At 37.9% G+C, this 70,764-nt stretch overlaps 8 protein-coding genes across 12 annotated transcripts in view; 4 read left to right on the top strand and 4 right to left on the bottom strand.

Annotated features, from left to right (window-relative positions):
• LOC148411787 (lysosome membrane protein 2-like) overlaps positions 1-7,965 on the bottom strand; it is a 22,767-nt gene extending 14,802 nt beyond the window's left edge. The window contains exons 1-2 of the mRNA XM_088435167.1: positions 7,654-7,965; positions 633-790 (exon numbers count right to left, since the gene is read on the bottom strand). Of these exons, the coding sequence (XP_088291293.1) occupies positions 633-790; positions 7,654-7,776 (281 nt within the window). The 5' untranslated portion in view covers positions 7,777-7,965. The remainder of the gene's footprint in view (positions 1-632; positions 791-7,653) is intronic.
• A 10,195-nt stretch (positions 7,966-18,160) lies between these two features.
• amacr (alpha-methylacyl-CoA racemase) lies at positions 18,161-29,076 on the top strand. Of its 2 annotated transcripts, none has more exons than XM_088435917.1 (6): positions 18,161-18,239; positions 18,910-19,178; positions 19,266-19,409; positions 20,406-20,566; positions 22,970-23,156; positions 25,183-29,076. In XM_088435917.1, exons 2-6 carry the CDS (start codon positions 18,932-18,934, stop codon positions 25,590-25,592), a joined length of 1,149 nt encoding a protein of 382 aa, XP_088292043.1. In that variant the 5' UTR covers positions 18,161-18,239; positions 18,910-18,931; the 3' UTR covers positions 25,593-29,076. The 2 variants fall into 2 exon arrangements, with proteins under 2 accessions (XP_088292043.1, XP_088292044.1); XM_088435918.1 differs by having other exon boundaries at positions 18,175-18,239; positions 18,922-19,178.
• Positions 29,077-33,484: 4,408 nt separating this feature from the next.
• slc45a2 (solute carrier family 45 member 2) lies at positions 33,485-49,364 on the top strand. The gene is made up of 7 exons (XM_088435271.1): positions 33,485-34,434; positions 38,849-39,025; positions 42,953-43,314; positions 43,398-43,541; positions 44,676-44,799; positions 46,033-46,238; positions 49,063-49,364. The coding sequence occupies exons 1-7, from the start codon at positions 33,966-33,968 to the stop codon at positions 49,309-49,311; spliced, it is 1,731 nt and encodes a 576-aa protein (XP_088291397.1). The 5' UTR covers positions 33,485-33,965; the 3' UTR covers positions 49,312-49,364.
• Positions 49,365-50,608: 1,244 nt separating this feature from the next.
• rxfp3 (relaxin family peptide receptor 3) lies at positions 50,609-53,745 on the bottom strand. Its single transcript, XM_088434882.1, has one exon. It carries the CDS (start codon positions 53,520-53,522, stop codon positions 52,293-52,295), a length of 1,230 nt encoding a protein of 409 aa, XP_088291008.1. The 5' UTR covers positions 53,523-53,745; the 3' UTR covers positions 50,609-52,292.
• Positions 53,746-57,722: 3,977 nt separating this feature from the next.
• On the bottom strand, positions 57,723-63,012 carry btc (betacellulin, epidermal growth factor family member). Of its 2 annotated transcripts, none has more exons than XM_088434884.1 (5): positions 62,798-63,012; positions 62,385-62,492; positions 60,392-60,512; positions 60,076-60,233; positions 57,723-58,762 (listed from the first exon to the last, which is right to left on the bottom strand). In XM_088434884.1, exons 1-5 carry the CDS (start codon positions 62,835-62,837, stop codon positions 58,686-58,688), a joined length of 504 nt encoding a protein of 167 aa, XP_088291010.1. In that variant the 5' UTR covers positions 62,838-63,012; the 3' UTR covers positions 57,723-58,685. The 2 variants fall into 2 exon arrangements, with proteins under 2 accessions (XP_088291010.1, XP_088291009.1); XM_088434883.1 differs by having other exon boundaries at positions 60,076-60,216.
• Positions 63,013-65,779: 2,767 nt separating this feature from the next.
• Positions 65,780-67,114, bottom strand: gng10 (guanine nucleotide binding protein (G protein), gamma 10). Its single transcript, XM_088434887.1, has 2 exons — positions 66,930-67,114; positions 65,780-66,086 (listed from the first exon to the last, which is right to left on the bottom strand). The coding sequence occupies exons 1-2, from the start codon at positions 67,008-67,010 to the stop codon at positions 65,961-65,963; spliced, it is 207 nt and encodes a 68-aa protein (XP_088291013.1). The 5' UTR covers positions 67,011-67,114; the 3' UTR covers positions 65,780-65,960.
• Positions 66,872-69,287, top strand: nxnl2 (nucleoredoxin like 2). The gene is made up of 2 exons (XM_088434886.1): positions 66,872-68,079; positions 68,824-69,287. Exons 1-2 carry the CDS (start codon positions 67,778-67,780, stop codon positions 68,990-68,992), a joined length of 471 nt encoding a protein of 156 aa, XP_088291012.1. The 5' UTR covers positions 66,872-67,777; the 3' UTR covers positions 68,993-69,287.
• A 744-nt stretch (positions 69,288-70,031) lies between these two features.
• The window catches only part of nup54 (nucleoporin 54), a 7,391-nt gene continuing 6,658 nt past the window's right edge, over positions 70,032-70,764 (top strand). For all 3 annotated transcript variants that reach the window (XM_088434705.1, XM_088434704.1, XM_088434703.1), the window contains exon 1: positions 70,032-70,175. In XM_088434705.1, the coding sequence (XP_088290831.1) occupies positions 70,130-70,175 (46 nt within the window). In that variant the 5' untranslated portion in view covers positions 70,032-70,129. The remainder of the gene's footprint in view (positions 70,176-70,764) is intronic.

Genomic DNA, 70,764 nt, shown 5'->3' with positions numbered 1-70,764 from the left:
ACTTGGCTTCTACTCCTAAAAAACTTGGCCTTTCTCTGTCTTGCTGTTGGACTTCACTTGGTATTAACTTCTAAAGTCCAAATGTCCATTTTTACTTAGGTCCTTCTGCTACACTCGCAACCATACTTCTATGGTCACGGTAGGACTGGATTTACACCTCTTGGTTCAAGCAACACTATCATTTTTTTTCAAGTACTGTTTCAAATACAGTCTTGGTTATATTGATCAATATACACTTATTTCCGTACTTCACCTATATATGGAGCAAATGCTGAACCATATGGTATCTCTAAATGGTTTATCGCTCCCAGCTTACGTAATATGTCATGTTCTCTGATAAGTTATTTGCTCTCAGCATACAAGCTGTATGTAAGGTACGTAATACAGTACGTGATTTGTTTATGGTTGCTAGTGTACATAGTGTGTGTGTTCCTTTCCTTTTATCCATGTGTTAGCGGGAAATGGTCAGTCAAGAGGGCGTACCAAAGTTGCACAGTATTTGTTTTAATTAAAGGCTTTTCTTTGCGGCATTAGGGTACGGAAAATACGGAAGCTGATAAAGCAACGGTTAGCGTAGTCTGTTCAATCAGTAACAAAAAAACTAAATCAGATTTTTAAGTCTTGGACCCCACCTGTATGTGTAAGGTCCGACCTGGTTGAGGACCGGCTTGGCTCCGGCGAGGAACTCATTGACGTTGGTGACGTTGAAGAAGAAGTACTCCATGTAGACAGGAGGTGGAGGCCTCTTCCATGACTCAAATACGCGGCTCCCCTCCACCAAAACAATCTCCTGTTAAGACACCGTTAGCGTTAGCTAGGTGCAAATGCTGCGGAGCTAATTTTGAACTATACAGTCAAGTATTTTGAACTGTACATACTGGAGGTACTATTGTGTTTGGACTTTGGACCAGCTTTTGAAAAGTTTGAGCCGGTAAAGGGTAGAGTTTTAGAGGGCCTAAAATTGGTAGGGTAATAATGACAAATGAAGAAAAAACAGCTAAGAATCACATTACTGATAGAAAATTCAAGTGGTATCGTTTGGAGTTAAGAAGAAGCGGTTGCACGTTTGAGTCTAGATGGTGTATTCCTAACAAAAACAGCCCAGAGAACAAAAACGTCTTAGGGGGGCCACGGTGGGGCGCCTCCGTCTGACAAGAGCATTGGCCATGCACATGAATGGTATTAGGGGAGACCCCTCCATAGTTCCATTGTCAAGCGGTTGCCATTGGCGACGGGCACTCGGGGAGAGTCGCTGACAGATCATGTGATTCATAAGGCCGTTCTCCTAATGGTTGCGGGACTCCAACCTTAATGATCTAGGCCACATTCCTCAGGCCTGAGCTCCATAAGCAGCCGCCCCAAAGCTAAACTCTCTCTGAGTTTTCAAACGCCGCAAAACTCTTTGGGTTTGTGGACAACGATCCCAACGATTCACCGCAGGGATCTTCTGAGGAATTGGAAAACACACAGAGGCGAGGAGGAAGGGAAGAGGGGGTGGAAGGATTAGTTTGTCTTCCAACAACACGTGAGGTGGAAATTTCAGTTTGGCCTAGTTGTGTCAGTTTTGTTCAAAGTAGTGCCTCGGCGTAAATTAACCCAAAAAAGGAGAGCGCGCCAAAGTGTCCCCGGTACTCTGGGAACCCTCCTCCTCTAGCTTCTATTCTACTCATCCGCAGACAGACGTTTACAAAGTGGTCAAGGACAATGAAGCTGTCACCTTGGATTGAGGAGGCCCGAGTGTGTTCTTTCGGACCGCTGTCCTTTCATGCTTCTTTTTATTTTTCGCCGTACGATTCAACATGGCCGCCCTCCCAGCATGCGACATGAAATACTGCATGGAAAACAGGAACAGAGAACCCCTCTCATCTACGCCACTCCCCGATTGAAAACATATGTAGCAGGTGAAAAAGCAAATAGGCGAGCTGCTACGACTTTGATGTCGAGACGGCGGAAAAACACGGGCATGAAAAACGCGCGGCCGGAGGATGTTCTCATAATCTCCTGAGAAACAATAGAACATAAAGACTGTTTAACGTTGGGTAGTGTTTTTTCTGCGAGTGTTCCATTGACCTCTGGTGACTTATTCTGTTGTGCGAATGTCAACAAGGAAGGACGCAGGTTTATTGTATCTTCTGCCATCTCGCGTATCGTACCTTGCATAGATATTTAGGTTTGGAATTGATCATTTAGTAATTATTAAGTAGTATTGGATAATTAACCCCAGCACCCCTGGGGATTTTTCACAGAACACTAGAGTACCACGGTGTCCTTATTAGGAGTCAGAATGACCTTAAATAGCCTTTTGTCCCGCATTCCGAAGTTTTTTTCTCAAAGTATGAGCTCGGGAATCCAAAATACAACTTGGTTTTGTTTATGAAAGCATTTTTCAAATGTCAAGTTTTGTCTTTGAATTGAAGGCATTTTTGCTTGGCCTTGTCTCTGATTATATGGGTAGGATGATTTTCAAAACATTTCTTGATGTTTTGGTGAGTTTCATCAATAATCTATGAGTGGTCTTTGTCTGAACTCTGTCAGGACTCAGGTCTCAACTCCGCAAAGTTTTTGTCTGGACTTGGATTTCTGGACTTGTTTTTAAACTCTGTCTGGACTCCACAAAGTCAACAAATCAGAAGTTGGTCACAACTGCGCAAAGTACTGGACCTGAATTTTTAAACCTTTGGTCTTAATTTGGACTCAAACTTTCATGTGTAGGTCAACATCTCAAAGTTTTGGTCTACAGCTGGAATTGACCAGCCTTGGCTCTGTCTGTATTCCACAAAAATTAACAAGTCAGAAGTTGGTCGCAACTCTTCGGTTGGTCTTGACTTGTTCTCAAACTTCCTTGCCCGGTACAACCAACTTCCCAAAATCTTGGTCCAGGTTAGTTTCTGACCAGCTTTAGCTCGGTCTCAGCTCCTTTAAGTAAAGTTCTTGACTTATTCTTAACCTGCCCTATCTTGATCTAAATTTGGTCCTAACACCTCACGTCTAGCTAACATGTTCTGAGGCTAGACTTGGTCTGAACTCCGGAAAGTCTGGACTTGGTCTCTACATGTTTTATTACAGCCTAAACTCTTAGAAAGACTTGACTCCAAGGTCTCAAAATATCAAGTCTTGGTCTCACCCGCCTTATTTGCATGTAAATTATTCCAAATGAAATCCTCAACTTGTTCTCTACACGCCTCATCCTTGGTGTGAACATCTCAAAGTCTTGGTTTGAGTTACTCTCAACTCCTCCTAGTTTTGACTTGTTGAGCTGAATCATTTTGGTCTGGACTTGGCTTCCACCCGCAAGTCTTGAAATTGACTTGGTTTCAGTTCGATAAAATCTTGAGTCTTCTCTCAAGACTTAGTATCGCGCTTAGCTTTTACATCACGCCTCGCCTTTATAAATCATATCAAGGATCAAGCTATTAACCCAGTGCTGGCTCGGGGAAAAGCAGCTTAAGACTCAAGGAGGTATTCTCGGAATGATTGGCTGAATGAGGACCCTAAAATAAATCATACCAGCGAGCGAGCTTGCTTGTAGTTGGTATGTCCAACGTAGTGTGTTTTACTCAAGTTTCAAAAGGACGTGTGTATCTTTTCCACAGCGCCACCTGCCTGCTTCCTCAACCAAGCAATGCATCACCTGAGCAATGTAGCAGGTGTCAGATTTCACTTCCTCTGCATGCATTAAATTTGCGAGAGGTAAATGGTGTCATGCCAAAATTTACTTGCCCCTAAAGCAGTGTTGCTCAACTATATTTTGCCAGGCCCCCCCTAGAAAAGAGAAAACTTTTCGCCCCCCCCAGTCGATGCACTGAATATAAATAAGATTATTATTGATGAAAATTGTCTCAGTATACCTAAAGCATGTATCCTTTTTAACATTAACAGAAAAACGCAATATAAATCAACTTTCAACAACTGTTAATTATTTTGATTGCGTTTATACGGGTTACAGCTTAGTCTAAAACGGAAAAAAAAGAAGCAAGTGCACCAAAGTGCCTGAAACTAAAAGAAAATGCTGAAAATTATTACTTTATTGCAATTACATTCCACATGACAAAAACAAAGCCTTTTTCCTGGGATCATCCGCGCCCCCCCTGGCATCACCTCGCCCCACTATTTGAGAAGCACTGCCTTAAAGGAACAGTGTGTAAGATTTAGACCGTTTTTCATTCAAAAGGAATCAATTAAATGATTGTAAATTTCCAAAACTTGCAGATAAATGTGTTCTTAATGACCAAACAGTATGTTTTAAATATAACCATAGGTCTAGTTATCATTAAATTATATTACATGGAGGGCGGCCCTGCTCCGGAGGCGGCCATGTTTGTTATAGCTAATGCAGCACCTGCAGCACCTCCTGCTGGCCATAATGAAAAACAGTCAATCTTACACACTATCCCTTTAAGTCACAATCCAAACCTTCTTGAAACTTAAGCCAGATGGCTGTACCGGTAATATAAAAAGGAGTATCCAAATTCTCAACAATCGTACCCTCCTATTTCTTGAAGTCTAGTGGTTCACCTTAAAAGCAACCCGCACTAATATCCAAGTAGCAACCCACTGCCCTACTTCCACCCTTATCCACTCCCTAATGGGAAAGGGGAAAAAAAAGAGAGATTGGAATCGGTGCCTAGCTAAGGAATTTCTTTCAACTATAAAGATTACGATATGAATGTTTGCTTTAAAATGTCAATCAAATGACACTCAAGTCATAGGCCCCTGTTAATGGGACATCAAAGAGCCATTTAAAACGAAAACTTCTTATCTGAAGAACACAGAACCAAGTTGCCCACTTCAAAATACTTCTTGAGGAACTTTTTTTTTTCCCTGGACAGTCAACATGGAATTTCCTTAAACCTGAGGTGTCCAAACTACGGCGCGGGGGTCATTCGCGGCCCGCCGCCCGCATTTTAGCGGCCCGCGGCATAGAAGAAAATTGCATTTTAACATAGCCCGAGATGCTATCTAGTAAAAATAGGTGTGAAAAAAAATATATCGCAATTAAATAAATAAATAAATGACTCAAATGCGGCCCACTATTTTTCCGTGTGCGTCCCTCAGAGGAAAAAGTTTAGACACCCCTGTTCTAAACAGAAGACACCCAGAATAATCTTTGCAAATCATCACTTTATTTGAGCATTCCAATTGCTTATTTTTGTGCTTGAAACTTCCATTATTTGCTAACACCAAAAACACGCCGAGAAAACACAAGTCCAAGTGATGATTGCGCAGTCGCAAGTCGTTCCACTTTAGTTCCACAGTCGCAAGTCGTTCCACTTTTTCAAGTTTTTATTTAAATGCGACCATCAGCTACTATGACCACAAAAGCCCCATAAAACCGCAGAGAAATTTCACATCATCGCTTTACTTTCGTTATTCATATTTCTGGGAACTTAACCTGACCTGATGCCATTTTTGTTAATTCAAGCATAAATTTTCTTCAGAGCGACACCTTTTACAAGTACTCAACTCTTGAGTCATCGATACCATGTAAAAATATCACGAGTAATTTTCATACTCAAAATTTTCCCCCCAAAAACAATGGCAGATCATTTTAACCCTTGTGCGATATTTTGTCCAATCGTTTGATCTTTACAAAAGCATTTCACATAAAGGGAAAGCATTGAAAGAAGGCGCTATGGAGCTGAAATTTTACCCAGATGGTGACAAGATGCCAAAGTTCAACACGGTATGACCATTTGGTTTTTACTGCGTCACCCTTTGGCTAAAATACTGTGAGAATGATTTGAAACAAAACTGACCCAAAAATGGTCAAAATACTGCATAACGGGTTAAAAAAAAAGTATTTATGCCGGTGAAGCTTGGTATTGGTATTCGTCCATCCCTAGTTAACAATTCACTTCCAGTGATCCACAGATCTACAGATAAACTGATGATCAGTTTTAGATTTCCGCAAGGTCATTTTGAACAGTCAGAATTGCAATTACAGATATTTACCACAATCTTTTGCCTTGGAATAACTTACGCGAAGCTATCGCAGAAGCCACGTGTGAATTTAAGATATGTTGAACTAGAATTATGACTGTACAAAAAGACATAGATATCAGTGAAGAACAACACCACAGACGTGATATGAATGGGCAATGTGACATCATTTGCCCCGGGCAAATTGATGTTGCAGTTATTTGAAATGTGATAGGAAGAATGTAGTTGTCAATCTTTTTGTCTATAGTCAGAAATTTCTTACATGGGATCTGGTATTCTCTCTCCTTCCAGTTTCGGCATTCGGCATTTGTACTTCTCTTTTAAGCAGAACTTAAACGTCATTGCAAAAGTAGTTTTTTTTTTTTACCTGATTAACTTCCTGGGTGTCTGAAAGGATTGATGCACAAATTGTCAGAAATGCCTGATAAAACAGTGGGTTTTCAATATATCCAAAATTGACAATATTTCCAATTTGAATGGCAGTAAACGAGCCTGACATGGGCTAAAATTGACACCTACATGGTGTACCTCTCGACCTTCCGTTTGCAAGCATGATTTGACAGTATATGCAATATTTTTAGCCTCCTAGTGGTTTTTTTTTTTTTTTTTGCTTTTGTATGCTTTTCCTTTGATATCACATATAAAAAACATAATAAAAAAATGGTGTCAAAATTTCCCCCAAGGGTTAAATAACCAATATTCAAACAATGAAATATTGTCATGACATTATGTACAGTACATATGTAACAATCACATTGCACGATTTGTTGTCTATCTTGTTCCATTTACTTCTATTTTGTTTGTTTCGTTTGTTTTACTCTACTTTTACCGACAAAAGACAGATAATTTAAGACTTTTAAAATGAATTAAAACTCAACAAGCTAGTCAGAAGTGGGAAAACCTTTTACCTCGAGGGCTACAAAGACTTCTAAAATTCGAGAAAAGATCGATAGATGAAAGATAGATGGAGTGTTTTGATAATTCACATCATAAGAAAAAGAAAAAATGTGGGATATCTAGAAAATGTTTTAATTTCAAGAGAAAAACAAAAGTTTTACAAGTGTTTTTCAAATCCCAAGTATTTAACTATTTAAATGACTTCCAAGTACTGAAAATTAACTCTTTCAATCCCAGAGACGTATTTTCACGTTTTTTGTTTTTTTTTTCCAGATTCCAGACATTCAATCCCAGATACTTAAGTATTCATTTAATAATTGAGTATCTGGAAATGAATGGCCTTGATGTACTTAAGTATCAATTTAATAAGTATTTGGGATTTAATATTCGGACTCTTAAAACAAAAACAAAAAAACAAACGTGAAAATACGTCCCTGGCATTGAATGAGTTAAATCGTCCTTTCTTTTTGCTAAAAGTTACTATTTTAAAGTACTGGTAGTTCCTCTATTCTTAGTATGCGCAAGCCTGAGCTACCTACTTACTACTCGCTTCTTAAAAAGTTATTTTCTGCAAAAATGCTTGTGCCTTTTATTAATGTATGACTTAAGACTTGCATATAACTTTCACACGTTGACCCGATTTGTGTTTGTTTGAATACTGCACTCATTTTTCAAAAGTTGCACGGATCTGATTCACACTGACTACAATCTTCACCATTGTCAACCGCCAGCTGTCATCCGCTTTAGGCACAGCGGAAGTGCGGCAAGCAAAAAGAAGAAGAAAAAAGATCGCTTTTTTTTTTTTTTTTTTTTTACCTTCTTGAGACGGTTGTTCATCAACTTGCGGAAAGTCTGCGAGGCGATCAAGCCGATGCCCACCACGAGCAGGATGGCGCAGATGACGCCCACCGCGTAGATGGCGCACGACCTCCGCGTCATGCTCGCAGGTGGACGCGTCCCAAAAAAAAAAAAAAAAAAAAAGTTGCGAATTTGATCGAGTTTCTCCTTCAGTAAAAGTAGCTGCGAGTTTTGCAACTCTTCCCAACTCCGCTACTGAGCCGCTCGCGGAGGATATTTGACACTGCAAACGAACGTTGGAGCTCGACCTTAAAAGTGCTTTCAATAAAAGCCAAGCCAAGCTTATTTGTATGGCGGGCAGGGTCTGGCTAGGCCTGCTCCCATTGGCTACGCGGGAACGCGCGAAAGTCGTGAGCGCGTTTGGGGTTTTCAACCCACGCGCGCCCCACCCATCAACCCAAACAAGGATAAGAGGGGCTTCTTGTGTTGAGCCTCACTGCAAGGAAACGTTCCAATACTAGAATACTCCATTGTCATTGCAATTCCCTCGAGAATACAAGTTTGGATATATAATGCAGTGGGGGTCCAAACTTTTTCATTTCAGGGCAAATAAAAGAATACAAGGGCCACTAAAATGCGGTATTACTTATTACTGTCATTTTAAAGTCGTTAGTTACAATAGAAAATGACTGTATTCGAAATGTAATGCATTACACTACTACTGCGTTACTTTTATATTACTCTCACCAACATAACGATAATTATGGATTTCTAAATGTAGCTCGTACTCATTACACAGCCAGTGGGGGGTTGTTTAAGACTAAAAATAGTACAAATCATTTCATCTGTATTATAAACCTTCAAAGACATAAAAAGATACTTTTTTTATTTTAATCGCTTTATTAATTAGCTTCACAGTATAGTGAGCTTTGTTTATGCTTTAAGCAGAAGCAGTTAGTGCGTGCCACAATTTCAATGTTAATATTTAAATTCAGTGGGCTAGGTTGGGGACTACTTCCTGGACGACATGAATACTTAATCGATTAATTTATGTCTTGAAATATTTCATTGCTAACGTTGTTTGTTTAGTGATTTCAAAATACAAAAAAAATTAGGTTTAAAGAAAAAGTGTTATTTTATTCTAACTCATATAACAGGGGTGTGTAGATAATTTATAACCGCTGTATGTGCAAGTCATGAGGTAATAAAGTTGAAGTCTCAAGTCCTCGTTTAGTGTGTCAAGAAAAATCAAGACAAGTCCTGCTACATCTCTTTTCAACTAGCTTTGCGGGCCGTAACATGTGGGCCCCAAATAGCCCCTGGGCCCTATTTTGGATACCCATAACTTAATGTATTAATTCTGCAGAATGCAATACAGAATTTAAAAGGGACTTCTCTCTTTTCCATTTTCATTTTTTTCGGAAATGGGCTGTCAATATCATCAGTATATGTCGTGGTCCACTGAAAAATTGATGAAGGGCCGCAAATAGCCCCTGGGCCCTATTTTGGATACCCATAACTTAATGCATTTATTGTGCAGAATGCGATACAGAATTTAAAAGGGACTTCTCTCTTTTCCGTTTTCATTTTTTCGGAAATGGGCTGTCAATATCATCAGTATATGTCATGGGCCCCTGAAAAATTGCTGAAGGGCCGCAAATAGCACTTGTGCCCTATTTTGGATACCAATCTTAATGCATTATTGTGCAGAATGCGATACAGAATTTAAAAGGGACTTCTCTCTTTTCCTTTTTCATTATTTTGGAAATGAGCTGTCAGTATCGTTAGTATATGTCGTGGGCCACTGAAAAATAGATGAAGGGCCCTAAATAGCCCCCGGGCCCTATTTTGGATACCCATGACTTAATGCATTTATTGTGCAGAATGCGATACAGAATTTAAAAGGGTCTTCTCTCTTTTCCTTTTTCATTATTTCGGAAATGAGCTGTCAGTATCACGGGGGATGCAATCAGTTGTTCATGCAGGGGCGGAGCTAAGTGGCGGGCAAGGATCCTTCGCCGCCGCTCAGGAAACTAATATTTGATTTTCCTGCCATTGTTTTGTTTATGAGGAACTATTTTTATTATTACTATCATATTTTAAGGTAACGAGAGAAGCTGCTAAATTTGCCCATGACGAACATCGCCTGCGATCACCCCCACAGTAGCGCAGCCCTCCCTTTCACACACATTCCGCACGCTTACCACATGCTTTTGAACAGGCCTGGGGAAAAAAAATGACCTCATCCGCGCCGCCGCCACTTAATCACATATTTTTTTTCTAAAAATGTCCTCACACGACTCATCTCGTGAGTGGTGTGAATGACACGTTTGACCAAAGTTTAGATGTTATCGTTTGTATTTAAAGGTGACAGGACATCATAGGTGACCCGCTTCAAATTGCCTTTAAACTTAACTTAATTTAACCCAGCTGGGGCTGTCTAAATATGGATCTACAGTACTCTCTATACTTAAAAAGAAACACAGACACGCTCAGTAAAAAGTAGGAATGCTGAATGCTGATCCTTAAATTGTTGCAATTTTAAACAAATTGTCTGATTGGATACTTAGTATGTTTCAAGCTGGTATCGTTGATACTATTTCAAATACTTCAAACATGCCACCACAGTGTCTGATTTATTCAACTTCAAACTATTAAAAGTATTAGAACCTTTCAAACTTTGTTTGTATTGGTCCGTAAAAAAATAATCAATAAAAAGTGTCCTCTTTTTGATCATAGAAGAGATCTGTTATTTAAAAAAAAAGAACTTCATTATTAATAAATATTCGTCAAAATATTTGATTACAAAAAATAATCAAAATAAAGTATCAGATCTATTCTCAAAAGGAAATAATGATAAATAAATATTTGTCCACAGAAAAATATTTAACATAAAGCGTCCTCGTTTGTAATTTTGGAGATCTTTGCACAAAAATAGATCATTAACTTAATTATTAATAAATATTTGTCCACAAAAAAAATAATCAGCATAGTTTCATACCTAATCACAAAAATGAATTAATTACAAATATTGTCCACATAAAAATATTAAGCATAAGGCGTCCCCTTTTGGGATTCTAGTATAGATTTGTTCATAAATCATAGATAGAAATCTGTTGTCAAAACAAAAAAAATATTACTAAATATTTTCTTCAAAGAAATCAATATAAAGTGTTGTAAAAAAAAAATTGTACACAACAATATTAAACATAAAGCGTCCTCTTTTGGGATTACAGTAGAGATCTTTTCACAAAAATGAATAATTATTAATAAATATTTGATTACAAAAAATAATCAAAATAAAGTATCAGATCTATTCTCAAAAGGAAATATTGATAAATAAATATTTGTCCACACAAAAATATTAAACATAAAGCATCCTCTTTTGGGATTACAGTAGAGATCTTTTCACAAAAATGAATAATTATTAATAAATATTTGATTACAAAAAATAATCAAAATAAAGTATCAGATCTATTCTCAAAAGGAAATATTGATAAATAAATATTTGTCCACACAAAAATATTAAACATAAAGCATCCTCTTTTGGGATTACAGTAGAGATCTTTTCACAAAAATGAATCATTATTAATAAATATTTGATTACAAAAAATAATCAAAATAAAGTATCAGATCTATTCTCAAAAGGAAATATTGATAAATAAATATTTGTCCACACAAAAATATTAAACATAAAGCATCCTCTTTTGGGATTACAGTAGAGATCTTTTCACAAAAATGAATCATTATTAATAAATATTTGATTACAAAAAATAATCAAAATAAAGTATCAGATCTATTCTCAAAAGGAAATATTGATAAATAAATATTTGTCCACACAAAAATATTAAACATAAAGCATCCTCTTTTGGGATTACAGTAGAGATCTTTTCACAAAAATTAGTCATTAACTTAATTATTAATAAATATTTGACCACAAAAAGGACACTAGCGATATTTGTGTGTATTTTTACTTACTCTAATATTACTGATGCACAAACGGAACACTTTGAAGCCGCCTTCAGGGCTTAAGATTTGAATAAACGGCTAATATATTCAACGGCCATCGGCTCTTCTGACAATGCAAAAAATGCGGCGGACTAACAAGTGCAAATGCAAAGCTGAGGCGTTTTCATCTGCCGTCCTCATTTTAAAAATAACCTATAGGAAGTCTCGCCATTGTGTCGCTCCGACTGAAGTGTACGTGAGGCGAGTTGATAATGCGACGCACATAACAGGAAAATGCACAAAACAGCTGGAGGTAAGTCAGCTGACACACTATTGTGTGAGGACAACATCACAGGGGATATACATCAAAAGTTTTATAAATAATATGAAATATTATGATCATATGAAATATAACAAAATGGGAATTTATTCCTTGCAGTGCGTCCATATCCAACATCAAACCATTCTGTGATTTAAAACAAAAAATCACCATGAAAAACAAAGACGATTACGAGAATGAAATGGTGCTTCCAAAGTAGCTTTTTTTTTTCTTAAAGAAATGCTTTCGATAATAAACAATGAGTCCGCCGGGATATATTTAGCTGTGCTTTTAGCCCAATGGCTGCTGTCGCTGATTATAATAGGACGTAAGTCAGAGATCGTGAGATTCTTGAATGCCCCTGACCTGCCAAAAAACTAAAACACACAGGCACTCCTACAAGACACGTGATTGGCTCCCAGCACAATTAGCGACCAACGAGAGCAGTAGTAGAAAAAAGTCTGGGACAGGGGTAGATTAAAACTCCTGTCCTCATTGGTTGATGATCATCCTGGGAGATAATCACGTGTCTTGTAAGAGTGCCCGTCTCCCTCATGAACTCACACATGCTGTTAGACGCGAAAGGAGAGCAGAAGAGGATATATATATATATATATATATATTAAACTCATTAAACCTCATTAAACTCAAACGCGCCAAAACGCAAAGGGAGAGCAGGACAGAGCAGCGCAGCAATTTTGCATGAAAATTCCCTCCCCCCTATATACATATATATAGACGGGCACTCTTACAAGACACGTGATTATCTCCCAGGATGATCATCAACCAATATATATATATATACATATATATATATATATATATATATATATATATATATATATATATATATATATATATATATATATAGGGGGAGGGAATTTTCATGCAAAATTGCTGCGCTGCTCTGTCCTGCTCTCCCTTTGCGTTTTGGCGCGTTTGAGTTTAATCAGGGTGACAGGCACTCCTACAAGACACGTGATTGGCTCCCAGCACAATTAGCGACCAATGAGAGCAGTAGTAGAAAAAAGTCTGGGACAGGTGTAGATTAAAACTCCTGTCCTAATTGGTAGATGATCATCCTTGGAGATAATCACGTGTCTTGTAAGGGTGCCCGAAAAGTATCAATATTAGAAGAACGAAGTCCCATTGTTTACAAGAAAAAGAAGTCTAAATATTGTGTTTGGCTCATTCCATCATTTCATCTATAATATTTTGACTTGTACGACACGTTTGTCGTAACTTTCTTCTCTTTGTGTTTTGTCTGACATTTTTCTTTGTCAAAGTATTGCTGTTGCTAGTTTAAGCGTGGCTCTCATTCTTACTCTTGTAAAAGTGATCCAAAACGTGGGAAACTCACAAATGTTTTGTGTGTGAAAGGACACAAATGTAGTTGCCAGTCAAAACATCCTTTTTTTTTTTTTTTTAACAAGCGTCTATCTTCCTTCGAAAGCACTGGGACCACTTTTCCTCGTTATCACTGCAGCAGTGGAAACTCTCCCCAAAGATGTCAGATGACAAGTAAACACACCTCGCTTTCATTTTTTTCATTTTTCCATAATATATTTCAAGCACAAGTCATACCATAAATATATTTCCAATGAAAGGTTCTATAGTATAGAACATTTTTCCACTGTAAAGAATCTTTACATGCCCACTAATCTAAACAAAGCAAAAAGGGACAGTCAATCTCAAAATTTTCTTTACAATAAATGCTTTAAGCGCCAATAACTAGTTTGAACACACCATTTGGTTAATATTGCATTTATGGAATATGAATTAAGCAGCAAAATCCACCAGTTAAAAGGCGGCCATTTTGTCATTTGCTGGCCACAAAAAAATAATCGCAGTTGCTCATGCTTGAGTAATGGCTAATCACGGCTTTTTTTTTTAGTTGTGATGTTTGTAAGCTGAACCGTGATTGGTCGTTTTCCAAGCCCTGATGAAACGTGACGTCATTTTGCAGTGGACTCCAAGTGACAAAATGGCTGCCTTTTGAGATAAAAATGGGTAGATTTTGCATCTTAATTCAAAGTGTGCTGTAAATGCGATGTTATGTCCCTTTAAATGCTTTTGTTTTTTCTTCATGTGTTTGTCTTCATGTTTTTGTTTTTGTTTTGCTCAATGCGTTTCAGTCGTCAATTATATGTGAAATTTGGCTTGATTCTATTTCCAATCTAGTTGTAAATCCAATCTCCAGCGGATAGCAAAAGTAAATAAACAAGTGTGTGATTAGATCTAATCTTTCATTTTTTTTCTCCAATTTCGCCCAATCGCTACTTCCGGTTATACCTGCGCTTTGTTTTAGCTTTTCTGGCTGTTTTCCAATCCATCTTCCTTTGTCTACTATCGGCCGTCGCGGTACAGGATGTATCATGTTCTTGGCTGCACTCTGGTTTCCCAATGTTTTTTTTTTTTTTTTCGCAGTTTGAGGATGTCGTTTCCCCCTTGGTGGGGAAAATCTCTAATGTCAACTCCCACCTGTGCGTGAAATTCTTTTCGGAGTTTTTTTGTCGAGAATATAGCCAATTGGTGGGAAGTAACCGTTTTTTTTTAATGATTATCAAAATTAATGACGAATAAATAAACGTAATTCATGAACCAATATTAATCACGTGATTTGCATTTCCCTGTACCCTTTAGCCAGAGATCGGTACTTTCTCCCTACAGGACGTTTTGTCCTCTTGTTGACGCCCAAACAGCTGGTGCCCCCCCCCCCCCCCCCCCCCCCCCCCCCCCTTCCATTGTTCACACGGCGTCTGCGTTTTCAATTAAGCACGCCCACTTCAAGTCTGATCAATTGTTCGGCTCGGGTTCGGAACAATCACGCAAGTGTGTCAAAGTTTGCATCCGCTAATGTCGTCACGTCATCGATAAGAGGCGCAAAAATAACAGCAGACAACATCTGCAACATTGCCGTTGTTTTCACTCAAACATGATGTCTATCGATGTTTAATTTACGTTTAGAAGTGAATGTGTTAATAATGATTTCCTATTTCCATTTTCCTATTTTTGTCTTGTAAAACTATAACGATATGCTCATGATATTGCAATCGTTAGGTCCAATATTCCCCCCCCCCCCATTGATAACTTTCTTGTGATATCATAACGTTTTCCTATATTCTGCTTTGTTTCCTGTAAAAAAAAAAAATCTTGACTAGTTTTTTCTTATGATTTTTTTCCTAAAAGTTTGATGACTTTATTTTGAAAAAATACAACTTTACTATTATAATACTAAATTAGTACTTTTCCCCACATAATATTACTTCAAATAATATTATGACTTGTGTGGGTTTTTTGTGTAATATTACAGTATTTTCATTTAAATTATTTTTTTCATATCAGTTATTGAATTATGACTATTTCCAAAAGCATATTAAATCTTCAAATTTGAATATTCAAGCATAATTTTTAGACTTTTTTTTCTTTCTAAATATCAAATCTTACTGCTTTATTACTTATGTGTTTTTCTTCTCATTATTATCTTTTTTTTAATAACCTTGATGTATTAACTTCACCCTATATGACCTTTTTTTTTCCTGGGAAAAAAAAAAATCCTCAATTCCATTTAAGACATTTCCATCCCTAATTCTATGACTTTATTGGAAAATAATAGAACTTTACCTTAAAAAAAAAAATCATAAAACTTTGATCCCCTCCTTTCAAAAATATAGCTTTCTTTTAGTGATATCACATCTTAAATTTGTGGCTTTATTTGTTCTAATACTACAGTTTTATCATCCAAAAATATAACATATTCACTTATGTTAGTTTCCAAATTTCTACTTTTTCCAAAGTCTTTAAATTTGAATATCCACATATATTCACGTGACCTTTTCTTGTAAAATATCAAATCTTACATTATTCTAATATTCGTTTTTCTTTTAATGACATTTTTTCCAACTTTACTCTTGTACTGTTGGATTTTTATCACATTTTTTGCAACTTTTCCTTCAAACAAATGTAACTTCATTCCGATAAAATAATTTTAATTTCTCAATCCCGTGACTTAATTTTTGAAAAGGCGACTATACGTTTGAGAATACAAGTGTGGTGTGTATTCCTTCACAGCATGGTGTCCTGTCAGTGCGCTTAATTCTCAGGACCTTGCGTTTACATGGAAACTTGACTTCCTGCCTGTGATACTGCAGGAAAGGTCTTGCGGCACAGCTCGGCGACATTGTTGCCATCCCTCCCGAAGGAGCCATTCCACTATTCTTCCTCTGATGCTAGAATGCGCCTGCTGTGCTTTGCAGTTGCGTTTCGGATTCCTCTATCTTGTTGCAATTTTGTTCTTTGACTTTTTTGCAAGGGACAAAATAACTGCTTCTACCAAATTTAGGCAAGGATAAAAATATTATAGCACATTTTGCACACTCTGTTTTTGGCTGCTGAAATCAGCCAGATTTTTTTTTTTAATGGTTAATGTCTCAAAGGTGTGTCACGCAATTTACATGCTACTTATCAGAAAAATGGTAAATTATATGCTAGTCTTTGCACAAAAATAAAGAAAAACACAACCTAACTATACATATCGTAACTTTTTTCAGATCTATTTGAAGCTTTCTTCACTCAAAAAACTGTTGAGTTTGAGAAAATCCAGTTGTGGGTTAAAAAAGGAAGTCGATTTGACCCAACTTTCTTTTTCAGTTCTGTACTGTGTATTTTTAACCCGACTGTTTTTAGAGTGTTTTTCATTTAAAAAGTCTAATTCAAATCTCACTAGTTTATTCTGGAAAAAAATGCAACCTGGTTTTGATTGTAGTGCCATATAATATTTTTTTCCAAAAGAATTTCTGACTTCATTCCTAAAAATACAACTCGATTAAAAAAACAACTCATTTTTCACATGAATATTGGGGTTGCTCATGCCACGCCCATCACTGTTTTATCGTCCTGAAGGCATGGTTTTTTGTCAAGTGCACTTACCATTAACAACCAATAGAGGGCAGCAGTGCTCTTTAACTTCCTTCTAAGTAAACCAAGCTACTTTTTTAGTTCCTTTCCGTCCTTGTCTCGCTCATTTAACTCAATAATACGCAGCATTTTATAAATATATTAACAGTATTTTGACTGTTCTTCTGTCCATTACCATAATCAATAAATAATCCTCAAACTGGAGAATATTGTTTTCCCAGTGAGTAGGCACATTTAGAAATTCAGTTTGGGATCACATGACTCTTCTGAAAGAAAGGAGCGAAGAGTCGGAAAGTTGAAAGCATGACTTTCAGTCACGTTGATATCACTTTGTCAGCCGCCAATAAATATCAGAAAAGGTCACAAGGAAGCCGAGAGTCTTCTGATCTGACTTGAAACTACAGGCACAGTTTTCTTATCTCTGTTTGCTTTTGTGCTTTGACATTTTCAAGAATGTGCCACAAGCGACTCTTCATTTGCTGCCTTGTCTGCTTCTAGTCGCATTTAATTCTTAAATTTATTGGGGGAGAAATAAACGATATTTACTGATATAGCCTTCCACAAGTAGTCTTTCCTGAGACCTGCCATTAATCCTGAATTATTTTTAAATACTTCTTTAAATTGTGTTCGATTTTTTTTTTTATTTTACGCACCTTATCTGCTCAAACAAGTCATTTAACAGACTAGCACATAATATACATGTAATGCATTTATTTGCCTGCGACTGGTATCCATTTACCACAGAATGGAAGCATATAATTTGGGATAATATCTCATTTGTGCTGATGCAGCTAAATCCACACAATGAAGTGGAAAATTAAAGCAAAGCAAATGGGCGGCCAAATATAAAATTGTATGTATAATTTGGCAGAAAAAAAATGTCCTGTCGGAATGTTTTGGAAGAAAGTGCCGAGTGGCCAATTTTACAATTAGATGAGTTTAAAAGAAAGTTTATGTATAGTATTTGTAAACAGTTTTACCACTCGACGTAGCGTTTGTTCTCACCTTTGCCATAAATTAATAAATTATCCAAAAATCGATTAATGTTACCCATTGCTGCGCAGATGAGCATTTAGTTGTAATACCGAGGGACCCATCAAAAAACTCAATTTCCCATAAAGCCATCAGACAACCGACGTTGTAAATTTGACCTATCAGGACATGCTGTCAAAACATCAATCTAAGCAAATACTCTCTTCAATGCATGAGTAAATATCGCATAATGAATTCAATCTCAAAAGTTACTTACTCTTTTCACATCGTTTTTTTCTTTATGTAATGTTTTTGATATACAGTTATGTGGTTTAATCACGTGACTTACACAGACAGCCTTATTGTAGTCACGTGACTTGTTCCATCTGCGCGCGCATCTTCGCACGGCTCCTCGCTGAAGCCAACTTCAACCGTGAAAACATTGCAGGTTAGCCACACATGTCATCTTATAGTTTTACATTTTTTGGAAGGATAGAAAACCTCCCAACTGTTGAATTTGTTGTTTGTCGTGTTCATTAAATGTTGGAAAAATTCGCTCTTCGCCGTGATCGTCCCACAGATGACATTAATGTGTCACTTTGGACTTTGAACTTCTTGCATTTTAGTTTAAATTTAACACGCGAAAGCTAGCTTTGTTTTTAGCCGTGGTGCGTTCATGGGCCCGCGAACTTTTCAATAAGTACACACATTAATTTATATGAACTAAAAATTTTCCATTGAAGTTAATTCATTTGTCATTGAACGGCACATTTACATTTAAAGAAGAAAAATGGCACTCCGTTGATTAAAAAAAGAACAAAAATAAACGTTATAGTTTTTCTTTACTTTTCTAATGAATATTTGCGTTGCAATTTTCTCTTATTAGCGATCTTGAGAGTATTGGAGTCAGCAACTCCTTGTGACTGTTCTAATTTCATGTTTGTATGTTTGATTGCCATTTTAAAAAAAAGACAACTGCAGGTCTTTGTACCTGTACTTGTTTTAATATTAATACTTGTGGCTCTTAAGGTTCTCGAATTATAGATAGAATTATAGAATAGATATAAATATAATAGATATAATTTTAATCAATACAATACTTAAAAAAAAAAAAAAAGTTTGTTTTTCAGTGTTTCGAACATGGCATTGGCCGGGGTACGCGTGGTCGAATTGGCGGGCCTTGCCCCCGCACCGTTCTGCGGAATGATCCTGGCCGATTTCGGCGCCAAAGTGGTCCGCGTAGACCGCACGAAGTCCGGACCATCGATGGACACGCAGGCTCGCGGCAAACGTTCGGTGGCCATCAACCTGAAGACCTCAGAAGGCGTCGCCCTGCTCCGTAAGCTCTGCATCCAATCGGATGTGGTCCTGGAGCCTTATCGCAAAGGTGGGACTACGGAGGTGAACATGAACCACTATTTAATGCGTGGGTCACATTCCAGACCCAATCACAATCTATTTTATGATTTCTTAGGTGTGATGGAGAAACTCGGGCTTGTTCCACAAGAGCTGCTAAAAGAAAATCCTGGTCTTGTGTACGCACGCCTTACAGGATACGGACAAAGCGGAATGTACGCCAAAGCTGCTGGACATGATATCAACTACCTGGCCATGTCAGGTACAAACAAACGTATAGAATCCATACTAATCGGCGAAATGCTTGAAGCTGCTGCTGTGACACAAATTGTTAGGGCAATTGAGAATAGATTTGCTGACTGCAGCCAGACCGCCAAGTAAACAAGGCATAATAAAAGCAATTGAATGAAGTAGCAGCCAATACAATAAACTATAGAATGTGATGGACACGTTCTTATTTTCACTTGGCGTAAAATGTAATATGTGGCTTGCGTTTTTTAATGCAATGCTTTTCAAATGATATTCAAATGGACTTGAGATCGACAGATAAGCTTTTATTTCAGGGCCGATACTGATGCCGGATACTGATGCCGGTTGTCGGTAGTCAAGAAGATGGATGGATTGATGAATATTAAGATATTAAGATTAATTTAAAAAAAAAGGGGGGTGATCTAGAAATGCACCAATATGGCGAATATCGGCCCGGCCGATAATCGGTCAACGTATCCCTAATGAGTAACCCCGGGGGATGCATTTGATTTTAACAAGCTTTTTGCAGGTGCAAATGTAATTTTTAATTTAATGCCTTGGCAGGAACAATACATTTTTGTTTTCAAATTAATAACAAATGTAATGGAATATGAAGCAGCTTATTGATGAATTTTTTTTTCATTCCAACTTTTAATCATCATTAACAGGCTCGAAGAGAATGGCCAATGCTTGTATCAGCGGCCATCACGAGTACCGATACTTGCCTGGTATCTGCCTGATGCCAATATCTCGATTGGTACTCAAAATGTTTGAATGAATCAAACCTTTAAAGAAATGTTTGTTGCGTTTATTGCTTTGATAAAAGTCAATCATCCAGAATGACTGAAACATATTTTGTTTATCGTTCACTATCAGTATATATACAATTGTTAATTTTTGCTGTCTTATTTGGTTGCTCCACTTACACACTGTGTCCGGCCTCAAACTGTGCGATGCATTCACCGAGTGTTGATTTTCTTGTACTTGTCCAATCCATTGTCACCCACAGGACTTTTATCCCGCCTGGGTCGCAGCGGCGAGAAACCGTACGCGCCGCTGAATCTCTTAGCCGACTTTGCCGGTGGCGGCCTCACCTGTGCTCTCGGCATCGTCCTGGCCTTGCTGGAGCGAACAAAGTCAGGGAAAGGGCAGATTATTGACGCAAGCATGGTAAGCAAAGCGAGTTCGCCGCTTGAATTTGAGTTGGGATTTATCTAAGGTTCGAAAAGGGGCCACACAACAAACAAGGTTGCACTCATTGATTTGTGATTTGTTCTGCAAAGACAGAAAGAAAAATGTTTCAAACTTAAAATGTGCTGGACCTAAAATTGATCCTTGGGGAACGCCACCTCAGCCACCTGACAAGCAATCTTTAGCCATATTCTGCCAGTGCGGTAGGATTTAAATCAATGAATGTGAAAATAAAAATGGACTCCACTCAGATCTAATAAGGTGACGTCAGAGAATTTTTATGCCAATATTAATCCTATCAGGATTAATCCTGATAATCCTTAGTCAGAAAACCCAGTTGAATTCTTTAATGTCACTTGGTTAAAAGTGAACTCAACCCCAACATTTTCTAAAAATACTATTATATATTTTTTTTCATTCACATTTTATTCCTCTTTTTTTCCATTATATGATGTTTTTCCATTTGCAGTAATATTCTTTTATATTTTTGTTTAGTGGTATTAAAACAATTTTTGTTTATCATAAATGTTTCTCTCTTGTTATACTGCATGTTTTTTCGTTTCCAGTATATTTTCGTTTATTTTATTTATTTTCATTAATTATACACAACTTTCCCTTTTTTGTTTTAAAGCTGTAAAACCCATCCCCATAAAGTTAATAATAATTTTCAGACTGGCATTAACATCTTCTTAGATTCCTCTCATCCTCTCTCACAAATGTAAACCTTTATAGATTTAGAAAAATAACTGCACGTTTATAGACTTAAACCATTTGAGAAATGAACATGAAAGGTTCATCCATTTACTTCATTTGTATGCTTCATCTAGGCTGATATTAACATTTTCTTATATATATATATATATATATATATATATATATATATATATATATATATATATGTATATATATATATATATGTATATATATATATGTATATATATGTGTGTGTGTGTGTATTGCCTAAATTTTTAGTATAACATAAGGTAATAATCCGATTAATAATCCATTTTTTGGATGCCCTAATAACTGATTTCAAAAGAAATCGGGGCCCAACAGCATATATTACCAGCGGGAATTCGCCACAGCCCCCAAAATGACTCACTCCAGGCCATATCTTTCTACATATAGAGCATAAATTGAATGCATTCATGTTTTATGGTCCATCCGGCGTGTTTTCAATACGGTAATACATTTCTATTGTCATTCTGACAATTTAATGACGTTGCAGTGAAAGGCATTGATATTTTACACGCCAATAGTAGTAAGTTGTGCTTTGTTGTCGAGAGGGAAAAAAAGCATTTTTTTTCTAGCCAATAGGCTACATCAAGCGGTGCACATGTTATCTTGCCCTTTGCAATGCACTTAAGGAGACTGCTGTGACATAAGTGACGCCTGACAATTGTCAGTAAAAAGCAAGAGCTCTTCTTCTGACTATTTTTTTTCTTTTTTTTTCCTGGCATCCATCTCAAGGAGCGTGGGTGTGTTTTGTCCATCAAGTTGCACAAAAAAGACAAATGAACACAATGTTTTAGTATGGATTGACACCAAAGTCAAATTGATCCCCTTTCCCGTTCTTGTGATTATGATAGTCCATTAAACGAATCAATTCAATCTTATCCGCTGCGTGGATCCTATTATGTCCTCTGTGATTTCGGGTTTTCATTCATCGCAATATAAGAAATCGCCGCTATTCACAAAGTATAGTGATCGAGCCTTGTCCAATTACTGCTGGACAATTACACTAATCACCAGAGAATCATCTGTGGACCCGTCATTCAAAACAAAACAAATATTTTTATGTGAGCAGTGCAAGTAAGTTTTTTACACACAGCCTAAAATCACAGTTTTAAAAGGAAATGAAATACAAAATATAACATAAATTAAGCATAAACTACCAGTACGGTTCTCTCGTTCCCCTGCGTCTCGGATGCATAATTTTTGACGGGGACGTATACTTTCGAATCGACATGCGTCCCTCCGACGCCTGCCTTGCATCAAATTATTAATCATCGTCCATCTCCTTGCTTTCTGATTGTCTATTAATAAAGTTTGACCGACTTATCTGATTGTTTTGTTGACATTCCCTTCAGCGCAGCGCCATCTAGTGGATGCATAACGCAACCCCAGCCACTACTGTAGCTTCTATTCTATGTGCCTTATAATGCGGTGCTCCCTATATATGAAAACCGTTTTAAAATTAGCCATTCATTGAAAATGTGCCTTATAGTCCAGAAAATCTGATAGATAAGATTTTGTGGTTCCTATAGAAACACTATTAAAATCTTCCGTACCCCCTGAAGCGCCTTCCCTTACCCCAGGGGTTCTTGCACCCCTATTTCCGAACCACGGACTTAATGTAGCTTTTCCACTTCCTGCTTCCAGGTGGAAGGAGCTGCCTATGTGGGCTCGTTTGTATGGAAATCCCGCAGCGTCGGCTTATGGGATCGTCCTCGCGGGGAGAACCTCTTGGACAGCGGCGCTCCTTTCTACGACACGTACCGGACAGCCGACGACAAGCATGTGGCTGTCGGCGCCATCGAGCCACAATTCTACAAGCAACTGCTTAAAGGTTTGGAGAAGTGAATGTCCTTCATGGATGAAACTTGTTGGGATAGTTGGCATGCTGCGAGATGCTCAAAAACAAAAAGTACATTCAAAAGTGTTGAGGGAATTACTTTCTATTCAAACAAGTTTATGCTGGAGTGCATTTGAAGTCCTTTGGCCCTGTCGAACTGTTATGTAATTTTCTCAAAATTATCACAAAAATGTTCATGTTTTTTAATAAGAAAATAAGCACGTTGTAAAAACATACAGTAATGAGCAGAGCTGTCAAAATTAATCGATTATTCGACAACTAATCATCACTAAATTAATCGACAACTATTTTAATAACCGAGTAATCATTTTAGAGCCCATGTTTAGCTTAAAATGATCAAAATAAATATATAAAATAAAAACACAGTAATGAGCAGAGCTGTCAAAATTAATCGATTATTCGACAATTAATCCCCACGAAGTTAATCGACAACTATTTTAATAATCGAGTAATCATTTTAGAGCCCATGTTTAGCTTAAAATGATCAAAATAAAAATATAAAATAAAAACATACAGTAATGAGCAGAGCTGTCAAAATTAATCGATTATTCGACAATTAATCACCACGAAGTTAATCGACAACTATTTTAATAATCGAGGAATTATTTAGAGCCCATGTTTAGCTTAAAGTAATCAAAATCCTTAAATGTCAGCTTCTCAACACTATTCTGTAGTCCTTCATGAAAGTTGTTTTGCATGTATTTAATCACAATAAGAGTCTGGAAAAACGATGACAGAGCCACTGATTGAATCCGTTTTAAGGTGAGTACATCAATCCCTCTTGCGTAATATTGATTAATTGTTGTTGTTTTTTTAACACATACGTTACAAAATAAACAATACTCAATCAATAAACTCTAAATGAGAATAAGTGGTTTTGTAATACACAATTTTATTCAGCTTGATTAATTGATGATAATCACTAAAAATAATTGATTTAAAAATATTCTATAGTGACCGTTAAATTGCTTGTGAATAAAATGAACAGCTTTGCTTTTTTTTTTTTGCTTCAATGAATGTAGTGCTCAAGAAGCCGCAATAAATATATTAGTTGATCTTTTCGAAGCTGAAAAGTATGTCTAACAGTGTTGCATTATGTCTACATGTTGCTCCATTTTTTTACCTCTTCATAATCATCAAATCAAAACTAGCTTTTCAATCAAAACATTCAAATAGCATTTCCACTTTGTAAATAAAAAAAAATACTTGTTGAATAAAATAAAAAAATAAAAAAACATGAACCATGTCAGGAATCCAAAACAAATACTTCAGGGGTGGTTGAAAACACTTTTCTTTTGAAATATAAGAGCAAAGAAAATAGGAAGAAAGAATTTTTATTCATCTCCTTTTGTTTCAAGGGCTTCACACTTTATGTGTGTGTTAGTGCCGTTTTTGGTCCGCTTTTCATTTCGGAGCAATTTCCGTGCAATCGAGGCTCTTCCCAGCCTGCTAAGTGTCAATATGTGAACAACCCCAAAGAGGAAAATGAGTTTTAGAAAATGCACTTGTAGCAGTGGAGTTTTTTTTTTTTTTTTTTAATAGTGTGAAATATTTTGTTCTGCTATGTACTTCCTGACCAGCGCAAAGCATTTTTGGATGAAAAAAATAGAATAGAATGCCTTTATTGTCATGATATAGCTTGTATACAGCAAAATACAACAAAACAAAGTAAAACTTAGAATGAAGGCACACAACGAATTGCTCGGAAGGCGCAATAACACAATTTGGGAATAAGCTGCTTCCTGTTCCAATATATTTGCTCTTAATTTGAAAGGAAAATATGCTGTTCCTGTCATGACGATAGAAAGAATAATTAGACTGCCCCTTTGTGCCAAGACTGCCTCTAGTGGAGTGAAATAATATTACAAGTGCTTCATGAAGCTTTAACCCTGTACACATGCTGAATTCCACCATTTGGGTTACTGCCACCTACAGGATCGGAGTGGAACATTATTCATTATGATTTCCAACATGATTTTTTTGTTGTTTCCCGCCAAAGGCTTGGAATTAGACGAGGCCCAATTACCACCCCAGATGAGCTTCTCTGATTGGCCAGAACTCCGGCGGATCTTCTCCGAGCGTTTCGCCTCCAAGACGCAGGCGGACTGGTCGCAAATTTTCGATGGGACCGACGCCTGCGTGACGCCCGTTTTGTCGTTCGATCAGGTGAGCTCACACCCGCACAACAGCGAGAGGGCTTCCTTCGTGAAGGACTCCGACGGGGAGGAAAGCCCCCGGCCGGCCCCGCTCCTCTCCCGGACCCCCGCGGAGGTTTCCGTCAACCCCGGCCCGCTTGCTGGAGAACACACTGTGGAGGTGTTGAAGGAGTACGGGTTCAAAATGGCGGAAATTGACGAGATGCTCACTGCGGGCGTTGTAGAGTGGAACGGCATCAAGGCAAAACTGTAACGGATATTTTTTATTGTAAGGAGTCAAAAAATTTGGACTCTAAAATTCTAAGCATAGTAAATAATTTGTACTTTAATTAATCATGGAGATATTTTTCTCATTTGACTTGATTTATTGGGATTTTTGATGGGTGGAGGGTATTTTTGATCGCGTCTCAAAGTGAGAAGAGGAAAAAGCCGTAAATATATGAATAAAGATGCAATTTTTGGTTGAAGTTGCAACTTCTCGAGGGGAAAGATTTTGGCAAAATAAAAAAAAAGACTTTTTTTCTGTAATTTTTTTTTTTAAAATGACAATAATTTCTCAAAATTACAAGGTTGATGAACGGCTCAGTCATTTAGGCAAATCTTTTCACATCTGCTTTCTTTTAAAATGCCCTTTGACAAAGTAGTGATTGCAAGGGGATAAAAAATGTGGTTAAACCATTAAAGTGCTCATTTATAAAACGTCACCGTGAAAAAAAAAAACAATCAATAAACTCCAAAAAAGCCACCGCCTGAGACGCTCCGCAGCCAATGAAATCGCAATTATCGATTGGCGCGGAGATGTGACACTGTGTCATATTTGCACACAAAGTATTGATGATAATATGTAAATAATATTCACGTCTCAACGATGTCCTCTGTGTACGCTCAAAGGCCACGCAGATCAAGTGCTATTGTCATGATTGAATTGAATTCTGAACCTAGGAGATAAGACAAAAAGGGCACATGTTATCTGCATGCCAATCACTCGAAATTGTAATCGACTGACAGACTGCCCTAAAGGTCACGATGCAGAGCAACATCCGTTTACTTCATAGGCTGCATGTAAATGACGTTTTTTTTTTAGATATATTCCCCTATTCGTTTTTGTCCACTTTAGTGGCCATTTGTTTTTTCTTGACTCATTCTCGCTACTCTAATCCCGGTGTCCTCAGTCGAGGACATCCTGGCCTTTCCAATGACGTCTCACGTGCTGGGCCAAAATGGACACAGCATTGGACACAAATTAAAAGCTTGGGTCTCAGGAGGGTACAGAATCCAAAATGTAGTCAATCATAAAGTACAAAAATCACTTTTCAATATAGAGCTTTTTAAACTCTGGACGTCTTGAAAATGTTCATGGAAATAAAGTACAAAAGTAATTAGAGGGATCAAGCTGCTTCAGTGAAGTGTCTCAGGAGAATAGCTTCTTTGAAAGCTTTTCTCCACTCTGCTTTCTAATCATCAGATAAGAAAAAAAAAAGCCTTCTCATATTTATAATTCATCTGAGGGGACACAAATGAGCTAGCGAGCCACTTGCCACGTTTTTTTTTTTTTTTTGCGCCGATAATGAAATATTAGCACATCGTCTTCTTATCCCAATATCTTCTCCCATTATTTTTTATTCGTCACTGAAGCTAGAAATGCACACTTATGCACACGTGTCTTTCGTGTTTTTTTCTATTGTTTTTCTCTCAACGGCTATCAAGAAAATGAACATAGACAGGAAGTTATTCAAAGTACACTGACGGATGAATTAAATTGAATCTGATGTTTTCTGTTACCGCAGTGACACAAGCAGCCAGCCTCTTTTTTTTTTCTTTTTTTTTCCTCCCCCACCTCTCTAGTGAGATCCCTTCATTAGATTTAATTTACTTTTAACTCCTCTGGGGAGTGCATTTATCAACATTTCTAATCAAAAAATCCATTATGTTTTTTGCGGGCCAGGAAAAAAAAATGTAAACATCCCATTGACTGCAATCTATCAACCATCTTTGACTGTTGTTTTGTTCATTCTAAAAATTAGAATTCTGAGGTAGGCTGCTAGGCTAATAGGAGAGGTGAACTAAAAATCTTAGTTTAAGCACCCGTGTTCACTCCCAAAACGGCGCAGATGCCCTCAAACAACACAGTTATTAGGCTATTGTTAAACTTGACTTTTTGCTGAATTTTTAAGTTATTGACTGTAAAGCTTTCTTGATTGGTTTATGTATGCAAGATTCAAGAGATTTATTGTCATATTCATAGTTGTATGCCTTTTTATTTTCATTTCAATTTTCCTATGAAGATTTTTTTCTATCACCTTGCCGTCCTACTCAGTCCAAACTTGCGTGACATCATGAGAAAGGCAACGATGTCCTCTAACTTTGGACACGAGTGCTTAAGTGTTCCAATGAGTCGAAATATATGGACCAGAAAAAAATGTCCACTACAGTGGACACAAATATCATAAAAAGGTCAGTCCTTGCTTGCATATGGACATACAAACAGAAACACTGATGCTTTTTGTTCTTTTTAATCCAACCTATTCATTTGTGTCCACTACTGTGTCCATTTTGACCCAGCAAGAGAGCAAATTGAATCGCATCCCGCTCAAACACACGAGATATTATCGGAAAGACCAGAATGTTCTCGATTGAGAACCCTCGGGGTAGGGTAGATCGAATCAGTCAAAAGATATAGATAAAAAAACAAATGTCCGCCACAGCGAACAAAAATGAATAGGCTCAGGAGATCATTGTTGAGTTAGATGACGTCTTTGTATATGTGAGGAGCGTACTGAACAGAACCAAATGTATCCTCAGGTGCTAATCACTTAGCATTGACTAAAATGTCAAAAAGTGGACCCGCGGTGAGTTCTGCACTAATTTATAGATGAGAAGAATCCAGCTTGTTCTTCTTGTCACATATATCAAGGTCAATAAGTTGACCAAGCCCGGGCGTCCTTCAAACACCAAACTGTCATTGAAATGTTAGCCGACGGCTACCAAATTACTACTTGCCGTAAAATGCTAGAAGACAAAACAAGTCTGCCATTTCTGTTTGAAGCAGCAATTTTAGTGTCGATTCCAGGTGTCCGTCAAACAACACGTTTTTTGCAACCGTTTTCAGTTTGTCCCATGTGTACTCGACAGTTAGACGATATTGCGTGGCAATCAATGACGACCTGTTGTCAGGGCTCTTCACGCTTTTGACAGATCATCCGAGGATAAATGGAGGGAAATGTTCAGCTCTTTTGCTTCGTAACAATGTGAACGTCAAGTTGTCAACCAGGCTTTGTGCGCTCGATTGGGTATTTTAGAAGTGGGTGGTGGGCACACGTGTCAGGATACAGCTGCCTCGCTCAGCTAAAAGCGTGCTGGAAAGTATAATTTTCTGCCTTTGGATACCTCTATCAAAGAGAAAAAAAAAAAATTGCGGCTTACATCTTTTTAGCCTTTGTGTCCCTGCAATTTGAATCAAAAGATTTCAAATTTGTATGCATGATTGTTCGGAAAGTCATTTGAAAATCCGACATAAAACACAAGAAGTCTTCTATTTTGATTTGATACATTGAGTTCAAGGTGGCATTCTGTCGAATTTTCTCAAACATTGTTTTCTCCTCCTGAGCCCACTTAAATGACAACTGTTTTTGTTTTTTTGACTCTTTTGACTCTTTGGAGCTATCTTACTATATTTTTTCCACACAAATCTAGGTGTCTTATCAGTTTTCATAATAAATAAAACCTTTTAAAACTGCCCTCTTATGTTTACTTTGGTTATCTTTATTTAATACTGTATAGGTTTGGGAAGGAAGTTGACCAAGTCAGGTAAGTCAAACTAAAAAAATAACTGAAAATATCTGCTTGGAAGCTCCGCTGTTGCCTGTCACTTTTTTTTTGTAACTTTTTTGCACATGCTCGCTGTGTTGCAATGGCGTCCCCCTCAAAAAAGAAAAAAAAAAAAAAAAAGACAGGATATCACAGTTTAGTGGTAATTTCTAATTCTAAAAAACAAAACAAAAGTAAAGTGGTATTCAATTGTTGCAAGGTGGGCACAGCGTACCAAAAATTTGATAGTGATCTTCCTTGTCTAATATTTAAATTCGTTTTATGATCTTAATTCATAAAGTGGGCAAAAGAATTAAAGAATTGAAAAGAAGACTAATACTTTTTCAGTGTGCTTTCAGTGCCGCGCAACTGTTGTAATCTCTTCTGTGCTGAAAATGACTGCCATTATTTTCCTCAAGACAGAATGTGCTGTCGCATGCCGCCGATTACGCAACCAGTGTGGCAGCAGGCGGAAAATTGAACGAGATTACATTCATGCTCCCTCGTTGCACTTTCATTACCGGCTTCAAGCAGCAAAGGACATCGTTATGTTAAACTAACATTTCTTTGTCATAATCGTTCCCTTTACGGTGAGCTCTTCAAAAGAATTGCGATACCGTGTCGAAATCATGTGGCAAGCTGTGAAATCACTGGCTTTAAGTGAAACGTTTTGATTTGAGAGCGCGGGCGAGTAATATGCTAACATGTATTAAGAGTTGGTCACTACTTATTTTTTTTCTGGGGGAGTGGGAGTCAGAACATTTTTTGTTCTTAAAAACACTTGCGACACACTTTAGATATTTTCTGAATTCTCCTATCCATGCGTACCATATATTTTGGATTAAGCCGTAACTTTTTTCTCATGATTTGAGCCTTGCAGTTTATTGTCCAGTGCAGCTTATATGCATTTTTTTTTTACCAACCACCAGGGGGCAATCCACCGGTAAAGCTGTTCATTAAAATAATCAAACGCGAGACAGAAGAAGACTAAGTATTGATTTTGAGTTTGAACTGCTATATTACTCTGAATACAGGGACGTTCGGTGCAAAAATGTTAATGTCAACATTTAATGACAGTGAAGGAGCAGGCTAGCAAGTAGCAAGTGACAATTTCGAAGGTAAGGAATTTTGAACTCAACAGTACTTGCACAAATGTTGCCTAAGTTTCCACCGGTCACAATGGGGGCGCACTATGCTCAAAGATTTTTAAAGGTTTAAAGCTTTGACATTTTTAGGAGGAAATAACAAAAATACACTCCACTGCGCCTGTGGCATTTTGCTACCAATTTAGAAATGTGCTGCTGAGTTGTGGAAGTGGTCTTTTTTTTTTTTTTCTCAACCTTTCGGGCAAAATACCTTCATGTCAATGGCCCTGACTTTACAAAACACTCTTTTCTCTGGAATACATGTTTTGAAGTAGCACGTATGACTCTTAGTTTCACAGTTGTTCAAACAAACATGTTTTTATGGTGTCCAAGGTTAGCGCATTTGGACTGGCAACCGCTGCATTTTATATATATGGAAAAAAATAGACTCAAGTAAAGAACAAAAACATAATGCAGTACTGTACTAGCTAGCTAGCTTGCGGACTAAATAACTAAGAAGCTTGATAATGTGATGAAATTATTTTGAAAATCAAGTACACCTGTAAACCATTTTCGGTTTGCATGTAGCTTTTATATGTTGAACGTTTTAGCTGGTTACAACAGAACGATGTATGCGCTACATATTGGAAAGGAATACCAAGCAGCTAGCTGACTAACACGCTAATTGCCTAACGGTGTAATAAAATGTAAACCAAGTATCCCTGTCTTCCAATGTACATTCAAAAACATGCATTTCTTGTTCGCAAGTTGCGCTAGCAAGTAGCTTTTATGTATTTATTGAACGATTTAGGTGCTTACAACAGAATACACTTTATCCAAAACATATTGAAAGAGAATACTTGCGGGCTAGCTTGTTCACTAACTAAAAAGGTATCCGTAGTCTCCGTTTTTCAATGTAGACGCTCAAAAGCATGTGTTTCCTATTCGGAAGTTGCGTTAGCATGTAGCTTTTATTTGTTGAACTATTCAGCTGGTTACAACAGAATATGAATTACGCGATACATATTGAAAAGGAATACTAGCTAGCTAGCTGCCTGACTAAGAAGCTAACTGCGCCGCCGTGTAATGAAATTATATAAACCAAGTACTCCTGTCTTCCAATTTAGACATTCAAAAACATGAAATTCCTGTGCAAATATTGTTAGCATATAAACTTCCAGTTGTTGAATAATTTAGCTGATTAAAATTGAATACAGCTTAAGTGGCAAAGCTACATTGTGTCATATTTACAAGCCACTGTACCGCCTAAAAAGCCTCAAAAGGTTTCTAAATGTCACCAGCTGGTGGAAAATAACGACTTTCTATTCAACGGGGCTTTACTGCCTTGTTGCCATTTTTCACTTTGCCGTTTGCATGTTCTCCCAAGAATAAACGACGGTAATGATAAATGGCGCCATTAATGAATACATCATTTCTGTACATACTCTGAGAAAAGACAAGACTTTCAGCAAGTATGATACATCTCTTTTTTTTTAATACTATAATTCACCACACATAAAAGAGGTGTTTTGTCTAGAAGCATGATGCAAAAGCATATGGCCTGCAAGCTTATTTCTTAGAAGAGTAAGGGTGTTATTATCACCCGAGGGAAGTAAAAATGAGAATCAGTCGCATGAGAATTCGCTGACGCACATCACATAAACGCAAACACAAATTTATATTTTCTTTCTATTATTGTTTCATATCGAGCCCCAAAGCATTGTAATCAACTCAATGTACAATTGTACACAAGTGGCCCGACCCCTCATTGATTCGTGAAATTATTTTCTTAACTATTATTACTTCTCATCCATAATGTATTTAAAAAAAAAAAACACACACACGTGTTTGTACCACATTCATAGTTTCACTAATATCCTACTCTTAAACATTTACATGACAAAATTTACAAGTGAAGTTATTGTGTTTTTGTAGGAGTTATCAGTCACAAACGTGTGTTGTCACATTTAATAACATTTGCATATTAAATTAAAAATGTTGGCTGGAGGACAAAAACAAACAGTCAATAGGTGTCATCTGCACATTGCCTCATTTTCGGACTTTTTTGATGAGCACTCCCTCTGATATGACAGAATTTAGATTCATGTGTCATCCTGAGCCAGGTTTCCTCCTTTCATCTTGTTACAGCTGATACGACGATAGGGATTAAATTAGAATTTTTTGACATGTTTGTCAACGCTTTCATCATGTCGACACTTTGAAGTTGGTACGTGGTTTCCAAAGTTAGGACTGCCGTGTATCGGACAGTGATCATTAGAGTGGACGGCTGCTTAAAAGTTTCTTTCTTCTTTGTTGGCCTTTCTCAAATGGGGGTGTGCACACCCTTTGGGGTACCCAAAAGTACTTTCGGGGGTACATGAGATTTTGCCAGGGTTTCTGCAAGAATCTGGCAATCTAATATACTCCTATGTTGCTATGAAAGCAACAGTATATTTTACTTTTCAGATTAACAGCAAATCAATTGGAACATTATGCAACTCCTTACTAAATTTTGTTGAAGCACATATCTACACAAGGTTGGCAGAGAACTTTTAAGTCTTTAGGTATACATATATATATATATATGTATATGAATATATGTTCAATATATGGATATATACATATGTGTATGAACATATGTAATGTATAATGTATGGTATGATGATGTGAAATGGAAAATCACAAGAAAGCACGTAATTATTTGTGTATACTAGTGTGTGTATCTCTCTCTCTCTCTCTCTCTCTCTCTCTCTCTCTCTCTCTCTCTCTCTCTCTATATATATATATATATATATATATATATATATATATATACATGCAGTATATACTGTATAAAATGATGATGATGTGAAATGGAAAATCACAAAAAAGCACATAATTATCTGTGTGTACTAGTGTGTGTCTCTCTCTCTCTCTCCCTCTCTCTCTCTCTCTCTCTCTCTCTCTCTCTCTCTCTCTCTCTCTATATATATATATATATATATATATATATATATATATATATATATATATATATATACATGCAGTATATACTGTATAAAATATATATACTGTATAAATATATGTATATATATATATATATATATATATATATATATATATATATATATATATATATATATACAGTATAAATTGTATGTATACATACATGCCTTTATGTTTGTGATTTTTTTGTCTTGTATTGTGTGTGCATGCGACTTCCTGTTTGCGGTTACATTTATTTTGTGATTTGAACTTTAGAGCAATAGCGTACTAAACCGATCGTTTACAGAGCATACATAGGTTGAGAACCATTGTTCCATATGGGTGAAGCTAAAAAAGATAATAATTAAAAATAGTTACGTAGACGATCCTAATAAAAAGTACAACCCAACATTTGTAGCATCGTGACTTCCTGGCGTCAGCTCAGCGTTCGAATGTTCTGAATGGGGCCTCACACACTCGCACGCATGTGAGGCCCGAAACGTTCCCATGAGCAGCCCTAGGTCTTGGCTTTGCCCACTGAGGGGAAGAGACTTTTGGTAATCTCATAAATACCACTTACGTCTCCCCTCCTCTTTCTTTCCCTCCCTTCCTTCCCGGAGCGCAACCGGGCTCTCCCCAGACGGGCCGGCGAGGACTCACATGAGCGCTAAAGCCGTGAGGGTCCGCTATGCGGGAGTAGAGAGGATTTAGCGCCCATGCGAGGAGCCGCTTTTTAGACCTTTCCGTCCGCAGATCGCCCCCCTCCGAACATGACCCTTCTGTCCGAGGACCAGTCGGCCAGGCCCCAGCCTTGCCGGGTCCCGGATCCCGCCAAGAACGCGGGCTCCCCGCAGCGGGACTCCAAGGAGGACTCCGTCTCGAAGGACTACTACACGGACAGCGCCGAGGGCGCCGTTTTCGGGCAGGTGGAGCCCCCCAGGCGGTCCCGGGGCCGCCTGATCCTCCACGGCCTGATCATGTTCGGAAGGGAATTCTGCTACGCGGTGGAGGCGGCCTTCGTCACGCCCGTGCTGCTCAGCGTGGGCCTGCCGCGAAGCATGTACAGTCTGGTTTGGCTGATCAGCCCCATCCTGGGCTTCCTGCTGCAGCCCGTCATCGGTTCGGCCAGCGACTACTGCCGCTCGCCGTGGGGGCGGCGGAGGCCCTACATCCTGGCCTTGGGTCTTCTCATGCTGGTGGGCATCACCATGTTCCTCAACGGGGATGTGGCCATCACAGGTTAGAAAAAAAAATGATTTGATCCTCCTTGTCGGGCAGAAATATAGGCTTGAAAGAATAGAATATGTGTTTTTGAAAAAGTCTCAACATAGTCTTCTTAAGCAACGGCGATCATGTAGCTTTCAATGAACGTGAATTTTCTTGGACAAAAAATCATTGATTTAATTGTGTCATATATTGATGGAAAAAAAAGTGTAATCATTTGTATAACTCATAACTAATCTCCTTGACATAACCTTGGTTTGGTGAAAATGCATAACTTTGACACCAACATTAACTTTGTTGACAGTTTGTGTGAAATTTGTAGATGAAATTATACTCTTAAACTACTGGTAAACTAATATGTATTTTTGATGTCATAAAAGATTAGTTTTTTTTCTAAGAACGAAAGACTAAGTATGGGTCGATGGAATTTTCCATTTTTGTGCTTTTTAGTTTGTTTTACATAGAGTAACAATGAGACAAAAACCCAAGATAGAAATCTGGTTTAGTTTTCTTTTTTTCCTCAAATTTTTGATTTCATAGTTTTGGGAACCCTCATTTTGAGAAAAATCACAAAACAAACTCTTGTTTCATAATTATCAGTTTTAATCTGTATTTCTCCCTTTAAAACAGTGAATTTTGTAGAAAGTACAGACAGTCAAAGTCAATTTGAGTACAGGCTATAATCCTTTTTAATCTGTATTTCATGTTTTAAAACTGGGAAATTAAAAAAAAAATGTCGACAGCCAAAGTAAATTTGGGTAAGGGCCAATAGAATGGGATCACTTAGTGTTTTGTTTTTTTAACTGTACATAGAAAAATGTGCCAATAACCCAATATCGCAATATCATTTTTTTCCTACATTTTTTTTTTTACCACTAATACTTTGGTATCATAAATAACCTTATATTCCAATGTTCCAAAGCATTCAATTTTTTTTATGTGTATTGAAGGCTAAAAATACAAAATAACTTTGCAGTAAATAACTGAAATCCCCATTTTGCGGAAGAACATTTCACGCATTCGCTGCCGATGACGGCTATATTCGTCAAAGACCAAATTTTCCTGGACTGACAGTAAACAAGTTTAATGGCGATTTTCGATTATTATCATTTGTAATTTCTACTTTGTGATTGTAAAACTGCTCCAAATACCGATACCTTAAAATAAAACCAAGTATCGGCCCGATACTGATACTCTACCGTTCCTACTGTTGTGAAAACATTATGTTTTGTCCAAAGTGTTCATTTTCTGTGATAGGCAGGCGTCCGAGCTTAAATAATATTCTTATTGAGTAATCCTGATAAAACCGAGGAATCTCATCCTAACAGCAAGTGATCTTTGTGAAAGGGAAGCATTCAATGGTGTCTGGCAGTCACACTTACAGCTTGTGACCAAAGTTCAATGTGTGGTTTGTTGATACTGAAACCTTGACTTAAGTTTACAAAAAAAATGTCTCAACCCAAAAAAAATCTCTGTTAGGCTGCCGCATCACGAGAATGAGAGAATAGGACAGGTTTTCTGAGGACATAGTTATTGAAGAAAAGTTAAGTTAAGTCACATGGGCAGATCTGAAACTTGAATGATACTGCTCAGTGGATATAAGTAGATCAAATAAATTGATCCAATTAATCTCACTTAATGATTTCTGATAAAAACCCTCAACCAAAATGTGTTTTTTTTTTTTTAGTTTGGATACATCGTATCATTATATAGGATTGACATACAATCAATGGAAATTGTTGTTTTTTTTTTACATTAGGTTCCTTGTTACTAGCGTTAACTACAGTTGTAGTCGCTGCTGGGTGCTTTGCATTGATGTGGTCAACTAAACTTGAGCTGATTGAAGAATGCATGACCCTCTACTTTTTATCATCAGGGCATTTTTTTTTAAGTTCAATGTACTGTTCGACTGCTGGGATAGGCACCAGCTAGCCAATGACCCTAGTGAGGATATGCGGCTGCAGATAATGGATGGACTGACAAATCTCACATGCTCTTCCATTTTCATGTCTTCCTCCCAACCACTACAGGAGCCTATCAGGTTATGCCACATGCAATGACAGCCAATCAGTGTTGACTCCAGGGTGTGATTGACATTTGTTTTCCAAACCCCCAACAATTCAAGCACTAGAAGCCCCTAATGATCTCATCAGCATACAGGAAGCAGAAATTTAGAGATTAAAAGTGAGATTAACAATACATCAATTAATGATTAATGATGAGCTAAACCGATAGATCACAGTTTTCATTATCGGTTTTGGTTTTTCATATTTTTCTTGCTCCCCTGTGAAATTTACATCCCGTACGCATTTCACCCATGTTTCCGTCACCACTTCATTTCTACCATAAGTGGATATTTCGCGAATTTTGTTGATCCATCAATCATCAGCAAAACTGACATCTGTATCCAAGTATCCATTTTCCGTCAAAGCTTAGTTCTTTTTTTTTTTTTTACGTTTTTGTCGTTTATCGGCAAATTGGCCATCCGTCAATGACAAGCAGACTGCCAACCTCTGCGAAAAATGTTACGAAACTGCCTGCTTTACAGGCAATTTTTTATTTGGTTATCGCAAGTTAAGCTAACTAATTCACTGCTGATGACTTTGGAGTCCCTGAACTAAAATAATTCATGCTCATTTATTCCTCACTTACAATATATCCATATCATCATATCGTGATCAATTTGTGTAATGACTCTGAGTCCGGTGTACTCGCCTTGCCGGGTTTCTTCCATGTTGATCGTAAATTAGCACGTGCTCCAATGCCCGTCGGCATGTCCGCAAGCTAGCACGTTTACGAACAGCCTAATGAGGCGGCGAAATCTTGGCGGGATTGCACGGGGTATCCAATAATGAATGCTTGTCGGGGGAGGAAAAAAAAAGCAAGGGAGCTATTGGTATTTGAATGAGGAACGACCCTTGCGGCAGTGGCTCCCAAAAGACGCATATTTTATATTTGAAGACTCGCATCACAGCGTTAAACAAAAACAGTGGAATCTCAGTTTTACCGATGATTTTTTTGGGTTTTTGCAAAGACAAATTGCATTGGGTTACACTTTATTTTCGGTTTACAAATAGACTTTAGAACGAGGTTTAGAACTTGAAGCGGTTGACTGGTGAAATCGATGATTGCCTCTAAACTCATCATTGTGTTTAGGAGTCAGGTTTTTTTTTTTTTTAAGTTGTTTGAATAGATATCTGCGTAATGGCCAATCTTCTGTTTGGATCAGCAATCAGTTATTATTTTCCAAATTACTGTATTTTCCTCACTATAAGGTGCACCTAAAAGCCTTATTTTTTTTTGAAAAAGCTGATGGTGCGCCATATAATCAGGTGCGCCTTATATATGGATCAATATTGAGATTCGGATTTGTTGATGGGGAATGAACCGAAAAAGTAAGATTTACCTGTTTCTTTTGTGTGTTTACAGTTGAACAAGGTTACTCATATTGACATTGAGTTATTATGCTATTGAGAGTTTAGTTATTATTGTTATTTGAGTATTACTATATTGTGATTGAAAAAGTTTTAAAATATGTCATTAATTGAGGGTGCACCTTATAATCCGGTGTGCTTATATGTGGAAAAAGTTTTAAAAGATGTCATTAATTGAGGGTGCGCCTTATAATCAGGTGCGCCTTATAGTGCGGAAAATACAGTAGTTGTTTTTGTTGTGGTGTTTTGTTGTTTTTTTTCTGTTTTAAATAGGTATTTGTGTATTGGTCCATATTCTGGTTGGATCAAAGATCAGTTATCTTTTTATTAACTTTAAATCAATATACAGTACTGCCATTTTTTGATCAGATCATTGACACTGTGCTTAACACATTCAATGCCAATTATTTTGAAAATCAAAATAATAATTCTCATCTGCTTTTATCTTGGAAAGCAAGGATCAATATTTTAGCCAATTTATAATTAAAATGTTGTCTATAATTCATTCAGTGCCAATTATTTTCATCAATTTAGCATTTATTTGAAAGAAAAAATGGAAGTACATGGGATTGAATGACTGCACACTGCAAAGACGTATAAATACGTCTTTGGGATTGAATGAGTGACGGTATCTTTGTTTTTTGTTGTTGTTGGTGGGGTTTTTCCTAAAATGGACACCATGTCTCACATTTCAACAAAAAAGCTGCAGTGCATTGTGGGAGGCAGTTGCCATGTGATGCTAGCAGTAACCACAGGGGATGTAAACATTACTGTAATCAAAATGGCTGAAACACTTGAGTGATTTGCTAGCATTATTTCGTCATCGCGAATATTGTTTTTTAACACAGAATACAATGCTCATGATAAGTAAAAAAATTGTCATCCTTTAGCTGGAATGGATTGATTTGAATTTCCATTCATTTCATGTCTTTTTAAATAGAAGTGAAACTAGATAAGATTTGGCTCATTTTCTCAATTTGCCCACCGTTTTGCAGCGCTGATCGCCGACAGGTCGACGCGGCGGACGTGGGCCATCGCGGTGGTGATGCTCGGCGTGGTCCTGTTTGACTTTGCGGCCGATTTTATCGACGGGCCCATCAAGGCCTACCTGTTTGACGTGTGCTCCCACCAGGACAAAGAGCGAGGCCTTCACTACCATGCGCTTCTCACCGGTGAGTCATTTTACATTATCTTTCGATTATTTTCCCCTTGCTCGCTCAACTTTTTAATAGGCCAAACAACCTTGTTGGGTTGGAAAAAATCAAAAATAATAAGCTGAACTTTTCAATGAAGGTGTTTGATTTCAAATTTTTCAGTTTTGTACTGTATTCTGTTTTATGGTCAAAGAAAATTATGCATTTTGGGCTGTTTAAATGATACATTTATGTATATTTTTTTTATATTTCCTGTCATTTTCGACCATTAAATTTCAATGGATTTAATTGTTTTACATATATATATATATATATATATATATATATATATATATATATATATATATATATATATATATATATATATATATATATGTATATGTATAGGGTAAAAAACTACATTCATAATTATATCATTATTATTTTATTTAATTATTTAATTGTATTATACAATTTTATTTGAGTGGGATTGGATTGTGTTATATTTGTATTTATGGCAAAACCTTTTAGCGTCATAAATAGCCTTCTGGGATGTTAAAAAAAATATGTGTATATACTGTATAGCAACAACATATTGTATTGTAGTTATATTTTTTATTATATATCTGGTGTCAGGCAGAGTCCTCCAATACTGTATCTAAAAATCATCATTTTTCAGCAGACCCCCAGAATGCCAATTTCATTTCATGCCATTTTCAACACTTTCATTATTAATTTGTTAAAAAAAAAAAATACCACCCACACATGTGGATTAAACAGTAGTATAGATTTTTTTTGAATATGAGATTTAAAAAAATGAAATTTCCGCCATATTTAAGTTCACGTTATAGCAAAACCTTTAATGGTGTAAACAACTTTTTTGTCGTTAAGACAGAAAAAAACCGACATGCGTTTTATTTCTTTTTGTTGTCGCTTTCTTTCTTTTTTTTCCCTCCTAAACTTTTCAATGGTGCAAAAAGCCTTGCAAAGAAAAAAAAAAAAAAAAAAGTACATGTTACATTCCAGCGAGTGGGAGTTGAAAGCAGTCGTTTGTTCTTCCACGCAAGTGATCTTGGAGCATGCAGGTGGGCGGACCGAGGCGCACGAGAGTCTGCTGAGCGTGTGTGTGCGTGTGTGTGTGTGTGTGTGTGTGTGTGCGTGTGCCATTCCTGACTAGAGGCGAGCCCCTCTCCTTATTTCCTAATGATTCCATGATTATCCTATCAAAGAAAAACTGAATAGCTCGATCTTACTGAAAGCTCAAAGGAATGGAATACCTTTTATTTTTGTTGCCGCCAGGGAGGTAGCTGTGAATTTTTCAGCGGGTGGCCAGTGTGACAAGCATGCATGTGTCTGAAGTGTGATTATTTGGATTTTTTTAAATATATTTTGCATAGCTTAATTTACTAGACGTCGCATCTCTTTTTGCCCTTGTTTTGTTAACGCGAACTATCTGGTAATCAACTTCTATCTTGCGCACTGATTCGCTGGCTGAGATCCAATCGAAGACATCGATCGTCACTGATGGACGATTCCCTTTTGCGTACAGCAATCTAAAGGTGGAATCAGAAATTGATCATTAAATGATTTGGAATAATTGATGAGTCGTTTAGCCTCTCAACAGTAAAGTAGACTTCTACTAACGACCGCTTACCGGGAGCGTGACTGAAATACTGCGAGAATTATATGGAATAAATTGACCCAAAAATGGTCAAAAACATATATATGGCGTTTCTCCTTATGATGTAATAGAATTTTTTTTCTTCTAACTTACCATTTCTTGTTTGTGATTGTAAAACTGCTCTAAGATATACTTTTATCAGCGATACTATGAACTAAGGAAAAGTATCGGATACTTGGTATCAGCACCCATGCATCCCTAAATAAAATAATTATTGATTGCAGCCCTTCCATGATTAATGACTCATTCATGCAAATGATATCTAAAAGGCATAATGACACGAAAATCTCCAAATTCTTCAAAATTGTAAAATGTTTTTTTATTTAGATGTGTTCCTCCTCATTTTTTGTGAGCGTGCGCCCATCTTAAAACCATGAATATGAATGGAAAGATAAGCTATGATTCCTTGGCTGTGTTTGCTTTCCGTGGCATGAAAATACTGGTTTGAATTTGAATTTGAAGTTTTCTTTCAAACATGAATACAAGCTGTAATATTCGATGATTTTTCCATCTTAACCTTTTCAACAGCGAGGTTTGAAAAGGGTGTGTTGACTTTTCATATCCTCTCCAGCTGTGCAATTAGATCTGAGGTACTATTTTACTTTTTTTTTTTCAAATATGAGAGTAAAGGAGGGAATATGAATCGTTTTTTGTATCAACAAATAAATAGACGAATCAATATGTATTTATAAATAATTAAAGTACTTGGGATTGAACGTAAGATTCTTGAAAGATACGTAAAAACACGTCTTTGGGATTGAATGAGTTGAATAATAAGACTTGATTGCAAATTGTTTTTTGGACCCCAGTTTTTCGAAGCTCTGCTCAAAAGGGCACCATGCAACTCATGTTACATAGCAGGCTCGAGGTGATGCGAGCGTCTGACGAAGGCGACCCGTAATCCAGCCGTCATGTGCTGCAGTCATGCGTTTGTGCTGAGCGAGCCTCGGAGGCCTCGCGCGCACATGACTCTCTCTCTCCCTGCTCGGAATGCGGGGGCGCGACGGAGGCGGCGGGAGTAATGGATGTGCGCTCGCCAGGAATTCATTTTAAAAAGCATGTTGAGTAATGCGCTGTAATTTTGCAGATGTATAATTACGGTAATCAACGCACCGTCGTGGGCAAATATGAAAAGGAACAGGACTTTGTTATGGGAAACATAACACAATAATCACCATCACGGGACGAGCTAGACTAGAGGGAGGATGTCAGTTGGTTATTAGCAGCAAGCTAACAGCAGCTCGTATTAGCTGAGGCTGTTACAGCATTATTTTGAATAAAAGAAGCAAGCAGACTGAACCGACGTCTGAGTCCTGCACAGGAATGTGACTAAAACTTTGAGGTTATGCTCTCTCCCTCTGATTGAACTCCCTTCCAGCACATTTTTGATGATTTTGCTGTAAAAATACCCGTATAATTTCCATTTTTTTTTCAATTTTTCCACTGTATCTTCCACAATATTTGGCCCACTCAAGCCATTCCAACTTTATTTCACAGATTGTTTTTTTCAACTACCGTAAACTCCCTTTCACCTGATAATATTTGTTCTTACCATTCGAATACCCACACAATTTCCAATTTTTTCAGTTTTTCCCCTTGTATCTTCTACATTACTTGGCCTATTCAATCCGTTCCAACTTTATACGTTAAAGATTGACCCTACCAATGCTAAAAATCCACTTCCATCAAATATTGGCATTTTTGCCATACAAATACCCACAAAATGTCCACTTTTTTCAGTTTTTCCCCTGTATCTTCCACAATATTTGTCCTTTTCAAACCATTCAAACATTTCACATCAGCCGATTGCATTCCCGTACACATGACGCCTGTCCCTTCAGCGCTTATGCTTTCATATGCAGGGATTACGGTAAATTGTATGGGCGGCAAATTCTGCATAGCACCAATACGATAAATTAATAGCCCTTTTTTTTTTTTTGCAATGATGTCAGTTTAATGAGACAGTCAAGCCACTGTATTATAGTAAACCATGAGAAAGCCAGCCAGTACTTCAAAATAAACCAATAAATGTAACCACTAAAGTCAGGCGTGGACTTATACTTTAGATTAATTGATAAATCATATCATAATGTATAACTGTGCAATTGTAATAACATAAATCTCAATATAAATTGATGAATGATCAAATTAATTGGCCTATTCACTTATACTTCTGAAAATGACCGAGTATGTGTAGTATCCAAATAAAAATTTGGCCTCTTTCTTGTTGCTGCTGTTTTAGATACCAACTGTGGATAAATAAAGCTTACTGTGGTCTCTTCCAGGTCTGGGCGGAGCCTTCGGCTACCTGGTGGGCGCCATGGACTGGGGCCACTCCATCCTGGGTCAACTGCTGGGCTCCGAGTACCAGGTCATCTTCTTCTTCTCCGCGCTCACCTGGAGCATCTCCCTCACCGTGCACCTCGTCAGCATTCCCGAGCAACCCCTGGAGAAGGTGGAGCCCCGCCAAGCCTCGTCCCTCAGCGCCCTCCGACAGCTGGGGTCCCAGAAGAACGGCTACGGGACCCTTGGCAAAGACAACGGGGATCCGCCCCTGCTGCCGGTCCAGGACATCAGGCAGAGGTCTTTCTCTGCTCTCGGGGAGGCCAACGCCGTCACCTCCAGTGCCAAACAACCCAGCAAGGAGGTACAAATTTGTTTAGTCCGCCCGGAAAATGCTCGTTAAGTCTCGGGAGATTTGCTGAGGTCACGAGTGAAGATCATTGATAGGCTCGTGAGAGGATGACCCTGAAGTCGCTGCTGAAAGCCATCATCAGCATGCCCAACCACTACCGCTACCTGTGCATCAGTCACCTGCTGGGATGGACGGCCTTCCTCTGCAACATGCTCTTTTTCACTGACTTCATGGGGCAGGTGAGGAATCGGTGAAGCGGCATGTGGCTCATTGCGTGAAGGTCAAGATTGCATCCAGAACCTAATTTGCAAAGGTGTCACTAGAACACAATTTAGCAATACGTTGCTTCACGTTCCAATTCATTTGCTCTTAATTTGAAAATACTAATGAACCTTTAAAAAGCATCAAATTAGATTTGTTCAGTTAAAATTCCATATGCACTTAGAACCCCATTCTAGAACTGCTGGTCGAACTCCAAAGTCTCCAAAGTCGGATCCATTAACTCATTCAATCCCAAAGAGGGATTTATACATCTTTAAGAGTCCGTTAAATCCCATGTACATATTTACAGTATTTTTTTTTTATTTATTAACATAAATGGGTGTCTGAAAGTAGTTTACACGAAATGAATTTAACTTTGGAACCACATTTTTAATAGTATCTCTAGGCGTATTGTATTCAAAAAGTCCAGAAAATAGATTGTGTTATGGCTTGTGTATTTTGTGTCTGGTCCGTCTGCTGGAAAATTACTCCACCAATGTGCATCTGTATGAAACGTGACATCCGTGTAAAACATCTCACGAATGAGTCACAATGGCATAATTTAGCAAGAAGTTGCTTCATGTTCCAATTCATTTGCTCTTAATTTGAGAAGAAAACTAAACAAGTGCTGTCATGGCTTTAAAATGCATTGTATTAGTTTTGCTGATACCTGTAGAAACCCTGTTAAAACATCATGTAGCCCCTGTAGTGCCTTCAAGTTCCCCCTAGGGGGACCATTGGTCTAAATGGGGGGTGTCTAAACATTTTCCTCTGATGGCCACATACAGATAAATAGGAAGACATAAGGACCACATTATCAGTGATTTGTTTTTTTTGTACTAATTAAACATGGTAGAAAATAAAATCCATAAGCAATTACTGGTTGGGTATATAAAAACGTTTTTTTCTCATGACTATGTCAAGACTTTTGTTTAAAGGTGATGAAGGAAATCACCCTGACGAATGACTATTTTCACAAAAATTAGGTGATTATTCTTCAAAAGAGAGGTGTAATGAAAACACAGCGGAAGGCATCTGATAATCCGGCACTTTGCTTTCAAACAAGGCTTTAAAAAAAAAAAAAAAATCAGGTTTTTTTTCTATCTTTGCAGATTGTTTACAAGGGGAACCCGTACGCCGAGCACAATTCCACGGCCTACGCCACATACGAACGCGGTGTGGAAATTGGCTGCTGGGGCTTGTGCATCAACGCAGTGTCCTCGGCTCTTTTCTCGTGTAAGTGCTCTTTTTATTTATGATGAAAGACTCTTCATCATGAGGAGCCGCAACGTAAATCAAATCTTCCCAGGGGCCAACTCACTCGTCCATCAACAGCCTAATGATGTCTGGAAAAAACAGTCATGAACGCAACAGGAAGATACTACTTTCATTAGTACATGCTAAGCTAATGTCTATCCTCCACTAACTCATTCAATCCCTAAAACGTGTTTTTTATCTTTTTTTTTTATTAAGAGTGCAGACATTCAATCCCATGTAGTTGTATTTTTTCTTTTTTTTCTGAGTATTTTACTAAAGGAGAGTCTAAAAATGGCTGGTATTAAGTAATTGGTTAATTTGGGTAATTAAGTACTAAAGTAATCAACTTTTTAGGTGTTAAAGTACTAAAGTACCAGTTACTTTTGGTACTAAAGTTTTGAGGTTAATCGATTACTTAGGGTAAAACTAATCAATTTTGAAAGTAATTAATTAGATTAATTAGTACCAGTACCATTTTTAGACATTCCTTTCGCCCCAAAAAATATAAATATAATATAATTGGTATATAAATATAAATCAATATATTTAGAATGTATAATTATAATATATAATATATTTATTAATTATATATTTATAAATAAATATAATTGGAAAAATATATTGATAAACATAAATTGTAGCGGGATGTCCGGATTTTTTAAAAAAAGAAAAAAACATTGAAGGGGAAGCTCTCCCCCGCCAATATGGCCGCCACATTGGTACACATTTTAGTGTATTCCAGCCAGTCTCAAATATAAGAACAAATACCCCTGGTGGAATGTGATGGTACTTCAGGGAATACTGGAGATTTAAAACGGGTTTCTGCAGCAATCCAAGTATGAAAGGAAAATGATTTGACCATCACATGAATTATTGACAAAATATGAACTTTTTATGGCTGAAAAGTTTGCAAATCTCAATTCTCATCCAATTGGGTGTCATATCATAGATGTGCAATACAGTTAGCTCATTTTAAGATTCAGTTTGGTGTCTGTGTGACATATAGGTGGCTCACCATTATAATTAGCATCTTTTCACCATTAAGATTCAATCTTCCATTGAAGTATTGATTGTGACGGTGAAATGTGCGTCATTCTTGGCAGAGGTCAACAACCTCTGGTTGGCTTGACTTTTTACTCAGCGGAATCGATCCATGAGGGCAGCGGTTATCCGAATACATATACAGTATATGTATTTTTCATGTGTGTGTAGATGTACAGCGCTTCCTGCTGCCCTATGTGGGCCTCAAGGGTTTGTACTTCATGGGCTACTTCGTGTTTGGCCTCGGCACCGGCCTCATCGGACTTTTCCCCAACATCATCGCCACGCTGGTCCTGTGCAGCGTCTTTGGCGTCATGTCCAGCACGCTCTACACTATTCCCTTCAACCTCATTGCAGAGTACCAGCGTGAAGAGGAGGTAGGTCCTAAGGAGCTAGCAAACTAGCTAAAATTGCCACCACTTGCTCAAATGCTATCAAATCCTGTATATAATGAGTGAGTAAGCAAGCTAATGTGGCCACAGCTAGCTAGCTAAAATGCTAACGAGTCTCATTTCAAAAAAGCAAGCGTAGGTAGCCACCACTAAAGTAGTCACCGCCAGTAGATAAGGAGACAGCAAACGAATGAAAATAGCCGCTAAAGGTTAATGACTCCAGTATACAAGGAGCAAGTAAAGCTAAAGTAGCCACCACTAGCTCAAATGCTAACGACCCCTGTATATAAAGATCTACCAAACTAGCTAAAGTATCCACCACTAGCTCAAATTCTAACGGTTACTGTACATCAGAATCTAGCACACTAGCTAAAGTAGCCACATCTAGCTCAAATGCTAACAACTCCAGTAAATAAGGAGGCAGCAAACGAGTGAAAATAGCTACCTCTAGCTCAAATGCTAATGACTCCTGTATACAAGAAGCTAGCAAACTTGCTAAAGTACCCACCGCTGGCTCAAATGCTAACGACCCCATATACAAAGCAACAACTATATTTAAGGTGCTAGCAAATGAGCTGAAATTGCCAGCACTAGCTCAATTGCTAATGACTCCAGTATACAAGGCGCTAGAAAACTAGCTAAAGTCGCCAGCACCAGCTCAAATGTTAAAACGTTTACAATACATAAAGGGACCAGCAAACTCACTAGAGTAGCCACCACTAGGTCAAAGGTTAATGACTCGTCTCTATAAAGAGCCTGTAAATTAGCCATTGCTAGCTCAAATGCTAACAACGCAAGGATATAGGAACTAGCAAATTAGTTAAGTAGTCACCGCTAGCTTAAATGCTAAAGGCTCATATATTAAGAGTGAGCAAATTAGCAAAAATAGCCACCACTAGGTCAAATTGTAATGACTCCTGTATATAAAGAGCTAGCAAACTAGCTAAAGTAGGCACCACTAGCTGAAATGCTGATGACTCATATATAAGAAGCAAGCAAACTAGCTTAAATAGCCACTGCTTGTTCAAATCGTAACAACTCCTGTATATGAGCTAGCAACCTAGCTAAATTACCCACTGCTAACTCAAATCCTGACGACTCTAATACTGCATCCAAGGAGCTAGCAAACTATGTAAAGTTAGCACCAATTAGCTCAAATGTTAGCAACTCAATTATTAAAGCCCCCCCGGATACTTTACCCATGAGTCGCTTATTTCAAAGTTTGAGAAGCAACTGTTCTGGCTCAAGGGAAGACATGTCAGCGTTAATCTACGACTCTGTCTGACCTTTCCAGTCCTTGTTGGACGCGCTATAGGAGGTGATGAATAACTTATAGATCCTATCTTAAGTTGCTCATGGAAAACCTTCGCCTCCAAGGTGTTCTCCAGACCCCTGGAGCTCCAAAGCCCACGCGTTTTGTGATTTGCCTTCTATCTGTTCAAGATACTCCGGAAAAACTACGCTAAATCCGGCAGCACGAGCTGAAATCTAATGAAGTAGCGCGTCATCTTTCACTATAATGAAGTTCATACAAAAATGAAACCTTCTCCTTTTATACGCTAAAGAATGCATGTGGATTTTAACAAGAGTGAGAGTTGGACCCAAATTATGGAGCTGGCTGGTGCTGTAGTCGGCCAATTACACTTTTTTTTTTTTAATTGTGCAGAGGGGACTAGCTGCCATGGCAACTGTTCTCTAACTGTATCAGATTGTTTGTTTACGTTCTGTCGAGGCTTATTATTGGTCCACACTTCCTACATAGAATTCTTCAATACGGCTGTCTTTTGAAGCTAATAAATCTCTGGAGATCCAACGTCTCATCTTCCAGGAAATTAGGATTGGAAGTTGGAGTTGAACTTAAAGTAAATGGTAAATAAAGCTTTTAGTTTTTATTTCCACTCAATTTCAGAGAATCTAGCTCCATAATGAGAATCCTTTTTGCTGAAACATCCAATAGGGAAAAAAAAACAATCCACTTCCTTTATTTTTAATCAAAGGGAGCAAATTGTTTTCCGTCTTTTGGGGTATTCCTTTCAGACAAAACCACTTTTCTACATCGCACACCTAGCTGCGCCTAATTGAGTATCGAGCGATCCCGCGGGAAATGGATTGGACAAAAGGGCTCAATTAGGAATGGGGATGCGTCTCCTTCGTAGCATATCTGCGTCTGCGTTTCTCAAGGCGTTCTGTCAATACCGAACGAAGGTGAGGGAATTAGTACAATTCCGACAGGGTGTTCTCTTTGGAAGATTTTTTTCCCCCTCCATTTTTCAAGACTATAAATCCACTAAAGATGACTTGTTTTGATTTTACGTTAACAATTGTTTACATCTCGAAATGCCCTGCCCTCGAATTGTATCACGATATCAAATCTCATATGTGTATATAGTTTTTAATAATCAATTTCATTTCCTAGTTGTTCCATGAATTGACACCTTGAACAGACACGCATCTTTGCTATTCCAATATGTTGCCCCCTGGTGGCTAATAATAAAAAGTGCAGTTAAGCAGCACTGGACTAGAAAACTGCAGGGTTCAAATCATGAGAAAAAAGTTTTGGTTTGTAGTCCAAAATATATGGTAAATGTTAACTTTTAAGCCTGTTTCTTGGGGTCATCAGCGACCTCCATGGCATAGGCTCACCAAAAAAGAAATGACCACACTGGACTATAAGCTGCAGGGCTCAAATCATGAGAAAAAAGTTTTGCCTCATAGTGCGGAATCAACAATTTATTAAATCAATTATTTGCCAATAATTTGGCCATTTCAAAACTTCATCATCCAATCATGGACCATCCCGCTCCCCCAGGAGGAAATGAATCGTCGCGGCAGCGGCGAGACGGCGCGGGGGACAGGCGTGGACTGCGCGGCCCTCACCTGCATGGTGCAGCTGGCCCAGATCTTGGTGGGGGCGGGCTTGGGCGCCCTGGTCAACGTAGTGGGCAGCGTGGTGGTGGTGGTCCTGTCCGCCTCTACCGTCTCGCTGCTGGGATGCATCTTCATCGCGCTTTTCGTCCGATATGCCCGCTCCTCGTCCTCCCCGTCGCACTGTTTGTAATATTTGAAGAAAATCCATATTGTATTGCTAAATAAAAATTCTTTATTACGCGATGGAAGTGTCTCATGAATGCTATCGTGATTTCACTATACAGTATATATATATATATATATATATATATATATATATATATATATATATATATATATATATATATATATATATATATATATATATATAATATATATATATATATATATATCAGGTTGCGGGGAAACACATATTTTCCCCAATATAACTGCCTTTTGTTTTCTTTTGAAATTGTGTGTTCATTATAGTTTAAAGTAAAAAAAAATAAAATTCCTAGGTGAGCCAGTGTTCACAAGCTCGCGCTTGTGACAATGCCAGACGGATTCTCATTTCAGACTCAGAATGTTTCAATGTTTTCTTTAGTATTTTTCAAATGCACTTTTGAAGAAGGTCACAAGACGCTGAGAGCTTTTGTGTCTTCAGCTTCAGGTTTTATTTATTGATTTATTTTTTTTTACTTGCCATCTGGCAATAAAAAAAAAAAAGTTTTTTCTATGGTATTGTTTCATCGAATATTTGCCCAAAGATGACTGGAGTTTGTTGCATTAGATCTACCATTTAAAGTGTTTTTTTTTTTCTTTCTTGTAAAATATCTTCTTAACTTTTGCCTCATTCGCATTTACTCATAAATATTGGAACTTTAAATCTGGATTTTGAAATTCTTAACCTTTTTTTATTACTTTATTGCTTGGACTTATTTTCCTTCATATTCTATTCATTTTCCTTGTGATATTGCAACTTTCCTCCATCATATCTGATTTTTTTTTTCTTAAATCACAATCTTTGCATCATAATCTTTATGTTAAACTTTACTACTTGATTGTCATATGAGGACTTTTTCCTGGATCATCCCCATAATATTAGAAACATATAATTTTAAACCAAAATATTGCAAGTTTTCCTTTTTTTTTCTAAAGATCATCAAAATATTGACTGTACTTTTCTTGTAATCCAATATGATCAATAAAGTAAAATCATCCATTTACGGTGTTCCCAGTTAAAACACCATTAAAAAAAAAAAACTCGCAAGTCATCAGTCATCATTACTTTTATCTGCTAGCTAAACTGTCGCTGTCTTTGTCAAACGTCGGGAGTCAATTTAAAAAAAGGATAAGGAAAAAGAATAAAAAGAGCAGGAATGAGGCAAGACTTGAGGGATTTTTTTATTAAAGCATAGCTCATCAACACATAAAAGACTCTGAGGTGGGCAGACAAAGTTGACATTACATGAAAGTAGCATAGATGTTAATTTCCTGTCCTTGAGCTTTGACAATTCATGCATTCTTAAACATCTTCACATATCTGAAGCATGAGCTGAATGAATTATGAATGATAAGTGATTATAAAAATGAGATTAATGATATCTGTGGTGACAGTGAGCTCAGCCCCAAAATGCCACTTTGATTTCTTTCGAAGCGGAAAGTCAAAGCAAACTTTGCACTTCAAAGCATCATCACGCGCGACTTTGTAGCGATCTCATGAGATTTCGACTTCCTCTTCTATTATACCGTTATTATAGTGTGTTTTTTTTAATATATTTTATTTGTTGAGTATTTTTACATTGTTATTTTATTATTTATTACGATAATATTATTATACAGCGTCTTATACAGTGAGTGACACTGCGATGCTGACCAATAGCAGACCAGCATCTAAGTGACGCCGACCAATAGCAGACCAGCATCTAAGTGACGCCGACCAATACGTCATGTCAAACCCACGCACACTAACCGCCAAGTTTGAATTTATAATTGTTGTTGATGCCGTAAAGTGAGAAAAATGTTGTAAAGACAAAAAAAACACTTCGTAATGTGAAAAAACATAAGCTATAGGTACGCCGTAACACGGAGGTTATACTCGACTATTATCATATTATAATATATTATTATGTTCTATTATTATTAAACTTCTTCTACTACCTTACTATTCAGGTCACCCATTTTGCCCCTTAAAAGATAATTCATATTTTCCACAACTTATTGAATATTATATTTTCTTTTTTTATATATTTTGCTACTTGAAGTGGGCAAGAGGAGGCACAAACATGGATGTCCTTTGCAGCCGTTTATTAAGTGGGACAAACGACTGATCATAAAAACAAAATGACAACGCTCACAAGAAGCTGCTGTAGGCCACAGCTCACACCGAAATGTTCACATGTGGACTAACCTGACTGCATCTTCTATTGGAATTCACTAGGAGGCGCCCCTTAAAGGCATACTTCAATATGTACAATATTTACACTTATAAAATCTTTTTTTTCATTGTCTTATTTGATTTTGTTGTGTTTTATGCAGTACAGTGCTTTTTTTTTAAGCGATCAGTCAATTTATGGCAGAAATACATCAACGCATAAATCGACCCATTCAATCGCAAAGATTTAGTGCATTTTTTTACGAATCTATCCATTCAATCCCATATTCTTTAAAGGAACATCTAAAAATGTCTGCCATATTTTTAGTGCCTGCTTACGTAATCGATTGATTTAGTTTGTTAATTAGTTGTCAATTACTTTCGTGCTTCATTGATTTAGTACCAATCAGTCTTAGAACCTCCTTTAAACAAACGCTTAAAAGGAAAAAAAACATCGCTAATGTTTGCATTCTTCACTACAGCAACAGGATTTCTTTGAGCTATGTTTGTTTTACCAACAACCTGTTGGCGACTAATAATGACATCACAGTCGCGCAGGTAACGACCAATCGCGGCTCACGTGATTTCCGAGTTTGACCATGTGATGTTCACAAGACGAGCCGTGATTGGTTGTAACTTGAGACTGATTGAGCTTGTCATTTTCAATCGACAACAAAATGGCCGACGTGTGAGCTGTGTAAAAACGAGTTCTTAATTTATAGTCCACGCGCGCTGTATTCGTTAAATTAAGACTGTTTTTTTTTTGCTGTATATCTCAATTTAAATGAATGTTAGTTTAAAAAAATATATACAAGTTTTTACATGGCCGCCCCGGGAGGATAGAAGAGCACCGCGGCGGGCTCCCGGCGGTTCCCCCGAGGCTCCGCCGGCGCCGGCTGCCCGCGCCCCCGCTCGTCCTCCTCGGGTTTGGTGGTGCGCGTAATGGGCCTGATAACTGTGTTGATCGCCGGCGCCGTGATCCGCCGGAAGAGTTTCCTGAGCGCCTTGCGGAACTCGCGGCGCATGAGGCAGTAGAGCACCGGGTTGAGGCAACTGTTTGAGTGCGCCAGGCACACGGACACGGGGAACACGTACACTTGCGCGGTGTAGTACTCGTAGTTAAAGTGCACTACGTTGAGTTTGATGAGAATTCCCCACGCCGTCAGCGCCTGGTTGGGCAGCCAGCAGAGGAAGAAGGAGAGCACCACGATGGTGACCGACTTGGTCACCTTTGCTCGCCTCTTGGCGCTCGACGTGTTGACGCCGTCGCTAGCCGCCACGAAGCGTAACAGCAGCAGGTAGCAGGCGGAGATGATGGCGAGAGGAGCCACGAAGCCCAGGAGGACCTTCTGCGAGTGGTAGAGTCCGAGCCACAGCTGCGCGCTGGCCCCCTCGCTCTCGGGGAACTTGACCAAGCACAAGTCCTCCTCGCCGGAAACGCGCACGGTGGTGGAGAAAACGGCGTGCGGGAGCGCGGCGCAGGCGGCCGCGACCCAGATGGAGGCGGCCACGCAGCGCGCAGCCCCGCAGCGCCGGAGCGGGAGCAGCAGCAGACGCCGACGGCGACCTCCGCGACGGCCGTGGAGCGCCGACGCCAGGGAGCTGTAGCGCGCAACGCTCATGGCGGTGAGGAAGAAGACGCTGGCGTACATGTTCATGGCCGTCACGTAGGACACCGTCTTGCACATGGCGCGCCCGAAGAGCCATGTGAAGTCCAACGCGTTCTCCACCGCCCAGAAGGGCAGCGTCAGCACGAACTGGAAGTCGGTGAGCGCCAGGCTGGTGACGAACAGGTTGATGGAGGACTTCTTCCACGCGTGCATGCTCTTCATGAGGTAGAGCACCAGCACGTTGCCCACCAGCCCCAGCGCGCACACCAGCGAGTAGACGACGGAGATGACGATGCGCACCGCCGCGGCGCCTTCCGAACCCGCCTCGGATCCGAGCTCACCGGCGTGGAACTGAGGCTGGCAGCTGCGATTGGAGGTGGCGTTGACGCTCCCGTTGAAGATCCGCTCCGAGTCCTCCTCGGCCCATTCCCCGGACATTGCGCTCCGACGCGCAGGTGGACCCCGGCGCGCTCCTCCAACGCAACACTCAAAAGCTGTCAGGCAAATCCCATCGCGGTGCTCTCCTCGCACAGTTCCAACAAAGTCCTGTGCGTCTTGACGCAGTGCTCAGCTTGACCTTTTCTTCTTCCGGAGGGAGACGGATGAAAACGAGCCCCCCCACTGCATCGCTTGCCTGACGCGTAATGCAGAGTGAACCAATGGAACGACATTGCCTTCAAAGTGCGCAGCGCTGCCAACGAAGTAAGTCTTATTTATACTTGAGGATTATCTTCTGGGATGAATCATATTTTTTCAGTGACCAAATCTGATCGCAACTGATTTATCATCAAAAATAAGGGTGATCCGCTACTCATAATGCTGTGGCAGAACTTCTCCAAGAACAACCACACTTACTACGATTTAGTTAGTTATAGTTAGTATGGATGCTCCAAACACTTTTGTTATTCATGTGACAATGACAAATTATTACTACAACTAATAGTGAGTATGGATGCATCGAATGTAATTTGATTTTTCAACTGCCATAATAATTGGTTACTGTAGTTAGTGTGCACGCTCCAAATGTTAATTATTTAGTCATTGTGGGCACTCCAAATCTAATTTCATTCTTCCTCTGTAATGATTAGTTAGTTAGTATGGGAAATCTATACATAATTTCAATGTTCTCCTATGACAATGTCTAGTTAATTATTCAGTTAGTAAACATGAGGGCTCAAAACATAATTTCATAGTTTCGCTATGAATTAATGTAATTTCAATGTTCCTCTATGACGATGTCTACTTTGTTAGATAATTAGTTAGTTCTTAATCGTTGTGAAAAGTATTAATAGTTATTATTAATAAACATAATTTCAATGTTCCTCTTTTACAATCTGTTAGTTTGTTAGTTAGCGATGATGCCCAAAACGTAATTTCATTGTGCCGCTATGAACATGACTAGTCAGTTAGTTGGTTAGTTAGCTTGTTTTACCACTTACTTATACTACCCTTCTGTGACAAGAATCCAGAAAAAATATTATAGTATTTGTGAGTATAATATTAACTGTCTACATTTGTTGCCCCTTCATTGGTGTTCAAATATCAGCCCCAATTTTTCATTGCAGCCACACACTTCCAAATTGAGGAGTGCAATGATGTACAAGAAAAAAAAAAACTTTACTAGTTTTGTTTTTCAGTCAATTTTCAATCCATACGGGTGGACCCACTAACCTATTAGCTAGATACATGATATAAATATTATCATTCCAAAATCTTAAATTTTAATTTTTTTTATTTTCTTTAAATATTAAAATAAATATTGAAAAAAAAATCAAAACAAGGTTTCTCTCACCTCGAACAAATCAAACAAAAACTCAAAAAAATAAAAAATAAATATATGTATGTATATATATATATATATATATATATATATATATTATATATATATATATATATACACAGTATATATATATATATATATATATATATATATATATATACACAGTATATATATATATATATATATATATATATATATATATATATATACACACAGTATATATATATATATATATATATATAACAAGGTAATAATCCGATTAATAATCCATTTTTTGTATGCCCTAATAACTGATTTCAAAAGAAATCGGGGCCCAACAGCATATATTACCAGCGGGAATTCGCCACAGCCCCCAAGATGACTCACTCCAGCCCATATCTTTCTACATATAGAGCATAAATTGAATGCATTCATGGCTTATGGTCTATCCGGCGTGTTTTCAATATGATAATACACTTCTATGCTTCCCACAGCGTCACGTCGCGCTTTCTCCATCCTTCTGCTGTTTGCATGACTGCGATAAAGGAGCAGCGGAGGCTCAGTTGGGGGAGTGTTCTCATGCCAGTAAATTGATGCGATAGAAATAAACAAGAAAGTGAGGTTGGAAACAAGAGACTCAAATTGGAATATTAAGGAGGTAAATTGAAAATGTAAGGCGGAATGTGTACCTCAATTTCCTTGCTGTCAAGAAACATCACATAGTTTTCATCGTTCTACTTTTGAAAAACGGATGATATGACTATTAGAACTGTGAACCTCTTGGGCTTATGTTTCCTTTTTTTACTATAGTTACGTTTTATTCCATTTTACCTTTATATTTTTTTTCAATTTATTTATACATTTCTCAATGCATATATAAAGGATCCAGCCTTCAACAACAAATGAATTGAGCATTCAAAAAAATAAACGCATAGTGATTTTCTTCTCTTTGGAAAGGACTCTCATGCATACAAATAAGCATGGAAGAAAGCTTCTTAACAACTAGTCAACATGAAGTGCAAGAAACAATTTTGTGCAATTTTTCCATAACAACAGTCTCAAAAACGTAATATTATTCAAATTTCAAAGCTTATTTCAAAGCTTCAAAAATATTCTGTTTACTCACTGTGGCATTGGGCAGTATAAGACTCATTAAGAGCAGCGAAACTGCGTTGCCATCTTGTGGAGAATAGGGGTATTACAACTTAAAATTATACGACGGACACCAGCTATTCTGTTAAGTTTTTTTTTTTTGGGAAAATCATTTACGCAGGTCACACGACTGCTATCGGACACATACCACACGCTAAACACTTTGTCGGTTCAATTGAACGACTTCCTACTCTCCACTTTCAAGAATTTTACATGAAAATGATTGTTTTATGATAGACACTTCATTGTGTATTTGTCCGTTTGCTAGCACGCTATCTTCCAGGCTTATCAATGCTGGTAACGGGCACACCCCTCGTATAGAAACTCAGCATTCCACAGCCTGGTGGAGACACACGCAGGTCATCTGGAAGTAGGTCAATGTGGCCATTGCGTACCTAGCAATCTACCTATCCATGAATCATTTGACGCTTTCTGTTCAATTCACATATTTGTATGTTTTATTTCCCAGTCTAGACATTCAACCCCAGGCATTTATTTGTATTTTATGTTTTTTTTTTCTATTTTTTTTTTTCAAGTGTTTGGCCAAAGGAAGGCCTAAAAATGGCGGGTCCTAAATGAATTAATTACTTACTTTCGGTAAATAACTTATTCAATCCCAAAGGCATTTTTGTTCTTTTCAGATTACAGACGTACTATTCTGGGTAATTAATATTTTTTTCAATTTTCTTAAGTGTTTGGCTGAAGGAGGATCTAAAATGACTACTTTCTTCGTTCTACTTTAGGTGTTTAAGTACTAAAGTAATCAATACTAATGATTAACTTGAGATAACTAAAGTAATCATTACTTAAGGTAACTAAGTACTACAGCTGAAATGATGAAAAATTGATTACTCTGGGTAACTAAGTACTAAAGTAATAGATTAGATAATTGAGTACTAAGATAATCATCTACTTAAGATAAAATGTATTAACCTTGTTGAATCCCAGAGCCTACTTTAGTTTAACACTTGAAAAAAGTAGAAAAAAAATAGAAATAGTACCGGTGAAAGGAATTTGGACTCCTTAAAAAAACATAAAAATATGACTTTGGGATTGAATGGGTACTAGAGGAATTGATTACTTTAGGACCTAAAGTAACTTTAGGGCTAAACTAATCAATTGCTTTATCACCTTTGCACATAAATAACTAAAGTGCAATCAAGTACTTGTGACTACTTTAGTACTTGATTGCCTATAGTAATGGGTTACCTTTTTATTTATATTCAATTAACTGCTTAATTTATTTAGTTACAGACATTTTCAGACCTTTCCTTAGCTAAACATTAGGAATTTTTTGGAAAAAAAACACACAACAAAGTACCTGAAATCGAATGTCTGGACTATTAAAAAAATAAATAAAATTTGTCTTTGGGATTGAATGAGTTCAAAACCAATATGAAATTTGTTTTGGTAGTCTAATAAGATATCTACAACAAACCCAATTAAGTGCATGAAAAGATATTCTATGTCTTTGTTAGTATTTGTTCATAACATCGCAACATTGTAGAGCAATGTCAAACCTCAGTGCCGACAGCGCAGGAATTTGTCAATGCCTTCGTCATCACGCTGCTAATTGCAGCTGGTAATATTACAACATACCATCATGATACTGTAACCACTTTATTGTGTTTGTACACAATTTACTGGCATGTCGGAAAAAGCTCCGCCACGCCCCAATAATTCACTTCGACCGTTTTATGCTGTGGCTTGTCAAAGTTCATAGAAAATACAGCAAACATAGTTTAATGGAAGCAGATGAGACATAAATAAAATCAGACTTCGCCAACAGCCGACCAACTTTTCAGGCGCGCGCTGGCTGGGTTGTTTGGACCCGGATGCTACCGCGGTCCTAATATAAACTAACAAGTCCTCCTTGTAATCTTCCTTTGGACTTTGGAGTCCACAATCATCATCAAAGGCAGATACCTACTTTGCCAACGAATAACCAAAGACGAGAAACCTAAAAAAGGTGAACAAAGCGGTGATAAAAAGCCGGTTTTTATCTGTCCTTGGATTCGTCACTAACCAACCGAGGCGGGCATTCCGACAGTTTAGTTTGGCTTGAAAAAAAAAGCTGGACTGATGCCCGTGGTTAGTCATAAATGTACGGACTAAAGCTAATGTTAGCTTCATGATTTGGGAACCATGGTTCAAAGTTAGTCTTAGCCTTAAGGTTTACCGGTTTCATACTCAAGATAGGCTTAGTGTTTGGGGTTCGGGTAAGGAGTTTGGTCGAACATCTTATTGACTTTCAAGGACTCTTTGCATTGATAATGTTGATAAATAACTAAAGTAATGTTACAGTTCAAAGCATACGCAGGAAGGTGCCGTGTCTCTTAAAAGGCAGCAACGGCCAGTAGCTCCTGAAAAAGTCCTTCATATTCCAGTGAGAAATCATCTCTGGCTTGTGTGTGTCATACATCCAAGCAGGTATCTTCTAGGTTCTCTATCTGAGCTTTGGAGACACCCGTTTGAATGTCCTCCATCATGTACTCTAAAGAGATGTCTCACCATTAGGAAAGACTCAATTCTGAACAGTCCAGAGAGATTGATTTCAGCACCCTTGTGCATTCACCAGGACAATTGAACTTTTCCCAGACGGGTAGAAATGCAGAAACGCTTCTGTCAAACGTCACTGTTGTTTAGCGGGTCCCCTGAGTCGGATTTGACGGAATGTGCGTTAGTATCCATCATCTGGAGTTTCTCCGTCCCGTTCCTCGGTTCCTCCCGCCGCCTTCCCTTCTTCCGCCAACATCGGAATCTGCGACTGACAGGAAACAAACAATGGAAACAAACGCCCTCAGTGTGTTCAAGTTAGCTAGTTTGCGTTAGCGAAACTTGGCTGGTGTGAGAATCTATGAAAAGGAAAATTCATGCGAAACCTCTAGGCTAAGGTTAAGCCTCTCCTTAGTTCTCAAGCCTAAACCTTAAGGCTGATTTTTTTTTTGTGAATGTTGTCAGAACTTACCAGAGATCCAAAAATTTCACTTTTAACGTTAAACCATACAGCTAACCATAACTGTAATCCCTAATGTCAATTCTTAAGGCTAACCGTGGCCCACACCAAGGCTAACTAGGTTAATTTTCGCTAACCTATTCCCTACTCCTAAACCATTAGTCAGAGTCTAAAACTGAAAAAAATGACCTTCTGTATTAACTGTATTCTGTATTCTTCTGTATTGTCCTTTAGCAGGATTGTCAACTAAATCTAAGATTTGGACATGGTGCTAAACTATTTAGCCTTAAGGTGTGCTATCGAGGGCCATTGTTAGCCTTATAATTTAAAGTCGTTAACAATGGTCAGGGTTAGCATCAAAGTTTCATCTTGAATTAGGGTTATCTGTAGAGGTTATCCTAACTTTTGTTAATAATTTTACTTTAGAGTTATCTTTCTTAAACTGAGTCCCCTAATGCTAACCCTAACCGTAATCCATCACGTTAAAATTTAAAGATAGGCTAACTAGCTAAATTTAGCTAGCCCTATAACTTTCTTCAAAACAATCAATCAGAGCCAAACCATAATACCCACTCTTAAAGTTGTAATCTTAAATTAAGCTAACCGGTAGTTTTTAAAATGAGTTTATGTTCATAGTCTTATTTTAAGGTTAGCTTTGAAGATAACTCTGATGCAAGGTAGTTAGCGCTAAAGCTAACTCTACTAATCGCAACTAAAATCCCTGTTAAATCTTAAGCCTAACCCTGATCCCAAACAGCATATTTAAGGCTAACTACCTCATTTTAGCTAACCATATTTCTTATCAGTCATAGCCCAATTATCATGCGAAATCTTAGCTTCATCCCGTGCTGGCCTTCTGCAAAATATGTTCTCTCATTTTTGCAGAGTACCGCTAACAAGCTAACCAGCTCAGGGCAATCAAAACAATCACTCACGCCTTTGCGCGTTCATGTTTGGAGCAGGTCATAAAACGGAGGATGAACCTGGAATTATAGGGAGTGGCGGTTTCGATTTTCCTAAAGCATCGCCCATAAACAATGCCAACCGAAACCTCTGAACTTCAAGTTGGTTTTACATCTCCTCTAAAGATGTCACACCGAATAATAATATGACCGCACACTCACTGTGAACAGACAAAGATGAACACGATGAGAAGAATGAGGAGCACAAGCGCCGCGACGATGCAGATGATGATGATCTGTTGTTTCTCTCCTTTAAGGAAGTCCACATATTCGCATCTGGAACCAACGTAGCCCCGCTGACACCTGAGGAACCAAAGACCCTTAGAAGATGGGAACCGACAAAAAAAAACAAAAAAAATTGCCAAGATTAAAGCCACTCACGAAGTTGTGGTTTTTATTTGATATTATATTGTCCATACACGATATGGTGATTGTTTTTTCAAATGGGATTTTATGGCGTGCTAACAAACCGTCTCACCTGCAGGACGGCGTCTTTTGATCTACAACAAAGCGACATTCTCCGTGAATGCAGTAGTGGTGGAGTTCTTGCGGGCATTTGGCGAAGTGTCCATTCCATTGTCCTGTGTCCAGGGTAGGCTCTAGAAATGATGACGTGATTTATCAAAACGAGTGAGTGGTTTATGTTTTTTGGGGTGTTTTGTGTAGAATTGCAAAACAGACCTAATGACTGATTTTTCCTGATTTTTCAGGTAGGCCAGAGATTTTCAACCTCTTTCATATAGAGACAGATATATATATATATAATATATATATATATATATATATATATATATATATATATATATATATATATATATATCATGTAATAATTATATAATGGAGAAGATTGGCAGGCAGTGCCTTTTCCCTCTGTACTGTACTTTATTTCATAGCATTTCTACCCCATCCCCAATAATTACTATCCGGCTTGGGTCATTTTACTCTTCGTTTAGCAATATCATTGCAAAAGAGCCGAGCATTGCACTGTCATCGGGGGAAAGACGTACGGCGGAAGGTTTGTTTACGATGGTATCACAGAAAATGCACTAAATACAAAATCCATAAGGTGATTCATGTTCTCATTAATTTGCTCTCAATTTGAAAAGAAAAATGTACCCTTCTTGTCAAGGCATTAGAAAGCATCCAATTTGGTTTCTTGATATCTACTGAAACTATCCTAAGACCGCTTTTGTTTTGTTTTTTTAAGTTTTTTAAAACGTGCGTGTATACTTTTAAAACAGCTGCATAAGGGGCCGTTGATTGCACACCCAGGCCTCGAGCAAACGTTGTCAGCTGGACTCCCCTGACTTAAAAGTTCACCTTCTGTTATGAATCCACCCTATAAATAGACTGCAATATGATCCGGCCGTGTTCCAGGGAGGGAAAAAAAAAGCATGGCGTCGTCAAACATTCAAAAAGCACATTTGTCGTTTATGAAATATGTCCAAGGCCATTAAATGCCGGAACACGCACACGCTATTTCTTCTTCTCGGGCCGCTATCTTTATGACACTTTTCCACGAGATTACCTTTGGATGTTGGCTCATTATGCAGTGCAGCGGCATCAATGAGAGCAGACATGAAAGGATCATAACCAGTTATTAAAGTTTAAATGAGACACAACTAGAAGGTTGTTTTCACTTGTGCGCTGAGGAAAAAGTCAAAGAAAATATGATTATATTCCTTGGGGAATAGCTTTTTTTTTTTTTTTCGAATCTAAACTTTGCTCATTTTAGCTTAGCTACTTTAGCGTGACTTTGTTTATCCATTTGAAGCTAATAGATTTCAGCTTGAAATGGTTTATCCTATTTCATCTTAGGTTTGCATAGTTTATTTCATCTTTTACTCATTTATTTAGTCTCGAGTTTTTCTTCTTAGTTTATCGGTGTTGCTTTTAGTTTAAATTTATCTTTGCTTTTTTTCTAATCTTACTAGTTTTAGCTTAGCTATTTTATTTAGCATGGCTTAGTTTGGTTCATTTTAGTGTCTTTTAGCTTGGCTTTCTTTGGCTTATCTCACCTTATATTAGATTAGCGGAGTTTAGTTTGTCTCATTTTAAGTTCCTGCACAGTTTTGCTTGATTATGTTTAGTTTTTTTGCTTGCTTGACTTGGTTGATCTCAGTTTAGCATGGGCGAAGTTTGTCTTTAATTTTTCTTTAATTTATTGCATTTCAGCAGGTTTGGTTTGGCCCATCTTGGCTCCTGTCTTGTTTAATTTCATTTTAGCAGGAGCACAAGCTACATCAATGTAAAAAATAGCATTCAGTTATGCAAACACGTATGCGGGGTTTTTAAAGTTAGTTTATAGTCGTGATCTGTGTTGTTTTCTTTCATTTGTTGTCTGTTTGACATTTTTAATTAAATTATAAGGGGTCCTGATTACGTCTCTGTTTGTTTAGTCTCATACTCGTTTTGTGATGTGACCCCATCCAATTTATTATTTCACCTCCCCCTCTTTCCATCTTATCTACCTGTGCAGTTGTTTCCGTTGCCACGGCGACGGCAGGGGGCTTCCGTTTGATTGACAGCCTCGCTGGTCGTGTTCCAGCCGGCCAAGGACCATTCACACAAGGCCAGCGCTGCGGATACGTCATGCACACAGACAGTATGAATTTACCAATTATTTTATTGCACCTGTTGCTTTGTGCGTTACGCCGCTGAGTCACGAACGACGCTAATTTCCTCCCGCTGACCTTCTGAAATGGCTTTGAAATTAATCTGAAAGCGCATGTGACGAGCACAGCTGCCCGAATGACCTGCTTGCTCCCATTCAAACATTTGCCAAACTCACAAAGACATTTTCACTCGTCCTCTTTAAAAACATGAACAAAGATGAAAACTCGGAACGGAATTCATGACTAAATGATAGTATAGGAGCAGGTACCTGTTAATATTCCGACATAGAGTCCACACGCTTTGCCCATGACGTCTTCACTTGAGCCAAAGTAGTCATCAGGTGTGTGAAATTTCAATCCGCCCTTTGTAAATTCCAAAGGAGGACAAAAAAGTGCCCCCGTGGTCCGCGACGTTCCTCATTTAGGGAATGTGTGGCCTGGGAAAACGAGCTGGCCAAAGTGTGTGTTTGTGTGTGTCCGCGCGTGAGTGGTGCATTCGGTGTGTGAAGAGAGCGGAGAAAGGGGCGCGGTCTGTAACCTGAGACATTTACTCAGTTTCGCCGCCCACAAACGGAAAAGAAAGCCCATTCAAAGAAAGAACAAGCACACCTCTTAAGAATCGAGTGGCAGGTGTGCTTGTGTTTGTTATTCAAAGAAAAAAGTCACTTGCTCACAATGAAAAGGATTTCAAGCTTCCTAAAATTTTGGGTGATTGCCTTGAAAGATGTAAGAACAAAATAATGGGGCAGTTGCTCTTGAGCTCTGTGAGTTCTGCCTAGCAACACGCACAAAAAAATTGGCAAACATCTCCACATTTTTGTGTTTTGTGCCTGAGAGCACAAAATAGCAGTTTTGCTTGCAGTTTGATGAGTGAATCATTGAAATCTCATTTTTTTAAATCCATCATTGGGTTATTTTTCACCATACTCCTTTCAGAGTGAACGCAAAAAACAGGTGGGTCATGATTGGTCCAGCATTGAGCACATATGATGTCATTTTCAGTAGATAGCCGAGTGGGAATGTGAATTTAAAGGTATTAACTACGTAATTTAGACATTAAACCAATTATAGACAAAATAATAACTTTTTATTGCTGAAAATATCTAAGGTGGACCCTCCTTTATAATCCTTAATCACAAAAAATATTTCTTTTTTTTTTTTAGTGTCCAGACATTCTATCCTAGGTACTTTTTAAAAAAAAAAAATTTTTTTTCAAATTTAGTTCCTATTTCAATCATTTATTTTAGTACTTTAAGACCTAAAGTCATGCATTATTTAATACCTAATATCTTTGGTACTTTTAGTATCTAATATAATCGATTACCTAAAAACATAAGTAGTCATTACATTAATTACTCACACAATGTTCACTTTTTACACGCGAAAATGGCAAAATTAGTATTCTTTAATGGTATTATGCTTAATAACCAGCAGATGGCGGTATTGCATCTCTTGTTTCTGAAATATTGTTTTGCTTTTACACTTTGCTATGCTTGGAACAATCATAGTATTCAGCAGTGACCCTAGATTATCAAGTTGTGTGCACATTTTGTTCATTTTACTATACTGTAATTATATTCATTAACTCTATATATATTTTTGTTTCGTTTATTATAAGTTAATTGTCAAAGTAGGCAAACGCCACTGGAAAGGAGAAATAACACACAGGATAAGCAAGCAAACTCTAATACGAATAAAACCATTTGTTGAAATCAAATTAACATATAAAACCAGCACAAAGCATCAAATTCCATCATTTCCTCTGGCTTTGAGATGGAGTGAAATGTTCGAAGTATCTGTGGAACTTTGAACAGGAAGAGCCAGTTTCCTCTAGTTTTGCTCGCTCTGTCTGGCTTGGCGCCCAACTTAGCCCAAGCGTCAGGAAACGATGATTCTGTGAGATTCTGACCGCTTGCAACCGAGCAACGACATCAAAATAAACATGACATCCTCGCCAGGGTTTCAGCGATACCTGATTCAGGCCCTGCAGAAACCATAAATATTATTATCGTTATTACTTTTAAATTATGACTGCAAAAACATTGTCGCAGCCCCAGGCGATGGGGCAGTGACTCCGGAGAACAGGCTTTCTCCGTGCTGGAGTTTTAAACTTTTTACATTTCTGTCGGCATTTTTTTCCTCTAAATTACATGAATGATTTATGTGAATTAGAAAAAAAATAATATTTAGATATTGGTGCCCTGTGTTACTGTTCCGGATCTATTTACATTTACGATTGATCTTTTTTTTTTCTTTTTTTTTGTCAGGATTGAATTAGTTGGTCAAAAATGTTTGTTTAAATCAGGATTGGCATTGTTTTAACACACTTTGTAAACTGTACACATTGCATTTTTTCCTAATTTGTAAATACTTTGAAAAGAATAATAATTAAAGTTGTTGATATATTTTTTTTCCTTCAACCAGTCAAATTGTTCAGTGGGATCACTAGGTTAAATTGATTAACCCCCACAAAAATTGAAAAATGGTATGGTCTGTCTTTGTAGTCTGTGACTCCTTAAGACATAGGCATTAACTGGTCTCTACTGCCACCTACTGTCTTGAGGTGAAACACAAGTAAACAAAGAATTTTCTGTTTGCTAATATAGATTGACCACCACTCAACGGAATGTTGCAAAAATGGCACGAAAATCAATGTAATAAATCATATTAAATCTCATCTCAAAAATGGTAATCATAATGGTTTTATATGGTCCAAAATGTGGACAATGGTTACTTTTGTACACAAAATCTCGCACGTCCAGCTGCAATCACAGAGAAATGTCAGAATCGTTGCATTATGAAATATTACACGTTTGCTGGAAATTTCAGCTCCCTAGAGTTTTTTTCACATTGATTCTTTTATTATATCATCAAAAAAAATCAAAGGAATTTCCAAAATTTGTAAGAATGTCAAAAGAGTTCATTTGAGGCACTTTCATGCACTTAGTTATTTTTCTTATGTATCAGACTAACCTGTAACCTGTATAAACACTGCAAAAACGGTCAACATTCATTGATAGATGATTTATATTGCATTTCTTTTCTTTGATAATGCTAAAAAAGATACAATTTTTGGTATACTTGTACAATTTTTATAGAAAATTATCTTTAGCAACCCATACCCCAGATTCATATTTATACCTATAAAGTTTTTCTCACGTAAGTAGGGTAAAGTAGGTTACAAAAATGGCATTCTGTTGATGACATTGAAAAATAAGGCAAATTGTCACGGAAAAAAATAAAGTCACAAAATATTTCTGGAATTGTTTAATTATTTTCGATCTAACAAAACAACTTAATCTTGGGATGTTTCAGTGCTTTTCTTGAGCCGTCCTTCTCTCGCTGCACAATGGACAATTTTCTTCTGATTTTGTTCTTAAGATTCCAAGCGCGACACTTCCGATGCAACGTGCCGTTCCTTATGACTTTCCATCACACCACCGTGCAGGATCGTGGCTCCCGGAAGGGGTTGCTTCCTGCCGGGACGCCCACCAGCAGAGCGTCCCTGCCTGCGTTTTGCAGACAAAACTGCTGCAACTCCGCAGCCGCTTGCGACACCTGCAATTAGCAACGCTATATTATATTCCGCTGTAGGTCATGGGAATTTTTCTACTGTAAATTACAAAACAGTTTTTTCAGGATGTTTAGTATAATACGAGCCAGAAACATGGGTTGAATTGATCATTCCCGTTTTTCACATAAATTGGGTTATTTTTTGACCCAAACGTATAGCGAGTGATATTTTTATTGGACAGCAATTGTACATTCTGCCTAGAACATTCCATCCTGAAGGCATATTTATGTGTGTGTTTTTTCTAAACGAGTCCAGATTTTCAATCCTAGACATTTTTCAAAATTATTATGTGTTTGGCTAAAGGAAAGTCTGAAAAAATACTCTAAAAATATACTGGTACTCGATTCATTAAGTAATTGATTACTTTGGGCAATTATTTACTAAAGTAATCTATTATTATTTACTAAAGTAATCAGTTACTTTAGGCACTTAAGTAACTCAAAGTTAGCACTAGTACCTAAAGTAATTGATTACCTTAGTACTTTACCTAAAGTAATTGATTATTTTATGACTTAATGACTTACTAATGACTTATTGAATTATTTTGATACTCAATTCATTTAGCAGCCAATTTTAGACCCTCATTCAGCTGAAAACTTAGGAGAAAGATGAAAACACATATGAGAAAGATGAAAACATATATATATATATATATATATATATGCTAGTAATTAGCAACAGTATATTGAATTTTCTTATAATGATATGCAAGATATGTCGAAAATTTTCAGTTTTACAACGACCAGAAAAACAACTGCACCATTTTTTTTAACACCCTGACTTGTGAATGCCCCACCTCTTGAATAATGTTGGTTCCCTTTTCTTACCTTAATTCTTTCCACGCTGGCCTCCAGCTTCAGCTGCTCCACCAGTCGCCGCATGCTGGATAAACTGGAATTGGAGGTCATGTTGTTGAAATGTAGCTTCTGCCTGGTGAAAAGGTCTCGTCAGTTTTCCGTCACGGCCCGCCACTCCTCAAAAGGAAAGCAAGCTACAAAAAGGAAGGAAGAACTGGCCCCCGGTTTGTTTGTTTTTTTCCAAGTTACCTCCCATACTAGTCCAATTGGTTCCAAGGGAAGGAAAAACAATCAAAGAAGAAAGTCGTGGTTTTATTTTGCAAATATGCAGGTATCTGTTTTGCTTCTATTTTGGTATTTTCATTACAAACAGCGTTTTTGTCGTTTTTATACATTAAATGAAGACAAACGTTTGACTGCAGCACTCTTAAAGAAAACTTGAAAGTATACTTTACTTCCATCTAGCGATGAAATAGCTTTACTGCAAAAAAATAGCAGATCTAAAAAAATCGTTCACATTAGGTAACGAGGTAATAAGATAGCTGTACAAAAAGTACATTTTAACAAGATTAAGTACAATTAAAAAAATACAAGTACTTGCGGTCACGGTTTTACAATTTTGAGATGGTTTCGTCAACGAACGCTAAATCACCGACACTTTCATTCAGCATGTGAACGCGTCTTCGTTCAGGAACCCACATGGCTACCTAGCGACGTCACCGTTTTGCCAAGCTCTCATTGGTCGACGGGCGATTAAGGGGAGGTTAGCTGGCTAAGGAGATAAACATGACAAGGAAGCGCCTTCTTCTGTGTTGTCCTCTTCCTCATGTTTGAAAGTACATAAAAGCAAAGGAAACGGGCGATTTTGACAAGCAAACATGGTGGAAGTGTTCGCCGGTCGTACTCTGCTCAACAAAGAGGGCGATTTTGTGGATCCCGAGGTGGCGCTGAGGAACAAGGTGGTGGGCATCTACTTCTCGGCCGGATGGTGTCCACCGTGCAGAGACTTCACGCCGGTCTTGTGCGACTTCTACACGGATCTGGTGGAGGAAGCCGACCCCCCCGCGCAGTTCGAGGTGGTCTTCGTGTCGTCGGACAAGTCCACCGACGACATGGTGGAATACTACCATGACATGCACGGCGATTGGCTTGCATTGCCCTGGACGGACGATTATAAGCAGTCAGTATCATACACACACGAATAACATAGCCCCAAAGTAGATGCTATTTTCGAATTGTTTTTTTTCCCCTTTTAATTTCGTTTTAATGTCTACTAAAAGGCTTAGGGAGGTCACCCTTTCTTTTCTTAATCCTTAACTCCTCCTGAACTGAAGAGCTGACTGCAAATCCCTCTTGCACAACCATTGTTTACAAATGTTCATTGTTTACACTTTCTCCCCAAATTATTGTTACTACAGATAATAGTTGTGTCAGAAGGGCTCTATCTATCTAGCTATCTATCTCGTTTTTTAAGACAGAAAGATTAACGATCCGAATAGTAACAAAGGAGCACACTGAAAATTGAAATTGCACTGAAATTATGTTTTTTATCTGTAATATTTATTGTTTTAACCGTTTTTTGGGTCATATTCTTCCACATTTTCACAGAATTTTAGCCAAGGGATGGCACACTAGTAGAACACTAGGAATGGTCGTGATGTGTTGAACTTTGATATTTTGTCACCATCTGGGTGAAATTTCAGCTCCCTAGTGTCTTCTTTCACCGCTCTCATTTTGATATGAAATACATTTGATATAAAGATCAACAGATTGGACAAAAGCGCAAGAGTTAAGATGCACCAATCGGAGCAGCACTTTCGGTTTTGTCATCCTCTATAATGACAATCAAGTCATTGTAGATTTCTGTTCTATAAAATGAAAAAAGCAAATTTAATGATAAACTCCAATGTTCTTGTCGCCACAGTGAATTGAAGAAGCGCTACAACATTACGGCCGTGCCCAAGCTGGTGATCGTGAAGGAGAACGGCGACGTGATCACGGACAAGGGCCGTAAGCAGATCCGAGACAGGGGCCTGGCTTGCTTCAGCACCTGGCTGGACGCAGCCGAGATCTTCCAAAACTTTAAAGGCTAGGACGGTGTTTCGGATCATTTATTGAGCCAATGCACATCTTTTAGATTATGAAAATCTGATGGCATACTACTAGGTAGAAATAAAAGGTTTCAGAATATTAGGAGCAGCCTGACAAACCCAAATAATAAAACTATATTTGAATATTACCTCAAAAGTTGCTTATATTCCTATGCATTGTGAGAGGAGGCTCAGGCATTTTTTTTTTTTTTGCGATACGTCATTTTGTATGAGTAGTTACACATCCAGTCTACTTTTTATAATGTTTTTATGTGTTAATAAATAATATTCTAAGGTTCTTGTCTGTTTGTTTTTGTGGTAATGCCTTACATACAATCGATTCCCTGAAGTCTCATTGACACACTCGAGTGTTGTTTCCACCGTCGCTGGCTAATTGATTGCTTCTAGTGTGTATGTGTGCGCTAACATTTCTGTTGTCACTGAGCATCTAACAAGTGTGACAAGTCAGTACAAGTCATGCTCTCCTTAACAGCCCCTGTGGATTTTTTTTTTAAATGCAGCAGTCTCCAGGGGCCCATTTAAAATGGCTTCCTGCGCCTGACAATGCACCAATGTTGCGGGTAATGAAGCACAAGCACATCAATTTTTCCATGACTGATGTGGCGTCTTGCAATTATTTTGCATTTGAAAGTAGAATGAGAGGCAGTAATTCTACTGAAACCTGGCTTGTTTACACGACCATTGTTATTCTATGTTTTTATTCTATGTTTTGATTTGAAATGATTTCAAATAGAAGTGCATCATGGAAAAAAATATGAATGTAGTAGAAGTAGACATTATTACCAAAACAACATGCAACATTTGAATTAATCTTTTTGTTTTTATTTCCTGTTCTAGTTAAGTGTTAATTTCTTCCTATGTATCTTGCTAGTAAGTTATCATAATTGTTTGACGATACTATGACGCCATTGCTTGTAGTGCTTTTCTGTAAAAGACTACCTAATAACGTCCAATATTTTGCTAATAAAACGTGTATTACTTCCGAGTCTTTGAAGGTGCGAAATGCCACTATTTTGTTGTACCAAGTTTGGCCTAAAAGCGGCGGTAATGCGCCTCTTTGTTGTCTGAGAAGCAGCAAAGCGATGAAAAAGAAAGAAAGAAGAACCATCGACAGACAACATGGCGTTCAATTTTAGCGGCAGTGCCAACACAAATCCTGCAGCAAGTAAGTTTATTTTATTTACATGTTAAATGCGTTTATCACCAAGAGTCTGAGTTTTCTATCATGTCGGTAACCCACTCGTATTTTATTGCCCCGGTTTGATTCACAAGCTCGCTAACAGAGAGTTTACCCTCGTGATAAAGAGCACTGTCCATACTTGACGAACGATAAATCATCAAGCGAAGCTGTGTTCGGAACATTTACTCGTCACATGCTTTGCCATTTCCTTATAGCTATTTTAATTGTGTAAAAATATAATTCGCTTATAAAGATAATAATAATGTTTAAAAAAAAAATATTCGATCACCATTTGGGCGCGCCGTGATTGCGTCACGACTGTCCCATAATTATAACGTAACAGATCAATTTGCGGCGCTTTCAAACTATTGAATAAATCTCAATGACACCATACTGTTTTAAACCGAGAATATGTTACAAAAGTAATGCAAATATAGCACTGTCTTTTTTTCGATGTGTTGAATTTTCTCTTTGGCAACACACATGGGCACGAGATGCATTCAAAAACTGCTTTTTATTTTCTAAGTAGAGCTTTGCAGGCGCATGGCTTATCAAGAGGAAGCCTCATGTTTCC

This window comes from Hippichthys cyanospilos, chromosome 15, assembly GCF_059441005.1.
Source record: "Hippichthys cyanospilos isolate Australia breed blue-spotted pipefish chromosome 15, RoL_Hcya_1.0, whole genome shotgun sequence".
Lineage (NCBI taxonomy): Eukaryota > Metazoa > Chordata > Actinopteri > Syngnathiformes > Syngnathidae > Hippichthys > Hippichthys cyanospilos.
This window is presented reverse-complemented; position numbering and strand designations above follow the sequence as displayed.

Excerpts from the sequence above, each read along its gene's own strand:
- amacr (XM_088435917.1), top strand. The coding sequence starts at position 18,932 with ATGGCATTGGCCGGGGTACGCGTGGTCGAATTGGCGGGCCTTGCCCCC. Across the intron at positions 19,410-20,405 it reads CAACTACCTGGCCATGTCAG|GACTTTTATCCCGCCTGGGT; the intron begins GTACAAACAAAC and ends TGTCACCCACAG. Across the intron at positions 23,157-25,182 it reads CTACAAGCAACTGCTTAAAG|GCTTGGAATTAGACGAGGCC; the intron begins GTTTGGAGAAGT and ends TTCCCGCCAAAG.
- slc45a2 (XM_088435271.1), top strand. The coding sequence starts at position 33,966 with ATGACCCTTCTGTCCGAGGACCAGTCGGCCAGGCCCCAGCCTTGCCGG. Across the intron at positions 39,026-42,952 it reads CTACCATGCGCTTCTCACCG|GTCTGGGCGGAGCCTTCGGC; the intron begins GTGAGTCATTTT and ends GGTCTCTTCCAG. Across the intron at positions 44,800-46,032 it reads GTCCTCGGCTCTTTTCTCGT|ATGTACAGCGCTTCCTGCTG; the intron begins GTAAGTGCTCTT and ends ATGTGTGTGTAG.
- rxfp3 (XM_088434882.1), bottom strand. The coding sequence starts at position 53,522 with ATGTCCGGGGAATGGGCCGAGGAGGACTCGGAGCGGATCTTCAACGGG.
- btc (XM_088434883.1), bottom strand. The coding sequence starts at position 62,837 with ATGGGCAAAGCGTGTGGACTCTATGTCGGAATATTAACAG. Across the intron at positions 60,513-62,384 it reads CAACGGAAACAACTGCACAG|AGCCTACCCTGGACACAGGA; the intron begins GTAGATAAGATG and ends CATCATTTCTAG. Across the intron at positions 60,217-60,391 it reads CAAAAGACGCCGTCCTGCAG|GTGTCAGCGGGGCTACGTTG; the intron begins GTGAGACGGTTT and ends TTGGTTCCTCAG.
- gng10 (XM_088434887.1), bottom strand. The coding sequence starts at position 67,010 with ATGACCTCCAATTCCAGTTTATCCAGCATGCGGCGACTGGTGGAGCAG. Across the intron at positions 66,087-66,929 it reads CCAGCGTGGAAAGAATTAAG|GTGTCGCAAGCGGCTGCGGA; the intron begins GTAAGAAAAGGG and ends TGCTAATTGCAG.
- nxnl2 (XM_088434886.1), top strand. The coding sequence starts at position 67,778 with ATGGTGGAAGTGTTCGCCGGTCGTACTCTGCTCAACAAAGAGGGCGAT. Across the intron at positions 68,080-68,823 it reads TGGACGGACGATTATAAGCA|TGAATTGAAGAAGCGCTACA; the intron begins GTCAGTATCATA and ends TTGTCGCCACAG.